This window comes from Paramacrobiotus metropolitanus, unplaced genomic scaffold (genome assembly GCF_019649055.1).
Source record: "Paramacrobiotus metropolitanus isolate TYO unplaced genomic scaffold, Prichtersi_v1.0 Parri_scaffold0000083, whole genome shotgun sequence".
In the NCBI taxonomy this organism is placed as follows: domain Eukaryota; kingdom Metazoa; phylum Tardigrada; class Eutardigrada; order Parachela; family Macrobiotidae; genus Paramacrobiotus; species Paramacrobiotus metropolitanus.
In genome coordinates this window covers 417130-468675 of record NW_026570303.1, presented here as the reverse complement: position 1 = coordinate 468675, position 51546 = coordinate 417130, and the positions used below count along the sequence as shown (strand labels likewise).

Genomic DNA, 51546 nt, shown 5'->3' with positions numbered 1-51546 from the left:
TGATGCTATAGTAAAGCAGTTGGGCTAATAAAGAGTTTACTGTATAGTCGAGTATCTACAGTAGATCCCAAAATTCCGTGGAAAAAGAGCACAAAATCAGGCTGCATTAGAATCGCAGTATTTGATCATGTACGGCTGGGCAGCCTGTACCCAACTACATGTACAAGGGCATTTCTCAAAACACGTTGATGCAGTCTTGTTTTATTCGTGTTGCGCCTGTAGTTTTATTTTATTATATTACCCATTTTGTGTTTTATTTAGTAATTACTCGAAACATGCAATTTTTTATACTCGTACATATACATAATGAAATGGAAATCGTAAAAAAGCACCGTTTATTTGCTGCCTCATTTAAAACAAAGTACGGTAGAACCAAAGAAATGAGGGCTATAGAGAAAATATCACTACAGCAATCTGGCCTACGCCTTCGGCAGATTAATTACGCCCAAATACATAAATTTTCATCAGTTCCCGAATCGGCTTCCGGCACATTCGGCATGATTTGCGGGATGCACAGTTACCAGTGGCCACACGACTTTAACATTCTTCACACATGGCAAAGTGTCGGCACGAAGGCAGACATTTAATTGTCCACAAATTGTTCTGACAGACAACACATGCTCTGCCATTTTCTCTTCCGAATCCCTCCCCTCCATCCCCACTTGGCGTAAGTCCCAGGAAGACATCCCGTGGAATTTGCTGGCTTTGGTACCCTCGTTTCATTTAAAATGTGACTGTCCAAAATTGTATACTCGTAATTAGGAAAATTGTGTGGTCGATTCTTGCTCTGGTGTGCTGTACAACGAACGGTATTGTGTATCTACGTAAGTATATTACTTGCTTATTGGTTAAAAACGTACAAGTTTATTTGCCTATTTATTAAAAGCGGTAGATGGAAAAATTATAGCGGTGTACAAACTACTCAAGAATATTGCATGCGCGGTAAAAATCCAGGTAAAATAATAATGTATTGTAGCCGTAGGTAACGCAAACCTTCGATAGGCGACATCGTCGGTCAACTCCCCAAACTGTTGAGAGTGATAAGCTGGCTCTTGCATCTGATAGCATGCATAATGTTAAGCGCAAACTCGAGTAGTCAGTGGCCGAATGGGCATCCGACACACGGGGCATGCGTTGCCGATTCCTGATCCTCCGGGGTACAGAGGGTAAGAGTCATCTTGGCACCGAACCAACACCCAGCACGGAAGACACACACGAGTGCGTCGATTGTCTGGCAGGCAACACACGCTCGGATTTCACTCTTCCCCTCCATTTCCGTTGTGTCCGGGGAGGCTGGTGAAATACATCCAGCTGCCGGCGCGGACGTGGAAGCGCTTCCGGCCACGCCAGTCCTGCGTTCCGCTGCCATCTCCCGTAATCCGTGCTCCGTTCGCTCCCCCAACTCTAACCATGACGTCCACATCAGCTGCACAAACCACGCCACAACGGCCATGCAGAGCAGTGCCAACTGGACTTTGATTTGTTGGCACTGCCAACTTGGCAGTAGTGTGATTAGTGCACGACTGCTGCATTGACATCAGCCGTACTGTACACCGGCTACAGTACATGTACGTACCGCATGCATAACGCAGGTCAGTCATATACGAGTAATTGCCGTTAGCACCGTATGGTGCGAGTTTGTGGTAATAATTAATAGTTTTAATTTTTACGAAGAATAAATCTGCAATAATATTTCACAGTACATATGGTACTACCTGTAAGACCAGCATGATCAATATCACACAATAGAATGCGCACATGTTCATAATTAGCCACCTGAAACTGATAGTGAACCATTTTATCGTTAATGTTTTATAGCAGAATTATCTAGTACTTACATTTTGGTGCTTTTTCTCCCCTAATTTGTCAAGTTTATGTACATTACAATTTATATACCGTCCGACAATTTAACACGTACGAGTATTGAAAATGACGGAATGAATGGCTGGGCGAATTATAGTGTACAGCTAGAAAAAAGTACAGCTACAATACACGTCCATCCCACAACACGCGCCGTATATGCATGCATGATGCAAATATGGTCAGTTCTATGCCTGGCGTTGCTGTACGACCGGCATTAATTTTTTGTGACTGTTTCGCAACATGCAACTTTATTTACATAACTAAATAGAGATCCCAACTTCGTAGTAAAGCATTGCAATATCCCTGCAGTATACTCATCAAAAACACTGTGCGGTCGGTCCGGGTCGCAATCGAAGAACGAATGCTAGAGTACATAGACAATAATATATTATCAACACAAAACTGATCCACTGGAAATTACTGGAGTTGAGCTAGTTAGAGTTAATCCACAATTTCGGCAAATTAATTACACCATTATACGTAAACTTTAATCAGTTCCCGAATCGGCATCCGGCACATTGGGCAGGCTTTACCGGATGCGAAGTTACCAGTGGCCAGACGACTGGAACACTCTTCACACATGGCAAAGTGCCGGCACGGAAGGCAGACAATCGTCCGCAGGTTATCCTGACAAACCACACACGCTCTTGCATTCCGCTCTTCCGCATCCAGCCCCTCCATGTCCCCTTGGGATTTATTCAGAGATGGCATCAGGGTGATTTTAATGGGATTTTTACCATTGGTTTTCATCCAGACGGCCTCGAATTTCCTCATGCCGATATACCACGCGAACCGTAGCCGCTCCATGAGATCCAGTCGGTTGGTCCATACCACCTGGGCAATCCACACCACGATGGCTATGCAAAGTACGCGGAATAGCAGGCTGACGGCCAGCGCGATGGCGGAGAATACGGGACTGACAAGCCACGCAATCACATCGAAGACGATGCCCAGGATGAAACCGATGGCATCATACAGCACGGATCCGGCCACGACTGCTGTCTTTATGGCGATGGTACACAGGACTAAGGAAACAGCGATCCAGAAAATATCACTCAAGGGAAGAGTCATTTTTGCTGCGGTGGAATCGCGCAATATGCAGCGATCGAAGGAACACGCACCGTTTGATTATCGTTTATCCGCAAATACAAACAAAAAGGGCTCGTCTCAAGCGAATTATACAGAGTGAAGCATAGGCACTGTTGTAAAGGACTGAGTGGAAGGCTTAGTTGGGAATTCAGAGTTTGTAGTAATTAAGATGAGAAATAAAAATAAATCCTGAGATCAACAAGAACCAGAGAGTCTCTAAATTACCACGTTATACGAGTAATAAAAACCCTGGTACAGTAGTTGTAGATTTGTAGTTGTAATCTGATTACTGATAGCAGCGAGTACCATAATATCGTGATTTGTGGCAAACGCATCTGATCGACGCGAAACACAAACTTTCAAATACTGTGCTGTTACTATTCTTTTCTAGAAAGCTAAGAATGAAGTTCATCCGGATTGTGCACTTACTGTACTTTTGGCTGGGCTTTTAGCTGTATAGGTTACGAAATTATTTTAACTGGTGATTTAAGTGGTTCAATTGGAGAATAGTGCTGTTCGATAACGGTAGCAGAGCGAAGCGGATATCGGAAGTTGGAGCAGCAGCAACCACAATTACCAAACAACCGCTTGTAGCAAAAATTAAACCACAAGTCCATTAGGGACAAAACGAAAATACCTGTCAACACACTGCCTGTATTAACAAAGGCTAAAAAAGTTCGAGTCCAGTTTTGATTTACGGCGGTCTGAATGAACCGTTTCAGCAGTCTGTCGCAGGGTAACGGTGACCTTTAGCCGTGATGGACAGCGAAACACTTTTCAGCTTATGCATTTATGTTGATATTTTATTGTACTTCTAGAAAACAACTACGAGTATGCTCAGTAATAACTGTGCTGTGCTAAGCAACGGCATTGTATTTTACTCACTGAACTGTCCACACCGTGCACATTTATTTACATACATGAGTACCTTCACTACCTTGGTAACGAAAAGTGCAAGCGCGGACACATAACTTCGCAGTAAAATTTAAACATTGACTAAATACATACGTCACTCAGATAGATAAAACAAATGGATCAAATGGATGGTTTGCAAAACAGATTCGCCAAGACAAACCTTGTGCTGTAAAAATCTTGATTAAACGCAGATTCTTGATACTCGTAATATGGTATAGGCCGGTTAGATCAGATCTCTGAAATTACTAAGTGCAACCAGCTACAACTCATTAATTCGTAGCACTCGCGGTGTTATGCGTAAACTCTCATCAGTTGCTGAACTGGCATCCGGCACGTAGGACAGCAGTTGCCGGGTGCAACGTTACCGGCTGACATACGAAGGGAGCACGCTTCGCACAAGACAAAATGTCGGCACGGCAGGCAGACATAAGTGCGAAGATTGTCATGGCAGACAACGCACGACTGGACTTGGCGTTCCTCCATCACGCGCTCAATATCCAGGATGACCGGTGCCGTCCCAACCGCCGAGGGGGTAGCGGTGTTTCCAGTCGGAGCAGGTGTGGTCACAACAGCAACGCCGTCGGTTTTCCAGGCCGCTTCCAACTCCCGGAACCGGTGTTGCAGTTTCTCCATCAGCTCAGGCCAATTCATCCACACCTGCTCTACGATCTCAACCACAAGAGCAATGTAGAATAAGCAGATCAACAGGCTGACAACCCATCCAATGGCGGAAAAGGCTGAGCTGACCATCCCGATGGCAACTCCAGACAGGCTGTCGAGTATGGAGTTAACGGTGTTGAACAGCCAGCCTCCGGCAATGGCGATCAACTTGACAACCACACCGCCCAGGATTAAGGTTGCTACTCGTAAGGTCCATTTAATGTCGTTCAGTGTAACATCCACGTCATTACTCATTTTTACTGCGGTCCAGCAATGTTGCCAAATGGCAGAGAAGGAAAAAATATGTAAAGGTCACTTATACAGTATATCTCGCAAAGTGCAATTGACAAAATGCAGTTATAATTCAAAAGTTTGAAGCAGTACACCGGAGTGACGAATACTCTGGGAACCCGTTAGTGAAACTAAAAATTAATGCACGAGAAACAGAAGGAAATCACAAGTTCACAACGGGACCGTCAAGTCTGACTACTTTTAAACCAACACTGCCATCAGGCCCAGCAGCGCCATGCAGTGGCCACCGCGTAGAGTAGTGCTAGTTGTCAGTGCCAACGCGTCACTTACTTGTTGGCAGTGCCAGCATGATTCTCGTAGAACAAAAATTGATTGAAGTGCGAGTAAGTACAGTACTGTATTGCATACAAATGCTTTCTAGCACAAACGACCAGTATAACAGAACACTACTGTGCGCATGAGAAAACTGAGCATATACAGCAGGAAAGTGGAAAATTTGATTGGAAAGTATATGACCGCATGACCTTTAGCTTTAAAGTTTTATCTTGTACTACAAACTGCGTACTTATTAATGCAGTGCGCCGTATGTAACATGTAAACTCATTATTATTGTTCATTTAATTAATTTTACCGCTGTTTGCGAAAAACATGCATGGTTGATGCTCAGGTACTACAGTAGTGACAGTTTATATTTTTCTTCAACAATAAATTTGCAAACTGCAGTAATATATACTGTACATACTAAGTACTGACTACTGAGCAACCGTAACCGTAACTTCGTAGAGTATAAGAACAGTAAAGAGCTGACCGGGTTCTATTTATCGCATCTAACGCATTATTAATTTAATTTTACATCGATAACGTTTGCAAAGAAATGCACAAATCCATCGTTCTTCAGAAACCGTCGCTGCCATTTTAATGTTATCGGGTACAAATTTTGGTACGTGTAGTCTTCTTTTTGCTCAAATTTGTAAAAGTTTATAAACAAGTGCTTCAAATGGCGCAAATGTTTGATAACAGAAGCAAAACGATCGGGGAAGTACGCTATGGCCTATGAACTTCAATGGATGAAACAGAAAACAGTTGCAGATAGAAAACGTCAAATAAGTTATGTTGCAAGGATCTAGGAGCCTAACCCGAAAAGACATACTGTACATAGCTGTCAACAGACTTAACACATCGCAGTAATAAAAAAATGAAAGCAAGAAAACCATACGATACCCTGCTTTGATTGGCGGTAGTTTTCCCCGCTTTACAAGTTGTTAAACTACAATTGTAATGCCAGGCAGTTCAAACTTCAACGCAGGTTAGTATCTACGTACGTAGGTCAATGATTAACATACAATTACAGTAGAGAAGCAAATTTGTGCGTGCTGCAGAGCCATTCGTACAAAGGTGCATATATCAGCCGCTACCAGTGCTGGCGCTAATAAGCCCGGCTGTATATAGGCACGCTTGTTACGGTGCCACGGCAGAGCCGTGGTACCGTACAAGTGTGCATATATCAGCCGCTACCAGTGCTGGCGCTAATAAGCCCGGCTGTATATAGGCACGCTTGTTACGGTGCCACGGCAGAGCCGTGGTACCGTACAAGTGTGCATATATCAGCCGCTACCAGTGCTGGCGCTAATAAGCCCGGCTGTACAGAGGGTGATTTTGCAATATGCTTCCACTTTCTTTATGAATTTATTGTCATCCTCTCCGTGCATGTTTTATTTTTAAAGCCGTTAAGTTTGAAAGCCCTTTCTCTTAGCGATCATAAAAAATTAATTTTAAGGAATAGAATACAATATAGAATACGGTAGGATTTTGCAAACCGACAAGGGTCTGTGCGCTACGCTGTAACAATTCGCAAATCGTTTTCCAATGCTTTCCATTAAAAATTTGCTAAAAAATCGTCATCAGTTCATACTCTATGGGTGCGGGGCTTAGTGAACTGTTACATCATGTGGCTTTCAGAAAACATCTGGCTTCGTGAGATTCTAGGCACTGGTACGTTGTTTTAGCTTCGTGAACTGGAAGATAGCCATTTTGACTGCTTCCCTTGCGTTCCTCCCCGGGTTGCAAATCCAGATTGCTTTTTTTGAGAAGTTTTTTAATCGACTTTTTACTATAGACATCTACGGTGGTTTTATCACCGGGAGGGACCAAATGCACTGCATTATTGCCCCGGTAAATAATTTCGGAAAACAAACACCATCCGTTTTCGTTTTTCACCAAATTTTGATTTTTTTTTATTACGATATTTAAAAGCGGCAGCACGGAATTTCGTATCTCCAGTCCGAATAAAGAAGCTACATTTGCGCCTCACCGATTACAATGGTCTGTATCAAATTTCAGAAAATAAGGAAACTGGCAAAAAGATTTATTCGTCAAAAATTTGTTTAAGTTTGGAAAACTGGGCGTTCCGCTTTAAAATCACTTTTGAGTGACACTCACTTCGTTTATAGAATTCAACTAATGATGAAGTATAAAGCACATATTGAAGTATTTTTAAGCGACAAGAAGTGAAGGAAAGAACAAGGGAGAGAATTACTACAAATTTGTGTCCGTGCTGGAAGCATATTGCGAAATCACCCTCTGTATATAGGCACGCTTGTTACGGTGCCACGGCAGAGCCGTGGTACCGTACAAGTGTGCATATATCAGCCGCTACCAGTGCTGGCGCTAATAAGCCCGGCTGTATATAGGCACGCTTGTTACGGTGCCACGGCAGAGCCGTGGTACCGTACAAGTGTGCATATATCAGCCGCTACCAGTGCTGGCGCTATTAAGCCTGGCTGTATATAGGCACGCTTGTTGCGGTGCCACGGCAGAGCCGTGGTACCGTACAAGTGCATATATCAGCCGCTACCAGTGCTGGCGCTAATAAGCCCGGCTGTACAGAGGGTGATTTTGCAATATGCTTCCACTTTCTTTATGAATTTATTGTCATCCTCTCCGTGCATGTTTTATTTTTTAAAGCCGTTAAGTTTGAAAGCCCTTTCTCTTAGCGATCATAAAAATTAATTTTAAGGAATAGAATACAATATAGAATACGGTAGGATTTTGCAAACCGACAAGGGTCTGTGCGCTACGCTGTAACAATTCGCAAATCGTTTTCCAATGCTTTCCATTAAAAATTTGCTAAAAAATCGTCATCAGTTCATACTCTATGGGTGCGGGGCTTAGTGAACTGTTACATCATGTGGCTTTCAGAAAACATCTGGCTTCGTGAGATTCTAGGCACTGGTACGTTGTTTTAGCTTCGTGAACTGGAAGATAGCCATTTTGACTGCTTCCCTTGCGTTCCTCCCCGGGTTGCAAATCCAGATTGCTTTTTTTGAGAAGTTTTAATCGACTTTTTTACTATAGACATCTACGGTGGTTTTATCACCGGGAGGGACCAAATGCACTGCATTATTGCCCCGGTAAATAATTTCGGAAAACAAACACCATCCGTTTTCGTTTTTCACCAAATTTTGATTTTTTTTTATTACGATATTTAAAAGCGGCAGCACGGAATTTCGTATCTCCAGTCCGAATAAAGAAGCTACATTTGCGCCTCACCGATTACAATGGTCTGTATCAAATTTCAGAAAATAAGGAAACTGGCAAAAAGATTTATTCGTCAAAAATTTGTTTAAGTTTGGAAAACTGGGCGTTCCGCTTTAAAATCACTTTTGAGTGACACTCACTTCGTTTATAGAATTCAACTAATGATGAAGTATAAAGCACATATTGAAGTATTTTTAAGCGACAAGAAGTGAAGGAAAGAACAAGGGAGAGAATTACTACAATTTGTGTCCGTGCTGAAGCATATCATGAAATCACCCTCTGTATATAGGTTGTTACGGTGCCACGGCAGAGCCGTGGTACCGTACAAGGCATACATCAGCCGCCACCAGTGCTGGCGCTAATAAGCCCGGCTGTATAGGCACGCTTGTTACGGTGCCACGGCAGAGCCGTGGTACCGTACAAGTGTGCATATATCAGCCGCTACCAGTGCTGGCGCTAATAAGCCCGGCTGTATATAGGCACGCTTGTTACGGTGCCACGGCAGAGCCGTGGTACCGTACAAGTGTGCATATATCAGCCGCTACCAGTGCTGGCGCTAATAAGCCCGGCTGTATATAGGCACGCTTGTTACGGTGCCACGGCAGAGCCGTGGTACCGTCCCGCGGAGTGGTAGTATGGTAGCGGCTGATATTAGGAGAAATGCAGCACGTTACGTGCTGCATAGCCTCTATGGTAACTTCTCGTAGAGCCGTCAGAAGTGCAGCACGGCACGTGCTGAGAGTGCTTGCACGTCCTGACAGTGCTTGCACGTCTGACGACTCAGCCGCGCTATGCAGGCGACTACGAGTAGTATGAATATTTTTTTATTCTGTACTTATTTTAAAATTTATATTACATGGATCGTTTTTTGGTGATTTTATTCAGTCAATTTTTTTATTCATCAGTTATTATTATGATTTATTCGACATTTATTTTGTTTATTCTGCAAAATTTTTTAAGGTGAGTTTATTGTTTGTTTCCATCCTTCACACAACTTCACTTATTCTACACCAATTAATTTGATTTATATTTTGCTATATTGTTATGTTGCTATTTTCTGTTTTAGGTCCATAATATATGTACAATACAGATACATGTTGGTCATCCAAGTCAAGTTGCAGTCCGCCAGTGAACGCCGGGAAGATTGCGTCCTTTTAATTCTAACTGCCTGATACGCATTGCAATAAAACAAGAAACCACCATTTTATCGAAAATTTTTCGTAACGAATTTCCAAGAATTCCTCGACAATTCCAACCGTTTCATACAATAACACCACTAATTTAATCCATAGCAAATAAAAATAAACTGTCACAACAACTAGTTTAAAAAGAATTAATTGACAATAACTAAGTAATCAATTTAAATTAACTGTCCCAATATCGGCGCTCACTGTATCCATCACAAAATTCATGATTCGGCTAAGAATTGTAATTGAATTTAATTGACCTGGAATTGGCAGACATAACCGACATCCTCATCCTCAGTCTTCGCGGCGTGCAGGTCGGCCTCGCGGGCGGCGAGATGTTTCTTCAGTTCGGCCATCTCGTTAGCCGGAAAAGGCTGCCGACAGAAGACGCACAAAGCGGCTCGGTGAAATCCGCCTTCACCAGTTTGGGCTGCTCCTTGTCAACCACGATCTGCCCTTCCGCCTCTAAAGTGCTGATAGTGCTGCCCGTTCCGGCTCCATGAACAGCGCGCTGCGGCCTAGAAAAAAAATACAGAAAATATAACTATGCGGAAAAAAATTACGAGTGAAATAAATAATAATTTTCAATTTTAATTGAGGCAACTGGCAAAAACGATTTCTAATAATTTTTAATTTTTAATCTGGCAAAAACTACAAACAGAAAATTATTCCGGAGCAAAATCATACAAATCAACGAAAAATTAGAAAAATCAAAGGCAAAGCAAAGAAAATCAAAATTAATTAAATAAATCAACGAAAATTACTACAAAAATTAAATCTAAATATTTAAATTTAAGAAATCAGAAGAAAAATGACAGAATTAATTAGGCCAGCGATTCCCTAAAAATTAATATTCAGTTCGACAAGAAGCGGACTAACCTGGCCCCTGAAAATCCACGGTAATAACTAATAACGTGCATATGCAGTCGGATGAGCATCATGAGCGTCGGAATCGTATTTAACCCCCCACCAGCGGATAGTGCGTTTTCGGTCCAATCTGCTCATCCGCAAAGCACTGCGCCCGCTGGATCACATGCCGCAACAACGGCACATGCTCCCGCATCAAATCCGGGACGGTGTCGATGGGCTCCAGGGCAGCACCAGATAATGGTGGACTTAAGGATGGAGTCGGACAAGATGGCGATGGATTCATCGAGGACCCAAGGTACAGTTGGCGCGCGGGGTCCTGGGAGGATTCCAGGAGGCCCAACCCCCAGCGCTGGTGGGGACACCTCCCATAGGGTCTCCAGAGGTGGCCCGGTCACCCGCTGACCCGAACCGGCGTCGCAGGCGGAGAGGGAGGCGGGGGAAGGCTGATGGAGGTGATCACGGGGGTTTGCGTCTCCATCGCCGGGCGGGTGGCGCTGCGACACGACACCAAAAGGTTGCAGCGTCAGGCTTAACCGATAAATTCGTGTAACCATGAAAGTTTCTGTCGTACTACAAGAACGGATGAGTACTACAGAAAATTCCCGTACTGTTATAAAAACCGGGGAAACGGCTGGTGATGGTAGTACAGATTTACAAATGAAAAGATCAAAAATCAAAAGAAAAATCAAAGACTGATCACGATTAATTTTGTCAAAAACTGGAAACTAATTCGCGTTGCAGCTGACTGCCCTACCGAGGCGGCGCCCGCATAATGCATATTTACAGATTATCGCTTTTATTAGGAATTTCGACTTAATTTTTTTATGCAGTCATAATTCTAAGATTTTACCTATTAAAAAATAAGTTTTTTGAATGAGCAAATGTGAACGAATTTACATATTATTTAAGAGAGAATTACACGATCACAGATTCACAGTAACAAAAATGCAGGTGCAATCGCTAACGCTATCGGCCAAGGAAACTTTAAAGCAAACAGCCGTCCATGTGCGGTAGAACCGGGAAACCTCGCCTCCTTGACAGCTGGTGGGCACCGAGCTGGCCTACGTCGCGCAGGAGAGCGGGCGGCGATGTCGTAGAAGTCGGGGTGGCGCGTGTTAACGTATACGTCAACACGCGCCACCCCGACATCGCCGCCCGCTCTCCTGCGCGGCCCCGGCCCGGCACTCCGCCGCCGAGGCCCGGCGCACCCGCTCCCGGGGCGTGCAGATAGTGTCGTGTCGGCGGGGAGCACGTGTCGGAGCCGCCCCCGCGCGACATTAGAAACAGCAAGACCGGCGTCATCCCCAACGGACGGCAGCCCGGTGGCGCGCTGAGCGTTCTAATGGCCGCCGGGGCGGGGAATGGGATATCCGTGCAGGGCCGCAGCCCTTCAGCGGGTACCACACCAGCACGCCGGTCATTCCCGACGTGTAGCTGCAGGCGTCGGCGCGGGTGGAGCGCTGGGTGCAGCTGGATCACCAGCGGGAAGTGATCACTGTGAAGATAATAAAATTTGAAAATAAACATAAATAAATAGAAAATACGAGTATTGCCCTCAACTTTGGCGATGTCAGTGTTAGTGTAGAAACAATATTAATATTATACCCATGATCTTGGCGTCCCGAGAAAGCTCCTCTTAACCAGCTGAAAGTCGTCTTCAGCGCTGCGCTTTTCGCAGGAAAATAGTGATGGGCATTGTTTTGTGCTACTTAATAAAGTGTGCGATAAATGCATGACCTTTTGCAAAAGGATTTCGCAGAAATTGCGCAACTTCAGCAAAGTCAGCAAAGTGTACATGTCGGATACATAAAGGGCACCAAGTACTGTACGAATGCAGTGGTATACCGTAGTGTAACAAAAATAGGGCTGCAAGATTGTAAGATATATTATGAAATTAGGTACATAATTGGCATATACAACCGGGTGGATACCGCAAGATACATGCCCGGAAAGTAACGTTTGTGATCTCGTCCACATCTAGATATTTTATTAATTTTGCCGCATGTTCTTAATATTTTATTAATACTCGTATAATGGGAAGTACGTGTGCAGGCAGGGCAGAACTGAGAAATGACCTAAGTTCACTAAATTTTAAAATAGAAGTACTCGCTGCTGGAATATATGGTTGTTTGTGTTTACGGTCTGTGTTTATGTTTAAAACGCTGTTTTATGGCAAAAAATTGTTAAGGTATCGGTGAAGGTGCAAGATTTTATTGCAGACCGGGACTGATCATGGCAGATGGCAATTCAAAAAGAGATACTCTGGCGTGCGTGACTGGCAAAAATACGACCCAAATAAACCACGACCTCCATGTTGAGCACTCTTACTGTCGACCTGAATTTTGACCATTTCCTAGGCTATTTAGTTTTGTGACGCCTTTATTTAACGCTTACAATTCTGAAAGGTGACTTAAACTGAGCAGCTGTTAAGCACCCCTTAATGTATCGCGGTATTGTCGCCATTGTAACGAAAAGGTTATTGTTTTTCAGCGAAATTATGAACGGGTTTCTTTGAGCCCGGGACGGCAGTTGCGATCGTGCGTTTAATGTAAACTTAAAAATTCGTGCTTTTAATCATCAACGGAACCGTCTGAACGATATTAAACGCAGTCTCCAAGCAAAAGGTGGGCATTACCTTTGGGCTGCGAAACCGGTGGCTAAGTTTGCAAAAATGCAGTACCATCCCGGCATCTCGGCTAGGGTGGAGGGAATGGGATACAGAATAATTTTCCATGAGAATATTTTTGCCCGAAGCCATTTTTGCCGGTCACTCATGTGCATTACGCTGTTTCATGGGATGTACTAGTATTTGTACGTCGAAATGTCTTGCGCTATCTACGTAACCGACAGAAATCAAGGTATACGGCACCACTGTACAGATCTGTATAAGGCCGCTACGGAAGTCAGCAATGACTTCATACACACCAGCTGAGGTGACCTCATAGTGGTCAGCAGCGTGATTTTATAGTGTTACTTCCGTTACTCCGTAACGCACTTCCGTAACGGGTTTCTGTAACGACAGAAATCAATAAATGCATTAGTCTTGATATTGAGGACCTCCGCTACGCTCCGGTCGAACATGCAGTATTATTTACAGAATCACATTAAGAATACGAAAGCACGGAATTAATTAAGCAGACTCTTGGGCGGAAAAAAACTGTGCGGCAGGAGAATACAAAAAATCGACGCAATACTGTCCAATGATGCGTTTATCTCCTGAAATTACTGAGGCTGTGCAACACCATAAAATCATATACTGCAGACAATTTGTACGATAATGGTATTAGACCGTTAGATGTAAACTTTCATCAGTTCCCGAATCGGCACTCGGCACATAGGGCATGATTTGCCGTGTGCGAAGTTTCCGGTGGACAGACGATGGGCGCAGTCTTCACACAGTGCGAAATGCCGACACGGAATGCAGACCATGTTGCGCACATTATCCTGACAAATGACACACGCTTTGGCGTGGCGTTCGTCCGGATCCCGCCTTTCCGTTCTGGATGAATTCAGTGATGGCACGGCGGATGCTGTAATGGCGCTATTATAATGCGTCTGTTTTGAGTCTGTTTTGATTTTCCTGAAGCTGGCATATACCCCGTTCCGCACGAAGCCGGTCAGACCCCACCGGTTGGTCCACACCAGGCGTGCGATGTACGCCACGAAAGCCATGCAGAATAAGGAGATGAGGAGGCGGACAAGCCACACTTGGACCACCTCGAAATAGACACCCATCTCAAAACTATGGATGGCATCAAACAGCGCATTTTCGGCAGCGACAACGTTTGACTTTATGGCGATAAGGGGAACGCAAACAACGTCCAGGACAATGTTCGCCACAAACCGGATGGCATCAAACAGCGCCCATTGGACAGCGACAACTGACTTTATGGCAACGAAGGGAACTGAAATCACGCCGAAGACGGTGCCCACAAAGCCAGACACCACAAAACCGATAGCTTCCAACGCGTTACCGAACAGCGTGTATCCGGCAGCGACAACTGACGTTATGGCGATTAAGAAAACAGAAATCCCAATTAGATCAATAAGGCGTATTGCCATTTGTACTTCGGGGGAATCTCCAGTCCGTAGTCATCGAAGGGATACGTGTAAACTGTAGTAATGTTCACGACTTGAGTGTGCAAATTTACTGCATCGTATATCACGCAAACATACCATAGAGAATGTCATTGTTATTACTGCACTCTGTACTTTCAGGGCAGTCTAAATTCTAGGCGCCCGGGTGGAAGAAAGCCTGAAGAAGAAAGTTTATTCGTGGACTCAGTGATCGAAAAGTCGATTTGTGAAAAAATAAAAACCCGTTACAAATCCCAAAACCACCACGTTAAGGAACAATTGCAATAACAAAGAAAGCTCCAAGCCTCCAAATCAACATGAACAGTACAGTTATTAAACCCTGATAAATAATAACGTGATACCTGCACCAAAACCTTATTATGCATGGCTCCTTATCAGCTATCGTTTACGGAAAATTCAAAACGGCAAGTATGGCAGTGCCGTTACGCAGTTGAAACCGTGCACACGATTGGAAGCGCGGTGCATGTGATAACAGGATTATAACTTCAAATACATAACTGCATATTTAATACCGGTATTATTACTCACCGGCTGATGGGTACCCTGGCTGGTGGCTGGAAATTTGTAATGCAAAGTTTTTTGTGAAGGGCAGATCCTACGCCATAATTTTGTCGGCTGCGAATAATATATTGCATACTTCAGTATGTAAGATTCGGAACTTAGCACGAGCAGTACCAAGTACTTACTATAGTGTGAGGAGGACTGGTAACCTACCGTTTGACGTCATCACTCTCGCATACACGGGAGGGCGGCTGCCATGGTGACAGATGCGCGTTTCTTACGGTTTTTGTCAGTTTTCTCAGCATATTTCTTTTCTCTTCTATTTCTAGCCCCTCATCTTGGGGTTTCTAAATTCAATAGGATCTGTTAAAATATCAGAAAGCTTTAGAGGAGAAAGGAACTGAGAATATCTTTAAAAAGGGACAATAAAATCTGTGGGCCTATGGTAAGCAATAGCACACCAGTGCATTCTGTATGCGACAGTGATGACGTAGTCGACCGTTGCAGAGTCGCTTCCCAGTCCTCTACCTATAGTAAGTTCTTGGCAGTACTTATACTTTAAATCGGCTTAATTTCGCCGAACGCTTTAATGGATTTATCTTTTTTTCGGCTCCTTGAGGTTTTTTTGCCGACATTACTGTACATCCAGACAGGAGACAACGCTATAATAATTTATCAAGTACGATATATTTTCCGCTGTACAAGCACATATTAAACATAGTGTATTTTATTTAATGCATTTAAGGACCGTTGATTTTACGCATCCCACTTGCTTTTAGAGATCCACATTCAACCTGATTGTGTAGCTCTTTTTTATCTGAACAGGACAAAATTCTATTTACTGTACAATGAAGTGGATCAAATGGAGAATAGTAGTCAGAATACTGTTCGATAACGGAAGCTGAACGATCGGAAGTACAAGCATCCACAACCACAAAACAACTTAACACGGTAAAAATCAACCCATGATCAATAAGGAGCAAAAAAAACGAAAATACCTGTCAAACACACTGCAACAACCAAGTGAACCAACGAAAGCAAAGAAGCACGAGATCATACCCAAGTTTGATTAATCATACGGCGATACCAATCCGATTTACACGAAAATCTTAATGAGCTCTTGAATCTGCTTCCGGCAGACAGGGCAGAGTTTGTTGTGAAAAATATTGGTGGGCAGCATGTTGATGCAGTCTTCGCACAGTGCAAAATGCCGACACGGGATGCTGACGATGTTGCGCAGATTATCATGGCACACCACGCACAGCTTGCCGTCGCGTTCCTCCTCCAGCCGCTCCTTCAGTTTGCGGATGTTCGAGCGCAGTGCATCGACGCTCTCCTCGGGATGCGGCTGCTCGCTGGTATATAATGCGCGCAGCGACGGGAAACTCACCGCGGAACCGGAGGCTTTGATTTTCTGTCCCAGCGCTCCTGTGAATCACAACCCGGTTTTGAATCGCGAAAAAATGCTAACATAACAATGGAATTACCGCTCATGTGATTTTACCTAACAAGACTGATTAACTTGCAGATATAAAAAAAAGATATTTTTAAAAGTTTGCACTTAGTAAAGATCGCAAAGTGTCATCGCTGTATTGATTTTGTTTACTGCAACAATTGCACCTACTGTCGTACAAACCAGTAACCACTACACTACGATTACTAAAGTACTTCCACTTGTTCGTCGTCCCTATCATAATTGATTATTAACTGTTTTTTAGTTCCGCTTGTTTTTATTAGTAACCATCTGCGACGAAAAAATTTATTTCAAATTTTAAGAAGTATTCCTTTTTGAAAGTTTCGTACACTGCTGGCAGACATATGCAGCACTCAGGTTTCAGAATTACTACTGCTTGTCAAAGAGGACTACAAAAAGCTGAAGTGCATAAATATCTATATTTGACAGCTATGGGGTTCACTACGTAGTAAACGCAGTTCCCAACGTCGTGTGCGAGATAATTCATTAAATAGCCCAGCAATTTTTCCATAATACGTAAGTTCATATCGATTAAATTCGAAATTTGTACAAAAAACACCTGCGCACGCACCTGCAGCAGCTGACGTTTTGGCAGGGATCCTGGCGACCGCCCGGAAGGGTCGCATCACCCAGTCCTTCAGTCTGCGTCCACCCTCCGCCACCCTCATCCGTCCCGTCTCCACCTTCTTCACGCAGGCCTGCCTTCCCTGCTGCACCACGCCAACCAAATCCTGACGGTACTTCAAGACCAGAAAAATAAACACCACCCCCGCCGCCACTCGGCCGCATTCCAGGGGATGCTGCAACACAGCCCCCACCCCCGCCTCCAGGCCCCAGATGAACGCGTCCCGCGTGTGATGCAACAGGGGGGATTGCCACACCGAGAGAACGAAGTCCATGAGGGTATTGCATGCATATATCCACGCCTCGTAGAGGAAGACGGCAAAGTTTTGCACAAAGTCTACGATATAGGGAAGACAGTTGTACAGGAAGAGTCCCAACACCCAGAGGGAAGCGATGATGTATTCGGCGGAGACCAGGCAGAGATTGACGAGGAATTTGCCCACGGTGAGCAGGATGACGGAGAGGGCGACAACGGAGTGGAAGATGAGGTTGCCAACAAAGACGGTCGACTCCCAGAGGACCGTGAGGATCTCGGAGAAAGCCATTTTTGGTGCTCAGTTGCAGAGTTGCTCATACAGTAATCGTGCTCAGGATTTTCCAGTGAAATCGGTCTGGCAAAGCATACTGGTCTGATAGGTGAGCAGGTCTTTACTCTTTAGGATGCAGTACGCAAATAATTATAGTCTCCAAGGATGAACCAGTTGCAAGAATATAAAATTTTAAAAGTTATTAAACTCAGGATAAAAGTTAACTCTATGAAGTGAAATGACTGAAAACTAAATCCCGTTAAATTATAATTATAACTTTACAAGGTCCGTATGGAGTAATTGGTTTAACGCGTTGGGGCGGGGCTAAAGGGTCGGGCGTGGCTAAAGTGCGGCAATTAACAGCGAACTTGGCCATAGCGCTTACTGGGTAAACATGGCTTGAGCCAAACCAACCCAGTAGCAGACAATCTGAGGCGTTGTAGTCAAGTAGGAGCAAAGTTATGGCGAACATTTTACGAAACCTTTATATTAAACACCTAGTACGCCATCAGTTGAATATAAAAGAAATATATTTGCCGTACATTTTTATGCATTCGCGAAGTGAAAAATCTCAATATCTTGACAATGCGCAATGTACCAAAGTGGTTCTTGTTAGCACTAGTTAAGTCCGTAGTGCGTAGTTTGCGTCCGGTGGGATAGAGGGCGAGGGCTTAAACCAATCACTCCATTCCGTAACGCCAGCCACATAAAAACGCCAGAATTTAGGCCCAGAAATGTCTGAAATGAGAAATAAAACAATTTTCTCGACCGTGTGCCATTCGGTGCCAGCGGACTGTTCGTTCACCTAGGGATGGCGGCTAGAGATGTTTCGCTTAGAAGTGTATAAAAGTTTCTTATGGTTAGTGTCAAAACTCGAATATTTTCATTACCAGACTCGAACATTTAAAAACTGTGAAACTGAAAAATATATCTCCAACAAAAATGTATCTTCAAGATTTATAGAAAAGCAGTTTTGCAATTTGAGGTCATGTTAGCTAAACGGGAAGCAAAAATTAATATATTGTAATTTGAAATTCGCATTCCGTGTGAATACAGATTACAGAGTACATGCAGTTAAATTTTTGCCGAATCTCAAATTTACAATTCAGTAATGGAAAGTAATCAAACTTAGTAGAACCTAGTAGAACCTCCCTAGATAGAAATACGTAAATACTTTACGAGTAAGACAAACTGCTGTTGAGTGCTGTGTTATACGAAATCAAATTGATTAATTTGCTCATGAAGGGTTGATCATTAAACAATTGCAAGTCAAAATTTTAGAAGTCAGGCATAATTAGAAAAACAGTAACCACAATAAAAACAATAAATAAAAACAGGTATATAGCTTACGATTAATAGCTGCATAAATAGTGTATACACAGATCAATATCCAATACGTATTGGATATTGATCTGTGTATACACTATTATGCAGCTATTAATCGTAAGCTATATAGATATACCTGTTATATGTATGTATGTATGTATGTATTATACATATTATTGTATGTATTATTATACATATTGACATGCTATGCGGAAGTCGCACCGCGACAACCGCACTAGATGACCAAACCTACTCAGTCGGTAGAGTGGGAATATGCTCTGGACTCCGTAAGTACTACTGCCTACTTCCGCTAGGTACGAGCGGATTGCTGTGCCTAACGAAAGTTACCGAAACCCAAACACTCAGGAACTTCCCAAATGTTTAATCACCAAACTGAACGAACGAACAAACAGAACAGAACAGAACGAGATATGAACTTCCTTCTAACCTAGAGTCACACGACCTTTCAGCTAGAAACAAGCTCACAGATTTAATAGAAGTTAGAAACTTCAGACTGATTAGTTAAACCAGAATCGTGGATGCAATTAGCGATCCAAATGCGTTAGATAAGAACAGCACGTCGTACGTAACGGAACAGACAACACGTACGTCATAACACGTACGTAATACGCGCAAACTACGCATAGCGCGTTACCCCCACTGCTACAGAATTAACGTCCGCGTTAATCAAAGCAAACAAACAAACAACAAAATCAAAGAAAACTCGAAATCCAGGAAAGTACCGTAATCCTGGGGGATCCGTTTCATCATTCGCGCGTGGACTCCGGGGTGTGACGGGGGTTCCAATGGAGGTCCAAGTTGATGAAGTTGGTGTTCCGTCCAAGTCCTCCAAAGTTCCTCGTTCCACCACGCGCGTCCAGTTTCATCGTCCATCCATCCAAACGTTTCGTATCCAGGTGAGGTTTTCATCCATCCTCTCCCTCCGAAGAGCTCGAGAATCCAAAATCGAACAGGCCAAATACATCAGAAACAGCAAGAATTCTGATAAGCGGGCCACAGCCAATCAATCAAAAACACAGATCTGAACGGATAATTAATACCGTTCATTCATCGGCATCTACAAAGCATCAAAAAGTGGATATTTAATTTCCACTAATTACTGGCAATTACCCCCACTGCAAGTTTGCACTTGCAGTCGAACAACCAAACACAGTCAATCAGAACCAGATCACAAGAACCGAAACAACATGGTTCTTGCCCATGATCAAATAAACACATTTTCTATCATCCAAATTACTTTCGGATGATCGACTCTAATCCCAACTGTGAACTTTTTACCAAACAAAAAGTCAAACAGTAACTGTACTGCTGACAACTGCAGAATCAAAATGATTTTAAAATCATTTTTACAGAAATCAAACACTGCACCGCAGCACAGCGTTTTCGTACACGTAACTACCACACCGGCGGATACGGCACATAACACAGTACTCGATTGATAAGTACTTATTTTTCCCACACAACCAGTTTCTGTAACTTCCTGATATTTCAACAATCAGCATCCCCTTTTTGCTGATAAATTCTGCGGTTATGAGTAGAAGCAAGTTACACTGTCAGTACACCACCGACAATGACACAGCGGACTCATAATATAGCAGTCAGGACTTAAACCTGAGCACAACAATGCTCACACTGTGCTTCGATTTTCCACAGTTCAGCATTCATCCCGGGCCAGTAATAGTTTCGCAAAACATACTTAGGGACTGACCAATAATCATGCAAATTACCAGCATAATAACTATCATGGCAGTCTCGTAACAAGTCCTGGCGGCTAGCTTCCGGTACGACTACTCGGTGTCTACCGTACCTACCGCCCTTGCTACGGTACACAATTCCATGATAAACATGAAATCCTTCCATGTTCTCTCTTTCATCCCGACTCATCTCCGCCTCGGGATTCTCGATCAGATACTTCAAGCGCTTCACATAAGCACTGCCACTTTGCTTCCGACGCCAACCCACACGAGCCTGAGCACCCCCACTGCAAAGCGAGTGCCCCGTCGGACGGCGTGCCGAGCTATACTGTAACTGGGCGGCTCCGCCCCCACTGAAAGTTTTTTCCTTTCCGACAACTTGTGCATGTTTAACCTGCACAGTGAAAGAATTAACTTCCGGTCTTCGCATCAAGAACGATCCCAAACAGTTAGTTTCGGGATTCTTTCCCATCGACTTCTTCATCATGTAAGCTTTAATCACCTGATCTGGGGGTTCGGCCATGATAGGCTTCGGGGGTGCAGTATTTGCGCACTTTTTACTCACATGCGCACCGTGGCATTTGAAACATATCGCCTGCCCGTCTGGAAAGTACCACTTCGCGTAATTAATGGTTATCTGTTTACCATTATCACCTGCACTCCCTTCTGACTTCTTCGTCTCACCACTAGCAGTTTTAACTGTACTGCTATCTGCATCAGCTGGCTTCCTGCCACTGAATTGTTTCGACTCAGAGTAACTAGAACCAGGGTTACTATTACGCAGTTTATACTGCAACTTCAATTCAGACAGAAACTCTTCAACATCTGTCACCCTTTTCTCCTCCATGTACTTGAACCAAAAGAAACGGTTCTTTTTCAATCCCTGCTTCAGATAATACACACGTTCAGATTCATTCAAATCCAACTTCTTGAACGACGTAGTGAACCAATCCACATACGAGTTCGGTGTATCGTCACTACCAAAATGACGATCAGCAATTTTATCACGAACAGCCATCAAATCCTTCTCATCCGAGAAATGTTCCCGGATCATTTTCTTCCATTCACACCATTTCAACTTCTTATTAGAATCGTACTTATCCAAGTACCAGGTAAGCGCCGTACCAGTAAGGCAGCGCGACAGGCACTTACTGATGACGTCACTGTCCGACCAACTGTTGTGGTTTTTACAGTTATCCACACTCTGGATAAACTGCTCAACCTTATTCGTATCTGTCTTCCCGTCAAACTTCTCAGGATACATTGTGTCAGTCCTGAATGCGCCTTTCATTGCATCAGTAAACTTATCCATATCAAATGGTGCGGAAACAGTACTACCGCCCTTGGCTTCCTGTTCCTTTAAACGACGATCAAGTTCAGCAACCTTAGCTTCCATCTTGGCCAAAGCAATTGTGCTAACTTCTGAAATCGTTGGTGAGGGACTACGCGACTCACCCAAACATTCCTGCATATTGTGAGCACGCTCACGCATTTCCAGAAAATCTTCAAGCTTCTGGGTATCCTTAACCAAGAAAACAGGCTTATGAACTGCGCTATACAGCTTTCGTACAGGTTCAGCCATATCCTGTGCTACTGCGCTGCGCCGATCAACTTCAACATGCGGAAAAAAGATATCGTCATCTTTTACTGAATGGCGTCTATCAATCCGATCAACTTTCCACTTATCAACAGCAACATTAAATGCTGTTTGCTCAGCCAAAAAACTCGCATACTTTTTATTCAAGGCAGCTGTGCCTTGTTGAAAACTTTTTTGCGCCTGCTGCTTCTCCAGCTGGAATTTCTGTCTCTCCAGTTGAAGCTTCTCGCTTTCTTTGTTTACATGCTCGAACGCGTCCTGCATCAACTTTGCGTCTCGCGTCCGCATAACAGTAAGCAACTTTACGTCATCCGTCAACTTCTTTCGATGATCAACACTATCATCGTATTTTTCGACCAAATCGTTATACTTTAAAGCTAGTGCATAATATTGCACCCTTTCTGCATCCAACTCTTTACGTAACTGATCAACCACGGCAGCGGTTGATGACTCATTGCTTTCGCTGCCAAGCTTCTGACTGTAATGCAAATCAGCGCCCTTATGATGCTGATCAATAGCAGCCATTTCCGTATCGCTATCTTCATTATCTCCAGTAACAACAGCTGAATAATCTGGAGCATTATTAATTTGCTCCAAAACCTTATTCATTTCTGTCAGGTCCAAGTGTTGAATTACCACGGTATCCTTTGCAGTACCACTCAAGCCACTGGCAGACAGTGCATTGCCCTCACTGACTGCAGCTTGCAGACCGCCGCTTTGGTGCATATCCGAACCTGGATGAGCTTTACTGCTATCTGCTGCAGACTGAACAGGCTTTTTGTTGGCAAGATACTGCATCCATTTTTCATGCAATTCAGTGCCATACTGCTGATCGTAATCATGAAGGGTCAGATGGACCGTTCTACGGGCGGGAATCTTCCTTCCTGCCTGAATCCACTGATCATAACCTCCTGGTTTTTTACCACCATTAAGGTCATATTCAACCCATTCTTGACTTAATTCTCCAGTACGTGGGAGAACAATTTCCCACTTCTTACAAAATTCACCAACATTTTCGTCTTCCGGTAGAAACCACTGCACTGTAGGCGGGGATAAATAATCCGCCTTCTTTAACATGGCTTCAAACTCATCAACATTTATCATCCCTTTTCGACGGGACGGTTTACTTTTGCCAGTTGACGGCTCTTCTACACCGTCCTCCTGTCCAGCGGTTAATGCTGATGGTTCAATCACTGTACCATCCATTGCACCTGCTTGACAAACAACAGACAAGTAATCCAGGTCACCGAACCCGGATGTAAGTCTGCTACACGAATAACAGGGCTTACGCCACCACTTCGCAGTACAGTCAGTACTATTTACCAGTACGAGTACAGTATACGGACTCCCGTCCAGCACCTGGCTCGCACTTAGGAACCGTGCCTCGCGCAACCCTCTAAGGTCACTGCGGTACACACTGCGGTCTAGCACCTGGTTCTCACTTAGGAACCTTGCCTCACGGGATTCTCTGAGAATCCACGTGGTCAACCAACACAACCACACAAAACGCCAAAAACCAATACCACTTACCAGACGATCCAGATTCCCAGGGGTTGTTAAAATCCGTTGGGCGCCATGACATGCTATGCGGAAGTCGCACCGCGACAACCGCACTAGATGACCAAACCTACTCAGTCGGTAGAGTGGGAATATGCTCTGGACTCCGTAAGTGGTACTACTGCCTACTTCCGCTAGGTACGAGCGGATTGCTGTGCCTAACGAAAGTTACCGAAACCCAAACACTCAGGAACTTCCCAAATTTTAATCACCAAACTGAACGAACGAACAAACAGAACAGAACAGAACGAGATATGAACTTCCTTCTAACCTAGAGTCACACGACCTTTCAGCTAGAAACAAGCTCACAGATTTAATAGAAGTTAGAAACTTCAGACTGATTAGTTAAACCAGAATCGTGGATGCAATTAGCGATCCAAATGCGTTAGATAAGAACAGCACGTCGTACGTAACGGAACAGACAACACGTACGTCATAACACGTACGTAATACGCGCAAACTACGCATAGCGCGTTAATATTATTGTATTATACATATTATTATACATACATATTATTGTATGTAGTTATATTATGTATGTATACATACATGTAAAGTATGTGATTATCGAGCGTTTATATTGTACTTAGCTTGGATATAATACGTGATTTCACTTTGCACCCATATCCGTTTATTTTAGCACTTCATGCGTTTTAAATTAAAACATTTTAAGTAATCATGATTTTCGATTTCTGTGCCATTATTTTCGCTTTATAATTAATATCGGTCAACACCCCGACCTGGATATCATCATAAAAAATAGTATCGATATGCATTGGTTATTTTATATGAAAACTACCTTCGAATTCTACTCGTTATTGTCAGGCAGAGGGTTGCAGTTACTCGTAATAACTACAATACAGTGGAAAAATTGTCATGAGACATTGTACAGTGTGCCAAGGGAATGTGGACGCAGCTGCAGTAGTTTATTATTGCTAAGATTTATGGAAAATTATTTTACAGCCGAATTGAGGGATTGCTATATCTTATCCACATTACAGCAGCACGTTCACACATCGTGTATAAACCGCACAAAAAAGAACACTTTTTTGTTCCTGAAGTCTGCAGTTTTATTGCCGGATATGGGCGGCATAATTCTCCGCGGCTATGTGGAAACAAACTGTTGTGGTTTTTTATTTTCGCGGATCGAAAAAGGATTTCCCCGGTTTTTTGACGGAATTAACGTCTTTTTCGTGGTAGCACTTGACCGGCTGTATATGCGGCCACGCAACTTCTCGTTCATATTACCTTTCCCTGAGCTATGCATATAATCGTTACTGTATACTGACACTCATATAAAAGGACAAAAAACAATGCTTTTTTACCATACAGAGATTGTCGGTATTGGTAGAAGAGTTTTAATAACAGGCAGTGTTTTTTGTGATATTGTCAAGTAAGCGCGAATAAAATGATTGAACACTGGACCAAACTTCTCGCCTTATGCTTCTTGCTGCATTTTTATGTCGAAACCACGGTACGTAGGAAAACTATATTTTGTAGCAAAAAATGGTATAATGGAAGTAACTGCAGGCGCTTATTTGTACGGAGGAAAGGTACAAGTATATAAAATATATTCTCTTTTTACGACTGGTGTTGCGCATCCTATATGCTGCAAATTGTACGTTTCTTTTCAGGAGGCAGCTTTCCAAATAAAAGTCATCCGTAAAGCGATTAAAATCGCTGAAAAATTCGGAGATATCACAGTCGGGGAATCTGTTACCGGCAAACAAGCTGTAAAAGTTTTGAAAGAAATCGATAAAACATTGTCGTATCTCGGTATCAGTCATTATGTGAAAATGGAGGAATTCGCTAACGCCGCAGTCCGTGCCGGGCTCGACCGAAAAGTCGGTATTGCTGTCTACCACGTCATGGATTTTTTGTTGTAAAAAAACTTGCTACATTATGTGCAAATGCTGTCAGATAATTTTTTAAACCTGCGTAGAGCGTTGATTAATGATCACTGATAATTTGCTTTTCTTGCAAATGTGTACAGTACACACCGATTATGCATGCAGCAAAAAAACTGCTTTGCATTTTTAATCTCTAATTGAAATGTTGGGCAGCTTACGAACTTTTCCAGTATGACGACACTTTGACGATAATGAAAATTTTTTAGATTGATAAGCTGCAAGTTAAGCATTGATATTCGTAATAGCTTCCAAGTGGCAATCAAATGGCATAACAATCGACCGCGGATGAAAAAATTTCGTTACAACAAGGTAATTACACCGGTTAGAAGTAATGGGAAACCGGCTTGCGGTTATGAACAGATTACAACACCCACACCTACCGGCACTGAACCCACATTAAATATTGTAAGAATATAATCGTGGTTAAGAATTCACAAGTTGAACATTATGTGTAAATCCTTCTGAGCCACAGTGAGAGCTAAACACATTTTAGGAAATTTATTGTATTTCCTTCGCCATTCATTTCTGTGCATTTTTAATTGCAGCTGCAATAGTGCACATGTATTGAAAGAGTTAATCGGTGGGAAAAAAGGAGTATTGAACTGTTATTGCACTAATCGATCAAGAGCTACCAGTAGTACATGTACCTAGAACAGACTGCTGGATAGAGTGCAGACCTTCTTTGACATTCCTTTTTGTAAAGAATTTTTCGGGGACAAAATGTTTATAGTTAAGTACAAGTAGGCATACAGTCCATATGCAAATACTCGTATGTAGATGTAATATTATAATAAAAGTTTATATAAATGTATGCTCTATATGTGAAAGTTAGTAAGTGCGAGTATAAATTATACAATAAAGTAAATAAACGCAGAATGTACTACCGTACATAAAATTTCTGATGCATTGTACCGTCGTTTCCGAACAAACCTCAAACAATAATACAATATGTATTACAATTTTATTGTAATAATACAACAACAATACTCAAAAGCAGGGAACCAAATAGTGTTAGGAAACTTCCGGTGGATAGACCGGCGGAATTGCAGTTTGCTGTGCGGCAGAAACAGAACGTTCCGCTGAACTTGTATGTCGGTCTAAGATTGCTCTGGAAGAGGGACTGATACGGTGTGGGAATGTAGCGGTCACCGGTTTGGCAACTACCACCGGCGCCGTATGCCGCCCCATCCGGTTTGAGATACTTAATCATCTGCTCGTTAGCACAGCCGCGCTGAATACCTGCGACGTCGAGACGATTTTACGTAAGTAACGATAAAGGATTCTACATCCTAAACATTTTGTAGTGCTTTAATAAAATGCAATTATGCAAGCACTTATTAAGGCACTAGTTACAATTCGGAGTCTATATAGTACTGCGATTTTGACGGACAGTGATACATATAAAATGCATTTTATGTACGACAATATTGGCAAACGTATTCAACTACGTATTAATGTTGATTTTAAATCAACACTCAAAATAGGCTTAAAATAAGTTCTTGATACTGAACAATGTACGTTCTGGCCATAAAAAATTATCATTACAATTAATATTAACAAATTAGCAGGCATACCAAAACCTAAAAAAAGCAAAAATCAGTAATACGTTATGTTTAAGTGATTTATAAACAAATTACCTATATATATATCACATATAAAACAGCAAATATAAGTAATCTTTGGTAAATGATCACAAACGAATCTATGAATGGTAGCTCGGTAAATGTTCATAATTTTTAGCAATAGATAATGGATCTATATACGGTTTATCTGCTATTGTAATTCCTGCTGCATCATGGGTGTGTAATAATTCAAAATAATAGGTCTATCGATCATCGTAGTCTTCGCAACGAGTGACTCACCATCAAGAGTGTTTGGTTGCGGAAACGCCGTCGTGCTGCCGTAAATCGCTCCTGACAGCTTAACACAGAACTGCCCATCTCCGCAGTCCACCTGCAGGGAGTTGGAGGCATTCGTACAGTCTTGCAGATTGAGTTGCGGCGATATAAGGAAAGTGTCAAAGTTTTTACACTGCATACAACTCAGTCCCAGAGAATCTGCAAAATTATTATTTTTCTTTTATACACAATCCGATGCATGACCGATTTAATTAATATTGAGGCATCTTTAGTATAAACGTACCATCTATAATCCCGAATAACACGATCATGGAAAATGATAGCACCAACATTGCCATGATATGCAACTTCAACGCACCATATTTCTACTAATATAACCATGCGCAGCAAATGATGAGATAAATACTGATCACTGCTATCCGAACAAAACAATCAGTTTTGTACCAAACGCACACTGAATAAATTATGGCACAAGAAAAAAACATGTGTGTGAAATGGTAGGTAGGCTATGTGAAGAATTTAACGATCCAAATCAAACAGCAAGTAAACATTAGCCCGCCGGCTATGTATGAGATCATATAAGTGTGACGATACGGCGATCCACAAGTGTTAAGTACCAACCACAGTGAACCACTATAAGATCTGTTAAGCCTACACAACCAGTTTCTTTGCAGACAATTAAACGGCACGTTGTCACATAAACTGTTATAAAAAATAAATACTTACACTTGTTTACCTGGCGTTACACAGACGATAGTCACGATGTGATACTTCCTCTAGCGTTAGGGTTGTACAAATTATAAGTAAGTTAATTAAGTGAACAATTAGCAGATTGTTCAGTTAGCTGTATTTTCTTCAGTTTGTCAATTCAGCTGAGCTCACGTTATGCCGTAACAGAGTACTTTTTTGCGAGAATTTAAGAAAATATTTCTGTATAAACCGTTTCCATTGCATAGTGCATAAAATAACCCAGCACAAACGCGATGGCTACCATTAAGACATTGTACGACGTTTTGCCAGCAATATTGTTGCATAGTCCGGTATGGCAGAAGCAGTAGGTGCCGCTAAACGTTAAATTCGTATTGGCGTACGCCGGATTCGAAGGAAGACGCACATCGGACTTCTGCTGGCAGTTACCGGCATGGCCTATCGTACCATACACATTAGGCGTGAAAGAGCTCAACAAATCTGGACTGGCGCATCCGTATTGCAGTACTGCAAAATAAATACAATCGTTAGTAAATACAAAATAAATACAAAGTAAATAAAAAGTAAATACAATCGTAAATACAATCTTTGCATGTTTCTTTCTTTACTTTGTCCCCAAGTATGATTTGACCAATAAAGTGCGAATCTTAGATTCTGTCGCCACTATACACGGGTAAACTTACTAACCGTTAGTAAGTATACCCGTGTATAGTGGCGACAGAATCTAAGACAAGCGAGATTTTATTTGCATTTAAAAATTTACCACGTGACTATGCAAAAACGGAGCAATGCAGTTCGAGAAACATCGAGAAATAATAACACAATCGAGAAATCGCCGTAACCCTTCGGTGTATACATCGGTTTCAAGAATTCACGGAAGATTTCAAACGCTTTTTTACTAGCATTTCTCGTTACTTTCAACTTACTATACCAATTACAATTAGTGACACCGGGTGCCATTTTTTGAACCCTTTTAGGACGTAATTTTATGTATTTTTCAAAAACCCCTTCACCTGTCTAAAAAACATTTAAAAAATGAGGGACTTTCATCCGCGGGGTAAGGTAAACTAATTGAAAAAATACGGTACGTCTGCGATTTATCGTATTTACCGTCAATCGGTTTATTTCCGGCCGGAAATCCTCCAATACTACCAATGATTTTCATGCAGAAATGGGTATCCGCGTTGCATACGGCGGTGGCGTTGGATCCAGAGCAATTCGTGCTAGGTCCTTGCAGGGTCCCGTTGAGAAAATCATTGAAGCTGGGGCACTGCTTGCATTGCAAGGCTTCGACTACGACCGCAGTCACTTAATTGCTTGTTGGTACTTGGTACCGATTAACGTGTACTACACTATTGTTTCGTTCTGGTACTCACGTAGAGGTATTCCACAACAACACAGTAGGAAAACGACACAAAACACATGCGGAATCCCGTCCATGACTACTTAACCATCCAAATAACGTGGAGGGCAGAAACCGGAAAATATATTTCAGATAAAGGCAAGAAAACGTAAATGCAAAGTATATGCTTTTTACTGTGAGATTAGGGGGTTTTTTAGCGCGTGCTCCCGTGTTGCTAATATCGCACCATATAGGTACCTGTAGCCTGGGAAGTATTATTTGTCATTCGCGAACCACACATACACTTTAGCTAGACAGCAATGATGAAAAAATAGGCTTGCGGCAATTCTCCGTTTTTTATGGTTTTTAGTAGCAGCTTGTTACCATATGTACCGGTACTCTAGCAATTCAGCTGATTGCTGCAGTTTACAACACTTTTACTGCGGTCAATAGCGTAGGATTGCATTGTCTCGCTACTGGATTGCGAATATGAGGTGGCGGGGATAGGTACAAGTACAATAATACGAGCATCCAGCATCGTAATATCCATTATCCAGCATCGGCATAGGTCCGGTAAGCTATATCCGGGTTATGTAGCGGTTAAATGAGAAAAAAAATGAAAGAGAAGAGATAAGGTTGGCAAAGATGGCACCTACACAATGCCGATCAGACAGAGGTACTGAATGCAGTCTGTACGATCATGTCGATTCCATAGGTAATAGGTTCCAAGTTGATCATCAGTCTCATAAAACAGTTGCGGATGTGCTTCTGTATACTCTTTATGGACTCAAATAGCAGGAGCGCCTAATCGATAATCCTGTTAAATGCGGACAAACTGTTCACGTTAAGTCGTTTAAGTAACTTCTACTTTTGCGTTTTCTCTGTGAAAATCTCCCATGCCCGGCGCTTTCTTAACAGTACGGTAAACCGGTAGAGTATGTAAAAATAAAAATGGATTTTTACTTCTTAGATCCCGTCTAGTATTCCACATGCTTATAATATTATATAGGTAGGCCATCGGCAAATGTACATCCCCAAAAGACCTGCACAAATCAATGCCGCGTGTCATTAAAACACGACAATGTCGTGTGGTACTGTACTGGTGTACGATTACACTGTGTTTAAGTTCAAAACAAAGTAGAAGTAAGTAACCATTTTGCGTGCGTCTTTCCGAGTAACTAACAAGTTGTACTCTTATAACGAAAATCGCGCCGATTACTTTCATGTCATCGATTTCCACGTAACAGTTCGATGGAGTCCCAGCGGCTGAAAGGCTACATTAATAAAGAAACTCCGTAACTACCGATGGCGGTCCAACAGGTAATCTGCGCAGCTCTTCCCGCAGTTACTCAGACCCCAGCCTGAAATTAAAAAAACGAGTTGCGCAAAAATGGCTAAATGTGCTTATTTAACAATATTCTTTAAAAAGTACTTAACAAGTGTCATCAATAAATTTTGCAGCCTTATCGATCTGGTTTTAACTCAGATAAAGATAAACAAGTCAACAAGGCTGCATCAAAATGGTTTGCTTAATTCAAATGGTTACTCGTTGTGCCTGCCCGTTACCTTATAGTTTATAGTTTAAGCCAATGAGCATTAATTTCCTGCACAAATTTGCCGGTGACCTTTAAACTACCCTGACGCAGTGTTGAATGGAATCAACGGCTCGGTAAACTGCACGGCATACAAATACACGCACAGGCAGTGTTGGAACTAAATCAAAGCACCACAGACGCTCGCTAACAGGAGCAGGCCTTAAATCGAGTTTAATGATTTAACGCCTTCTCGCAACGGGCATGGTTTCCTCTAAACGGAAGACAACGCATAGGCATCTATCATTATCAATCCAGATTAAAAAGTTCAAAGCGTAATTGAATAACGGAGCACAGTACGAACAGGTAAGGTAGGCGTTGGCGTATAAGTATATCGTAAAGAGGCAAAGGCCAATTAGGAAGAAAGAAAACAATTCGTTGCGATCAGTAGTGGGAAAGTCTCGGTCGACGCCTCGACGATACCCCGATAACAATAGCAGAAACAAGACAGTTGGTTTAGCACAAACAAGACAGTTGCCGCAGTCGATATCTGTGCTTGTCTCTCATGATACATACAGCACGACATGGTACAGTGCCGGGCCGCGTGTCTTATTTCGCCACTTTCATTTTAAGTTTTTAACGCATAAAGCACGAAAAGACAACAAAATTTAACCTCTTCAGCATTTTGCTAACTTTCACCGACATTCGTTTGTGAGCATATCATGTCATGAGCAAAGCTAATAGTGCTCTGAAAACTGTCACCATGGCGTAATTTGCACAAGGTAACCGAGCACACACATTACGACCACCGCAACACCGCTGAACCACATCTTTCCAGCCGAGTTGTTGCACAGTCCGGTGTGACAGTAGCAGTACGTGCCAATAAATCTGAGTTGCAGATCTGAGGCTTGCGCTGGGTTCAGCGGAAGGCGTACGCCGGAAGTCTTTTGGCAGGCACCTGCTTCTTTGTACGGCTGGCCACTGGGTCCAAAATAGTTCAGCAATTCACGATTGGCGCATCCGTACTGAATCACTACAATGGCGGCACTCGTCAGAAAATGTTATTGTCTTCTTAATACAAATCACTTCGACGAAAATATTATAACATGTCGCTACCGAGTTGCAACTTCTTTTATTAACAGTTTTTTTAATACCAACTTGAAGCATACGTTTAGCTATAGAGTCTAAACATGTCGAAATATTTTTTCTGTTACAAATACTTATGAAAGTATGAGTGCTGTAAACACTGTGGCTATTTTTGTAAAAAAAAATGTTTTTATTTTGTTTTAGCTTACCGGGTTCAACAAATTTCCCCCCGACAAATCCACCCACCTTCCCGTAAAATTTCATACAGACATGTGTCTCCGCCATGCACAACGTTTTGTTGGAGCAGGCGTCAGTTGCGACTCCATTTAATGTTCCGTTGAGGAATTCCTTGAAGTTGGAACACTGTTTACATTCTAACAGCGCGGCTTCAACTACGATGACAATACGTATGAACGGAAATCTGTATAAATATTAAATACTACACGAAAAAACACAAACGAGCTAGAGGGTTTGAAGGAACTTACGGAACGGAAATCCGTAACAACTAAACAGGACGGTAAAGCAGAATAAGTGCACAGCGCGGTTCATGATTAAACACGAGAATTCGAAATTTGTTTTAAAGTTTTAGGCAATTCGAACTTTCAGCCGCAGAAACCGTTGTCGACAGCGTTTTCGATCAGAAATATTTAAGCACAAGGCTGCATTACCAGACCACCCTGGACTGCCAATTTACCAGGGGCCTCTTCGACTACTTATATAGATATACGAGTAACATCTAACCATAAGTACAAGTACATAGATACATAGATTTGCAGTGTGCTAAAAGTGGATATGCAAACGTAACATTCAAGTAATAGCCAGAACTGTACCCGGAAATCTGACTAAACGATCAGGAACAGACGTAAGTACGTTACTGTACTGATCAGCCATAAAGATAACACACTCAGAGATCATAGTACAGTACAATAATAACCATACATCAAAATGGTTAAATAATATTAAACACACAGAAAATAAAATGTCCTCTCCGTGTCCGGAAATTCATTCCGGCTCATTAATGAAACTGATGAATATTGCGTATTGAATCATTTTCGATTCAAAGTCGACCACTTTCGAAATTATACTGAACATTATTATAATATTTAGCAAGTTCGGAAAATGATGCTATACAAAAACATTTTTCAGCAAACACGGAATTTTATTGAGTATTATTTATTACTCAGTAAAATTCGGAAAGTGATCGACTTAGATTATTTAATGCGTAACTACGCATTCAATTATCTGAATCGATAGCTTTTCATTATTGATGGACTTCTGCAGCCTTCTCGCTCATTACGTAGTACATACACTGCCAAAATTAATGCCAATCACAGTAAGATGTACTTGTACTGTATATCGTACATATGATGTGGATATCGTGGAATTAGTAAAACTGCGACCAGAGTAAACTGTTCCGATCTAAAACACTTGAAACAATTCGCGCACCCGAAATTTATGCTTTGCATCGGTTACCAGGAGTTTCAGATTAGACACTGCGCGACAAAGCGGTCAGGAAGCAGTGTCACTGTGTCACTACTTCAGCACTGGACAGTGACAATGAACCCGCATCAGAAAAACTACAAAATGCGAATAATTTTGAATAGATACGTCTGAACGCGAAATTCTTTTCGACTGCTACAAGCACAAAGAAAAAAAACCATTCCATTCAAGAAGCTCGTCAGTTAAAAAGGAAATACCTCTCTGTTACTGTACAGCTTATTTGTGTAGGCGAGTGTTATAACAGAGGCCAGCAAAAAGATGCACAGACAGGCTGCAGTTTTGTATTTCATCATTTTGTTTCCTACAGATGTAGGATTTCATATCATGATCACAAGTTCCAAATAACTGCAACATGCGGCGGTTAATTTCCTTGCAAAACGGCTGCTGCGAACATATGCTCCACATTAAGCGTTTCAAGAGCTCTGTGACCTTTAGTTTGTTTTACCTGTGCGGTAGGAATTAGGTACCCCCTTGTACCACGCATGTCCGGTGCGAAATATTTTCTGCAATTCAGAACTTAAAATACGAGTATTACAGCTGTATATCGTAACAATAAACCTGTAACCATTTGAGAATCTAATTTAAAAATAGTGCGCGACGGCAGCCTTTTTTTCCGATTGGCGCGGTGAGGCTAATGAACATCTCTTCCACGAGTCGAGTATGAAATTACAGAGTACGTGTGAATCATCGCGGTTCCTGCTTTTCTGAGTTGTCTCATGGCTCATGCTCTGCCAGTTTACCGTTTCTACCGGCAGGTGCATTGTGAGTCAGCATTCAGCACCAGCGCGGGCCATGTCGCAGATAAGCCAAGCTGCATATTGATTGCAGATTTGCAGTAAAGGCATAGCTAGCCTGATAACAATTTTCATTTACATGCCGATTGCCGATGTCATTCTGATATCATTGCGACTTTTTTGTTTGAACTTTGACGGTTCTTGGATCACTTTCAACAACTTCAGCTTCCCAATATTTACTCGCATATTTTGATGTTTTAACATCTATCTGCATGAAAGTGAAGGCGTGCAGCACAGTACGCTCCATCATCCGAAAAATCATGGCCACCAGTTGTACGGAAAAGATGTGTGGGTTTGCCAGGAAAGCGAAGAACCATCTGAAGATCAACAAATACCTTCTCACTACGAAAGCTTTGGTGTTTTTCTACTGGGGAGGTAAGTGGCTACAATTTTCAACATTCTCAGAATTAGAATTAGAAAAAGCGTGAAAGCAGTCTTACACTAGACTTGCAGAATCAGTTTTGATAATTTAAAATTGGGTTAAGGCATCCAGTAGTACGCTATAACGATGTCGTCGATAGGGAATTTCGCGCTGAGCAATTACATGACACTGCACATGGACTCCATTGGACTGACGCTGGCACAAATCACGACGATCAATTCCGTCTTGGCGTGGACGAGTCTGTTTGGCGGACCACTGATTGGTGCACTGGCTGATCGTACTGGACGCTACAAGCAGACACTAGCGACGTGTCTGACCATTGCCATCGTTCTCCACATTCTGTTACTGCTGGCCGTTCCGCGTTATTCCGAGATAACGCTCTACGAGAAGCCCAATTTTGTGATGCAGAATTCGTCGATTTTATGGGCAGAGGTCTGTGGTGGTGGGAGAAACGTCTCCTTGTGGAATGCCACAATGTGTGTGATTGTCGGCAACGAGACCAGTCCACTCATCGAACAGTTTCACAGTTGTTGGCGACAGTGCACCGAGCAAGCGGTTCATGTGAGTACTTGCAGTCTGCAAATCAACCGTAACATGTATAATGGAAATCAGGGAAAACTGGTTGCACGATGTAGAAGTGCTATTAACCGTCAACACGACGCGTCGTCAGCATGTTTGCTTTACAGTAATTTTATTTGTACGTTTGTCTGAGCCATACATGAATCACATTTGCCGTGCATTAACACGTGCCGTGCATTAACACTGATTTATTGAAGCTTTTATTATAGTACAAGTAGTTTGTTCTTAACATTGTCGTTTACAGCCGGCGACCGGCGTTTTGCGAGGGGGATTTCGACTTGCAATGAGCGACACATGCGCACTTTATCAGTAGAAGTATATGTGAACCCCTGTATTAAGTATTGAAATTAATTAGCAGACGATTAAAGTTATCGCAGAATTATCGCAGTTGCGGTAACCATAAACGATTTACCAGATAACTGTGCCTTTAATTATCGACTGATACTAATGCAATTTTAATAAGACAGTAACTGTATAACACCAGATTACCGAAAGCGGCATTGTGAGCGGCTTTTATGCCAATAATATTGTTTCAAAAACAATGGGCATTGAGAGTGTATTGTTTGCGTAACAATCGTAAAACGAAATCAGGGAAACAATGGAACCAATTAATGAAAACAACAACTTAGGAAGCCGTAGACTATACTAGAAGTAGTAGAATAAATTCTATGTATGCTTTTCCAGCAGAAATAATCCGCAACCTTACAAAGTTGCATGCGATATGCCATGTATGTAAACTATTTTGTGTTTTGGATATTAAGCTTTGGTACCACTGCATACACGAATTAATGAAAAGAAATAAAAACAGTATGCTTTTTTATTAATTTTCAGGATATCCCATCGCGGTCCGATGAACTGTTCTGCTCCCTTTTAAACCAAAGCTCCTCATGTTCCGACACCTGTCTTTCCTCCGAGAATTTCACTGTCTGTCGGCCGTACACCATGCAGACCGGCGACCGGACGCTGACCTTTGCTCTGTACTTCGCCATCCGTCTGCTGACCGGTTTCGTGATGAACGTGTGTTTCTGCATGGTGGACACCACGATGATCCAGATGACCGTCGACCACAAGGGTGATCTAGGCTTCACCCGCATGTACATCCAGGTGGCCATGATGTCGCTGCCACCCGTGTCCGGTCTGCTGATCGATCATCTCAGCCAGCAGAACGGATATAACGACTTCTCCGTGGCGTTCTATATTTTCGGCGGAATGCAAGTGATGGCGCTGGTAATCTTACTGTTCAGTCGCATAAAGGTCAAAGCGCCTCAGCGGCAAGTATGGAAGGGTCTCGGCACGCTGGTGTTGCAGCGTGATCCCAAAATTATTGGATTTCTGTTGGTGATTTTCTTTATTGGCATGTGCATCGGCTACATGGAAGGGTACAGCAAAACAGCTGAGCAAACTATTCACAAACTAACGCTGCTGATTTTTAGGTTTTTGTTTCTGTTCTTGGACAAGGAACTCCACGCTCCAAAGTGGCTGCTCGGTCTGACTAACACCGTAGCCGGTGTGTCGGCGATTCCCTTTGTGGCGTTTGCGTCAGTGTTTGTGCGGTATTTCGGACACCGGAATATTTTGTCCTTAGCGACGGTTACATACGGTTTTCGCTTCCTGGGATACTCGTTGACCACAGATCCATACTGGGTGCTGCCGATCGAAGCACTGGAGTGCTTTTCCAATGCGCTGATGTGGACAGTCGTCCAGATGTACATGGCAGTGTTGGCGCACGATTACTTAGCGACCTTTCAAGGATTAGCCAGTGGCATTCATTCTGGATTAGGTACAGAGTATACTGAAGAAAACCTTTATCATTACTTACAATTAATTACCATCCTAAATAATCTGTTGTAATGTTGTATAAATGTATATTAGTCAAACAAAATTAAGTGTAACAGCAATACGTAATTTAAGAAATTGTGGCATGACCGACGGGATTCTCTTGTCATTTTTGTAGGAATTGGTCTGGGGAATATGCTAAGCGGTTTGCTGATTGGACACTACGGCACGCGTTTCTCCTTCCAAGTCTTCTCTGGGGCATGTTTCGGTGTGGGACTGCTGTACTTCCTAGCCACGTGTTTCTCCCGTCGCCGAGCTGGTCGTTCTGAACTCCCTCCGGACAGCCCGTCGGAGAAAAGTCTGGTTCAGGCCCGTGATCTCTCTGATTAAGTGATCCTTCCTGTGTTTGCTATAGGTAGTCGGTATATGTACTGGTTTCAGCAAAAAGCGGTGCTTATGATTGCTTCTTTGATGTAGATTTAGAGGCACATTTTTGTATGGCTTTGATGTTTCTTATGTTCGGGATAGGATTAGTACCGTTGGTACATTCGACGAGACAGTGAGGTATCTGTAACGGGCACGTTTTCTGATCAGGATAGCACAGAGTCTTTTTTGTTGTGAATCTTCTTTGGTTGCTCACACAGCAATGATTTTTATGGTTTTAACTTGAATTAGCATGTATCGGGCGACGACGGGCAATAAGTTTAATTCTCGGTCTTTGTGAATTATCAATAAAACGGAGACAATTGCTATTATAGAAATCTGCAAGTACTGCGTTCGAGCAGTGTACAGAGCGTTGGTAGCGATGAGTACTGTCTAGATCTTCCATGGCTGTCTGAAGATATTGCATAAAAGTATAATAAATGCATAAAGCTGGAATGAACTGTCATAACCTATCATTCCTATGACAGCACCGCACTATTAGGCACAATAATCAATATACTTGTAGTCTTGTACAGATATTATGTGTAGCACATTACTTACCGTCTTTCGAGTTTCGCGGCATCTTTTGTGAGACCTACGCTATCGTCCCTACCACAACTGCAAAAGAGTTTATCAACAACCGCCTCTTTCGCTGCGCATAAAGGTGGATAACAATGTATACTCTTTAGCAGTATTCAGCCAAGCGCCCGCCATTGTTATGCTATAACACTAATAACAGCGACAATCACAATACACCAAATTACAGTTTTCCCGTATTGATGATAAGATTATGTTGAAAAACTGAGATAGCCACTACTGTTTGAACTACATATACTGTAGTTTGTGTTCGTGGTTCCATTTGGCCACATTTTGTTATTACCTGACAAAATAATCCAAGGACATGAAATGCGGACCCACGTCTAACGAAACACCAAAAATTCAGCAAATAAATTATCTTTTGACACATTGTCTTATGATGTTATCACTGCTTCGCGGCTGCATCCTGAGCAACGGTGTTATAATTTAAGTATCGGATTATACATACGGTATTAGTATTGCCGTTAATTATTCTATGGTATTCTGTTCTCAGATATTCTACCCTACCTTTTCTTCTAAGCCAATTTGCGATTTTCCCCTGTAAATTTGGTGCGGAAACCAAAGAGAGGTTTTATTAAAATTGTGGTAACGAAGTTCTCCCGTGATTCCACGAAGTTGCAAAATTTTGACATACCGTTTTGCAAAATGGACGTCGCGGACAGCAAACCGCAACGACGGTTCCATATCAACCGGAAACTTGTGCCGATCAAATTACTGATTACGTTATTTTGGGGAGGTAAGTATTACATAACTAAACATTTTTATTGAAATGAATTGCTATCTGGCAAGATACAAAAAGCAATAATGTACGTATGACTTGTATAAATGACGGAGTCCTTACAGCCTGCACATTAATCTCGCTTTTTTATACATTTACAAAAATTAGTGTTGCAGGGAATTGCATGCTGAATCCTTTCTTCAATCTGTACTTGAGAAGTCTCGGCATTACTGACACACAAATCGGTTATATCATTTCCGTGAGTCTTTGGGTCAGCATCACATCTGGACCACTAATCACCGGTTTAGCCGATAAAACTGGACGATACAAACTCGTCTTCGCCCTCAGCATAGCCTTATGTGTTCTTCTCACTGGGATCTTCGTTGCTGCAGTCCCTCTGCAACCTCCGATTGATACAACTGACAACAGTTCAGTCAACATCAGCAACACCTCCAACAATCTGTTCTCGAATGTTAGTCGCGTGTCCAGCGCCGATACTGCTGACACCCAGCCGATGACCTTTTATATCGTTTTCGTTCTGTATCTGGTATCCGGCTGGATAGGGGCCGGTTGCTTCTTGATGTTGGACACCATCATAACCACCACGACCGAACAACATCATGGTGATTTCGGGATTAATCGTGCATTCATCCAAGGCAGTATTGCGGTATTTCCGGTGGTGTCGGGATTAATCATCGATTCCTTGCAGCACTGCTGGAATTATGGGTATCAACATTATTACCCGGGTTTCATATTTTATAGCGTACTGTTGTTGCTGGCAATTGGGGCGTTATTGATGGCCGATATTGCGGTAAAGCCACCGGCAAAACAGTTATGGCGAAATGTCTGGACGATTGTGGTTGTTGAGAAGAACTACGAAATCTGGGCGTTTCTTGGTATGATCTTCTGCACAGGTGTTTGTATTGGATACTTGGAAGGGTAAACACTGTCTTATAATGCACCTACACACAAACTGACCATGAGTCCAAAGTTATTTTTAAAGTGTCATTCAGTGCAGACATTACACATGCTTTTTATGCGATAATAATTTAATTTTTTGCTTCTTGAAAGTTTTATTTATCATCCTGTTTTGCGTTAAAAATAGCTTGCATTTCTCATTATTGAAGAAAATAAAAAAAACCTAAAACATTGCAAAGTTAGAAAATTATATTTGAAATTAAACTTACAACTGTGCGATTGAAAATTAACTTTAAAATTAACTGCCAAAAAGAATGCACGTACCTAATGGATTAGGATCGTTATCCTGTATTTCAGATATTTGTATCTATACCTGGACAAACTCTTTACGGCCCTGCCCAAAAGTGTTCTCGGCGCCGATGCAGCCGTGTCCGGCACTGTCGGCATGCTAGTCGTAAGTCAGTCAGCTTTCTTTGTCAACCGGCTTGGACATATGCACACGTTGGCACTCGCCGTCTTTGTCTACGCCATACGCTTTACTGCCTATTCGTTCATTACCGATATCTGGATGATCTATCCGTTAAGCGCGCTGTCATCACTGTCCTCTGCCCTAATGTGGAGTGTAGCGTGTGATTATGCGGGGAAACTGGTTCCTGACTACCTGGCGACCTTCCAGTCTCTCATGAGCATTATTCAAACCGGATTCGGTAAGTTGACAAAATGTTACTGCAGACTGTCTTCCGCTTACGGGTTTTGATTGCCGGTGAAGAAATACCCCCCCTTTACTTTTAGGAATTGGTGGAGGCTACATAATTGGTGGATTCGTCATCGCACAGTTCGACAGTACCAGAGTGGCATACCGCTTCGCAGCGGGTGTCTGCTTTGCAGTTGTGGTCATTTATGTAGTTACAGCGTTCTTCCAAAGAAAAAACCACCGACAGAACTCTGTTGAGAATAAGCTGTTGTGTAGTGATTTTCCTGAAAAGAATGGGCTCAAACGACAATCCTGTACGATTCAAACTGACCTTGATGTGGTTGTTCCGCTTATTAGAGAGAATAACAATGGTGCTCAGTAAAGCAGTTTACCAGAAGAGTACTAGTGTAGCATTACCGAACAAACAAAGTTTATTACCAGAGAATACAAAAGCAGCGTGATGAAGTCAAGACTGTTTTGGAAAAAGAGAGAAAAATAATATCGAGGTTCAAATAGGTAAGTGCGTTGTTCCAGTTCAAGAAGGTGTTGCAACTATACTTGGTTGTATTGTTTAGTACTGTAATTCGCGTACTACGTTTCGCATTAATTTTCTGCAGTTGGCCCTGCGCTTAGAGCTTTTGCAGAAATTCTGCGCAGCCGTTTTCCGTTATTAAGACCGTGAGAAAAATAAAATTTTATTTCACGATATCCATCGCAGTCATTGTAGACTTCAGGGTGCTTGAGCATTTGTCATATAAGGTACTAGTATTGTATCTGCATCTTTGCGTGCTTTTAAGCACTTTATATTATTTTGAAAGCATATCGAGTCTCGTCATAGAATTACAATAAAATTATCCTCGGTGTCTCAGCTCGTCCCTCTATGTTGTGACTTGAACGTAAAGAAATTATCGGTTGTACGAGTAAGTATTTACGATATTCAACGACTGCTTCTAATAGGATGACGAGGTACTGGTTACGGGCGATCTAAGAACTGATTATGCTCGTTCTTCGGTTTGTTTATAAGTTCCGCCAAACAAATGTTCACAGTATTCGTTTAATGCACAATGTCTGACCTTAAACGCCAAATTGAAAAACTTGATGTACAAGTACGGGCACATGTGCAACCTTAAGCATAATGGTTGTTGCCACGCACACCGCATGCACAGCACGCCGAAATACGAGTATAAAGCGCAGCCGTTGTTTGTTGTCGGTAATTTGCGTAAAGATTAATTTTTTTCTAAAGAACTTCAGCCAGGGCAATGACTGCAGTATCCGCTCTGCGCAATAATTATTGAAAGCGCAGTATCAGGAGAACAGAAATACTGCATTTTATCAAGCAGTATCCGGCTTCCTGATTTTGGAGTCCACCCTGAACTAAGCTTCCCACCGTGTCAAATGATGATACTTTAGTGGTCCCCCCCTTAATGCGAACCCGGGGGGAGTGAAAAATGAGAAAAACAAAAATGTCTTCAACGCGTTATGAACCATTCCTCTTCTATCAATCCTTGCGTAACCCTGATATTATTACTTTACGAAAAGGAGTACCAGTAATACATGAGTTTTTCTCGTACTGGTCCATGGTCGAACAATATATCAGAAGAAGGTTATGTATAAACTAACTAAGATTAACATATCGCCCAGTTGGCAGCGTAAGACGCCGTTACTTGACTATAACCTGCTGTGAGCGGGGGTTCACTAGCGTTCACGTCCGCAACGCTACTCGCCACTGGATTACGTGTCTGTGTTGTGTCTCGCCTCTGATTGGCTTGTGTTTTGTTAGTGGGCGCGGCATAGCACGTGCTGCACAGTGTTGCACACTGTTGAACGGGCTCCACGCTTTACGATCGAGCTGCGCCGATCATTATTGATTTTCTGTTCTCCAGACTTTTCAATATTAAAAAGTCAGCAATTTACGGTGCGGCGTTTTGTGATTTCGCATAGTTCGCAATCCAGATCGTATTGCTCACTCCACAGGATTCATCCCGTTTGAGTCTCTGTCCCTGGATCCATTCTGGATCTAGCATTAGATGGTAGCAGAGCCGACAGCGGTTCTCTGATTTGATTTGTGTCAGGCAAAGTTGGCCTGTTATTTGACGTGAAACCCGACCAGTAAGGCACAGGTCTATCCGACAGCAAAGCGCAACACCACAAGCGGTGCAAGTTCCTCATCGGACGGGATTACCAGCCTTGGTTTCGGTGCAGTGTCTTCAGCGAAGACCTGTGCTGTTCCACTGCTGTGAAAGAGTTCAAGAGTTCAGTCGGCGGTGTTCCTCGGTGCGGAGTCTTCAGCGAAGACCTGCACTGGTGTCACCGTTACTCGGCAAGGATTCAGCGAATCCTAAGCCGTGGGCCACAGGAGGCGAAGCGCTGAAAGGGGCGCACGGAAAAGACAGATCAGACTCCTCCAAACTGGAGTAGAGCACTATTACTGTTGCTACGGCAGTCAGCCGGCACAGTAACCGACCAAAAGCGTGCGGCACAACCGTTACGGTAAAACCGGCGGCAGCGCGGGAACGGACAGTGGAAGAAGAATCTGGATCATCTGGATCGATTCCCGTGGAACGGACGAGGAAACAGGTAGAAAACCCGTTATTAATTACGGGATTGGCTAGTTAGCAAAATTGACAATTTCTATTGGTCCGTACTGAGCTGAGCGTAAAAGTAGGCGGAGTTTTGCACGCGGCGCGCATGTCTGGCCGTTGACCGTGACGTCAGGCTAATATAAAATTTAAATGGTTCAGCGCGATTGGTCAGTTATCTGAGCTGTGATTGGCCGAAATTTGAACTGAATATTTTGAGCTAGCGGACCAATCAGAAAGAAGTAAACAACCCGAATGGGGATTTTCCGCTGAACTCTAGCTGTAATGGGAAATTTGATTTGAGATAAGATAATTGAGACGAAAAGTGACCTTTTGAGTGGAGACAAAGGAAAAGTGACCTTTGATCGAATTGAGCTTAAAAGTGACCTTTAACTTGAAATTGAACGGGAAAGTGACCTTTTAACAGAAATTGAGTTGGAAAGTAACCTTTTGAGTTGAATCGAGTCGGAAAGTGACCTTTGAGATCAGAACGTGACCGTTGACTTTGAAAAGTGACCTTTACTGAAAAGTTGGAATTGACCAAATTGACCTATTTAAGTGACCTTTATGATCTGAAACTGACGAACGGTGACCTTTATCGAACTGAAATTGAACTGAATAGTGGTACAGCGATATCAGTAGCTGTAGGATTTCATTCGCTAACGTGCTTCGAACTGTAAAAGCTGTTTTGAAGTTTTGTCCGAAAGTGACCTTTTAGGGCAAATCTCTCGAACTTTTTATCGAAAAAGTGACCTTTACACGGGACTTAGTCGAAACTTTTCAGTCGAAGAGTGACCTTTAATAAGGACTTAGAAAAATTTCGGAGGTACAGAGTGACCTTTAGGAAAATTGAATAAACCATACAATAACGTGTGTGTGAGAACAATTGGCAGGAGCGTCCAAGTTATCCGATCAACATGGACAAAGACCAAGAGGAACCGACATCCAACAGCAGTCAGTGAAGCAAAAGCTCCCGCAGCTCACAGCAAAGCGCACCAAACCCGTACAAAAAGAATCCGTACCCGTACTCACGTCCAGTTGGACATGAGCGGAACACTCGAGCGCCCAAGGCATTCGAGAAGAAGGATTCACGAGGGTCTGATAGCACTTATCAGAAGGCGCTCGAGGCGGTCGCCAATCAGGAAAGTTCCAGCGACGACCAGAAGCACACTCCCGCGTCTACGGCGGGAAGTGAACCGATGAACCAGACAAAGGTCACTGGGGAGGAAAAAGCCACAGAAAGAGGAGCGGACCCAATTGGAGCATCACAGCTGGATGTTACCATTAGCGGAACGAATGAGCAGGATAAAAATGTGAACCTGACTCAAGTGGAGGAGAGAAACACAAAGGTCACCGAAGAGGAACTGGCTGAACTGGGATTGGACGACCTTTCACTGAACGATAAAACCGCAGGCGATGACCTTTGGGCAACTCCAATGGTCTCAGATGAGTCAAACGAATCATACTTCACGGATGACGAAGCGACGATGAATATGTCCTTTCAAACTGCGATGAGGGAAGCTGACCGCGCTGAAGGTATGACACGATTCAAGGACATACCAGAGCACCTCATTGAACGGACACAAACTGGAAAGGTCATCAATGTACGACCGCCATCACCGAACAGTCCAACGTCAACCCTGAAAAGACGTGTAAAGGAATTGGAAGAAGAACTCGAAGTGAAGGAAGGTCAGGTGATGAAAAAGAGACAGGAATACCAAAACCAGATGGGATCCCTCAATGCTCGTATTTATGAATTGGAGCAACAACAGGCTTATTTGGAGAACACGGCGGACGAATGGAAGATCAAATACGAGCGCCAAAAAGAACTCGCTGAGGAGTACCTGAAAATGGTAGATGACAGAGAAATGGAAGGTCATCTTGCAGTCAGTGACCTTAACGAGAGTATGTCCGAGGAAACAGCGGAAAGGTCACGGCACTTGGCAAAATTGAAGGACGAATGCGACTCCCTGAAACAAAAGGTCACTGAAGCAGAATCTAAACGAGATGAATATGCTACCAACTTCGCAGAGGTCACGAAGCGACTGACAACATTAGCAGCCGAAACATTTAAGCTCAGGAACGACCTTGAGCTACGAGACAAAGCTATCGGTACCCTACAGAAGGAGTCGAAAGGTCATCAGGAACGGGCTGACGAAGCTGAAAAGTCGCGCAATGAGGCAATCAAGGCGATGCGAGAGGCAAAAGACATTACAGCTACTGAAGGAGAACGCATGAAAGAAGAAATCACAAAGGTCAACCAGGAGAACGAAAAGGTCAAGGAAGACATTGAAAAGGTCACTAAGGAAGGACTCAAATGGCAGAAGGAAGCACGGCGACTGGACACAATGATTACAATATTGGAGCTAAAGGACAAAGAGTGGCAACAACAGGTCGCTCAAAAGAGTCAGGAAACTGCAAAGCTGAACACTGACCTCGTCGAGATGACCACCACAGCATTAGCAAAGGATGACGAGTTGATCGTGATCAAGGATCAGTTGAGATCAGCCGCGGGACAGTATCAGCAACTCGAAAATGAAACGACTGAGCTGGCCAGACACATTAAGAAGATGGAAGAGGACAATGAAAAGGTCACGCAGCGGGAGACTTTCAAACTGCATGAGCATTTACGAAAGGTCAACTTGGAAAATTCCGACTTGAAGAGGGAAAGAGAGGAACTTCAGCTGCGAACTAAACGACTGGAAGATGAAAACAAAGCCCTTCAGACGTCAAACAAGCACAAAGACGAGCAGCTTCTGCAATACGGCGGTAGAACAGCAACAGTGGAATCACCGCCGCCCAGTTACAGCAAGGCGCATGAAACGGGCACGGGCAGAAGCTTCCACTTCGACATGCCGCTACGAACTGGTACCGGCAGAGGAAGTGTCAAAAACGAAAAGGACGGGGAAAAGGCCAAAGATGACAAAGAGCCACCATCGGAAAGTTATTCGCTTACGAATCGAGGTGACCCTTCTCAGTTTCCCCAGCATATCGAAACTTATGTCTTCATCAAAAAAGGACAGCGGGATAGACCACCGAGCCGTCAAGAACGCCCGAGGAAGTCCCGCTACGCAAAGGCGAAGCAAAACCGGGAAGAAGAAGACAGTGATTCTAGTGCAGCAGAAGATCAAGATCCGACACAGAAATTGGTAAATGCACTCAATTCGATGGCACGGAAAACGACATTGGTGACCTTCGACGGAAGTCGTGACGCAGTGAACGGTTGGACACAACTGGTTAGAGATACCCAACGAACGTATCACCTCACCGACGACCAGATCTTAATTGAAATAGCCAGCGCGGTGAAAGGACCAGCGAAAACCTGGTTCGAAGGAGAGAGAGAGATCGCACTCCAGAAGGAAACAGAATATACAATTACGGAATGGCTGGCCAAATTCAAAGATGAATATGGAGATCGTGATGAAGAAGTCCTTGGATTACGAGAAGCCATGGCAAGAAAATTTGACCTTGGAAAAGAATCTCTTGATCAGTTTTATCAAGCGATCATGAAATACAAAGCGAAACGGATTATAACTGAAAAGCAGGCAGTCGGTTTCCTGATCGAAGGATGTAGAGTGGATGGTGACCTTTATAAAGCCCTGCGCACGCAACAGTGCAGGACTCCAACCGAAATCAAAGATTTCTTCCGTCACTGGTCAGCGGGAGAAGATAAATATAAAGCGCCTAAAGGTCAACGTAATCAGGAATACGTGACCATCCGCCAAGGTCAAGTCGAAAACGTACCACAACAGAGGATGGCAGCTGCACCAGTCCAGCAGCCGGTTGAATACCGCAGGGAGGCCCCGGCGCAAGAGGTCACCAAAGAAGTGACCTTTATCGACAGCCAGACGGGACAGCCACTCACGTACGCCATGGTAGCTGCAATACAGGCGGCGGCTCAAGTGAAACCGACACCTCAGAATGTGGCTCCACCAGCTCCACAGAACGTGGCCCCAATGAACGTTGGAATACCACAACAAGGAGCAGGGAACGGAAATTTTGGTGGAAATGGATACGGATATGGAAATGCAAACTGGAACGGAGGTCAGGGGAACTTCCAGAATCAGGGACGAGGTCAAGGTCAAGGAAACTTCAGAGAGAATCAACAGCAAAATCAAGGGTCACGAACCGAATTCAAGTTCCAGATGATTGATGGATGGGTGGCGAACAACGTACAGATGTGCCAGTACTGTATGAACGGCAACCATCAGACACAGGGGTGCAAGTTCGCCAATACACCACCAGAACAGAACCCGAATCTGTTTGCCTTTAACGAGTGGCAACGCCTCCGAGCTATAGGTGGCTGGCGCCCAGCGGTCGCAAACGGATATGACCTCATCACCCAATGGTATCAGCACAAAGCAAACTTCCAAAACCAACAAGGGAATGGAAACGGGAACTACGGAAATGGAAATGGCGGTGGCCAGAATGGCGGCTACGGCCGTGGTGGCTTCGGCCGCGGCGGCTTCAGAGGAAGGAACAGAGGCTATGGCCGCGGAAATTTCAGAGGAGGCCAGAACAATGGAGGCGGCCAAGGAAACTACCAACAGGGTGGTGGCCAGCAAAACGGAGGTGGCCCGGTGAACGAGCAAGCGCAAGGGAATGTGCAGGGCGCGCAACAAGGCGGGGCGCCGGTTCAGGAAAACGGGCAAGATCAGTAGGCACCGGTGAGCCTACTGATCGACCCGACCCTAAACCACCGGATAAAAGGGAAAGGTCACCACTGCAGAATGGTACTGCAGTGAATGTGACCACTGCGACGGCTATATGGATGCCGTCAACGAAAAAGCAAAGTGGACCGGCTATATGGATGCCGCAACCACAAGAAACGGCTAGATGGATGCCGCCACAGCAAAGAGAAACGGCTATATGGATGCCGTCATCACAAAAAGGAAATGGAACGGTTATAGGGATACCGTTACAAAGTAAAAGGTCACCGCAGAATGGTACTGCGAGTGGAAGCGCGCAACGGGACCAAAGGTCACCGCAGGATGGTACTGCGAGTGGAAATTGTCGTGACGGTAGCGCGACACTGCAAAAAGTGCAGCAAAACGAAAGGTCACCGTACTGCAGCGAAGAAGTGCTAGCGCAACGACGCGCACAACGGAACGCAAAGATTAAACAGGCGCTGCTGAATCAGAAGAAACCGCAGAACGATACTGCGCAAGAAGAAAACGAGCAGCATGCGAAATTCCGAAAATTTTTAGCAGAAAACGATAAGGCGATTGAGCCAAGTTGCGATTGTTACGGGGAGCCAAAGCCAAAGTTTTGGAATTGTTCAGAAGACGAAGAAGAGAAGCTGGCAAGGCAAGAATGGATTAAGCAGAATATCACCGTTAGTAGTAAAGATGAAAGGTTACCTTCTGTTGGAAAAGTCCAAGTTAAAGGTCAAGGAGCGAGTGCGAATGCGAAAGGTCACGGCGACAGCGTCGTGTTAAAAGGTCAAGAAACAGACTTGACACTGCGAACAGCGCAGCAAAAGAATGATGAAATGGCACAGAACTCCGACGACTCACTGGTGGACGCAGTAACACTACAACAGAAGGAGAAGTGGCAAAAAGTGGCCTACAGACCGAATGGCAATCACAATATGTGGATACCCGTAACTCCAAAAGCGAAGCAGAAAGCGGGAATGTCACAGGAGGATTACTGGGACACGCAACAGTTGCGAAAGCAATGTGAAAGAAAGCGAGTAGAAGAGTTGGTTACCGGGAAACCAACCCAAGGGTCACCGAACCCAGTCCCAGCATTCAACGCAGAGGAATATAAGAAGACATGCGCTGACTGGAATGATTCACGTAATGCCCCGCCACAGGACAAACCGCTGAATTATGGAGAAAAAGTCCCCATACAAAAGCTGACAAACGGCGGATTTGTCATGAAGCGCAACGAAAGGTCACAGGACTTAGCGCAAAAAGAACAAAAAGGACAGTCAAATGAGATGGCGCAAACGCAACAGAGTTGCGCAGTTGAAAGGTCACGGGACTTATCGGAAGCACTGCAAAAGAATGCCAATGACAAGTCATCAACCCGAACAGACGGAATGTCTTCACAAATCGACCCGACGAAAACAAACAATGAAGTATCTGCAAAAGTGATGCAATGGATGACCGAAAAAGGATACAACATGGTTACATACGAAAGGTCATCAGACGAGATGAAAGACAGTGAAGAAGACGAATTGAAGCGAGCGGACCAAATAACAAGTGAAGTCATTGAGAAGTTGAGGGATAAACGGAATGAAAATCGCAAAGAGGAACTGATCCATCAAACGATAAATGAAGCGACAAAAGGTCACACAGCTGGCACAAAAGCAAATGAGCAAGTGCAGAATGCTGAAAAGGTCACCAGTGGTAAAATGACTACAGAGAAGCAAATAAGTAAAGAAAAGCCGCGAAAATATTACGATGTTCGAACCGACGTGCCACACAGGATCGACAAGTTGAGCGAGATACTGAAAGGTCACAGCACTCCAGCTAAAGGGCAAGTGCTTCCCGATATGGATCCGGGACCAGTATCGCTCATTCCTGTGAAATGTAAGATTCACACTTTGAAGATTCAAAATGGAAAACTGCCCAAGAGAATTGAAGCATACACACACGAAGTGAAAGTGGGAGACATAAAGGTCAACGCAATGTTGGACACCGGCGCTGAGACGTCGTTGATCAGCAAACCGTTTTGTGAGAAGAATGGACTTCACATGCTCCCATTACCACCAGACAGATTGGTGAAAATAAATGGAATTAGCGGGACGTCAGGATTCTTGGTGACGCATTACTGTGTAGCACCAGTGACCTTAAGAAAAAAGACTAGCGAACATTCATTCTACGTCCGACCGAAGTGCGACGACGTACAGGTGTTATTGGGATTCGACTTCTTAGAGAAGAAGTTCGTACTGATGGATAACGAAGGGGAAGAAGAAAAAGAAGATGACCCCAAACCAGTCGCCAAAGTTCAAGTCGGAAAGGTCACCGAACTTGTAAAACAGGAAAATGTTCAAACTGCTAATAAAACGCTAATCCCAGTACCAGAGGCACCGGGAAACGAAAAGAAAAAGATGACGCGAAAAGAATTGTCACCATTTGAGCAGTTGCAAATGATTCAGCAGGAGATCGAAAACACGTTAAACCGGACAATGCCGACACAAAAGGGAAGAGAAAAGGTCATCCCAGTACCAGAGGCACCGGGAATGACGAGAGTGCAGCAGAACGAGATTAGCCAACGGATAATCCCGGTACCAGAGGCACCGGAGAAGAAAAGCGAAAGCGTAAATGTCAAAAAAGTCAACGAAAGGAAAAAGGAACCGCTCGCGCCAGACACGGATGAGGCGATCATATTTCTCCCGGACGGGAGAAGTATGATCGCAGATGACTGTGAACAAGGAGCCACAGAAAATGGAAATGTCGAAAAGTTATCCCAGTACCAGAGGCACTAGGAAAGGAAGACGAAAGGTCACCAGCGACTGAGAACTTGGAACCAGAACGTACTTCGAACCTTTTCGAACCACGACCTGCTACCGAAAGGTCACCAACGCTTGAAGAGATAATTGCCACACAGAAAGAAGCGGCAGTTGCAGCGAAACAATCGCTTGTGCCAGACATGGAGTGGGCAAAGCCTATCCCAGTACCAGAGGCACTGGGAATAAAAACGGCTAAAGTGTGGAAGGATAAAAAGAGCGAAAGGTTACGAGTATTAAAACGAATAGCCGAAGAGGAACAGATGTTTACAAGTGAAATTCGTAACAAGGCGCTCGAACAGCTGAAAGGTTACCGAACACAAAAAGAACCAGAGGTCATCGAAATATCCTCTGAGGACAAAAGCGTGACCCCAATCGAATGCAAACAAGACGCAACAGCACAGGAAGAGGTTAGACCGCAAGCGAGCCAAAGGTCGCTAACCTCAGACGAACGAGCCAGGAGTTGTCACAACGGCTAATTCGAGGACCCGTGCAGAATACAACCACAATGGGAATGTGCCGAATGTTGTGAAAATGCCTCTCAAGATGACCCTTCAGAATGGCCAAGATGTAATGCTGCATTAGCAGACCTTAAAGGTCATGTTCAAAAGGAAGCGAAAAGCATCATGCGGACAAATGAAATGTGGAAGCCACACATTGAACGGTATCACTGTAACAGATACCGGACTTGGTTGTCATGCGTGAAGAGCTTCATTATCGGGAGAGGAAGATGGCTAAACCATTGGTTACAACGTGTCGAGAAAGGAATCCAGGATCCCCTTGATCCGGTAGCAACAGGAAGGAGATTTGAAAGAGAGATAGAAGAGATGAACGAGGAAGGAGAGATGTGGGAAGAAGCGAGAGTTGACCTTTTCTGGGACTTTCGCGTAAACCACATGTA

The 51546-nt window shown here is 43.4% G+C and overlaps 7 protein-coding genes across 9 annotated transcripts; 2 read left to right on the top strand and 5 right to left on the bottom strand.

Moving 5' to 3' along the window:
* Positions 1 to 13446: 13446 nt before the first annotated feature.
* LOC129595817 (uncharacterized) lies at positions 13447 to 14882 on the bottom strand. Of its 2 annotated transcripts, none has more exons than XM_055492932.1 (2): positions 13971 to 14882; positions 13447 to 13903 (listed from the first exon to the last, which is right to left on the bottom strand). In XM_055492932.1, the coding sequence occupies exons 1-2, from the start codon at positions 14433 to 14435 to the stop codon at positions 13883 to 13885; spliced, it is 486 nt and encodes a 161-aa protein (XP_055348907.1). In that variant the 5' UTR covers positions 14436 to 14882; the 3' UTR covers positions 13447 to 13882. The 2 variants fall into 2 exon arrangements, with proteins under 2 accessions (XP_055348907.1, XP_055348906.1); XM_055492931.1 differs by having other exon boundaries at positions 13447 to 14487; positions 14550 to 14882.
* An 888-nt stretch (positions 14883 to 15770) lies between these two features.
* On the bottom strand, positions 15771 to 23947 carry LOC129595831 (uncharacterized). Of its 2 annotated transcripts, none has more exons than XM_055492958.1 (3): positions 23867 to 23947; positions 17018 to 18335; positions 15771 to 16400 (listed from the first exon to the last, which is right to left on the bottom strand). In XM_055492958.1, exons 2-3 carry the CDS (start codon positions 17613 to 17615, stop codon positions 16069 to 16071), a joined length of 930 nt encoding a protein of 309 aa, XP_055348933.1. In that variant the 5' UTR covers positions 17616 to 18335; positions 23867 to 23947; the 3' UTR covers positions 15771 to 16068. The 2 variants fall into 2 exon arrangements, with proteins under 2 accessions (XP_055348933.1, XP_055348932.1); XM_055492957.1 differs by lacking the exon at positions 23867 to 23947 and adding an exon at positions 19177 to 20268.
* A 2386-nt stretch (positions 23948 to 26333) lies between these two features.
* LOC129595892 (uncharacterized) lies at positions 26334 to 28047 on the bottom strand. The gene is made up of 3 exons (XM_055493026.1): positions 27845 to 28047; positions 27565 to 27759; positions 26334 to 26941 (listed from the first exon to the last, which is right to left on the bottom strand). Exons 1-3 carry the CDS (start codon positions 27897 to 27899, stop codon positions 26664 to 26666), a joined length of 528 nt encoding a protein of 175 aa, XP_055349001.1. The 5' UTR covers positions 27900 to 28047; the 3' UTR covers positions 26334 to 26663.
* A 354-nt stretch (positions 28048 to 28401) lies between these two features.
* Positions 28402 to 29905, bottom strand: LOC129595896 (uncharacterized). The gene is made up of 3 exons (XM_055493034.1): positions 29646 to 29905; positions 29380 to 29562; positions 28402 to 28776 (listed from the first exon to the last, which is right to left on the bottom strand). The coding sequence occupies exons 1-3, from the start codon at positions 29707 to 29709 to the stop codon at positions 28478 to 28480; spliced, it is 546 nt and encodes a 181-aa protein (XP_055349009.1). The 5' UTR covers positions 29710 to 29905; the 3' UTR covers positions 28402 to 28477.
* Positions 29906 to 31738: 1833 nt separating this feature from the next.
* LOC129595889 (uncharacterized) lies at positions 31739 to 33007 on the bottom strand. The gene is made up of 3 exons (XM_055493023.1): positions 32715 to 33007; positions 32439 to 32621; positions 31739 to 32176 (listed from the first exon to the last, which is right to left on the bottom strand). The coding sequence occupies exons 1-3, from the start codon at positions 32776 to 32778 to the stop codon at positions 31902 to 31904; spliced, it is 522 nt and encodes a 173-aa protein (XP_055348998.1). The 5' UTR covers positions 32779 to 33007; the 3' UTR covers positions 31739 to 31901.
* A 1514-nt stretch (positions 33008 to 34521) lies between these two features.
* LOC129595838 (uncharacterized) lies at positions 34522 to 38005 on the top strand. Its single transcript, XM_055492968.1, has 5 exons — positions 34522 to 34898; positions 35045 to 35466; positions 36316 to 36863; positions 36918 to 37264; positions 37439 to 38005. Exons 1-5 carry the CDS (start codon positions 34736 to 34738, stop codon positions 37648 to 37650), a joined length of 1692 nt encoding a protein of 563 aa, XP_055348943.1. The 5' UTR covers positions 34522 to 34735; the 3' UTR covers positions 37651 to 38005.
* A 544-nt stretch (positions 38006 to 38549) lies between these two features.
* Positions 38550 to 40993, top strand: LOC129595875 (uncharacterized). Its single transcript, XM_055493006.1, has 5 exons — positions 38550 to 38729; positions 38801 to 39016; positions 39175 to 39937; positions 40274 to 40623; positions 40709 to 40993. Exons 2-5 carry the CDS (start codon positions 38926 to 38928, stop codon positions 40990 to 40992), a joined length of 1488 nt encoding a protein of 495 aa, XP_055348981.1. The 5' UTR covers positions 38550 to 38729; positions 38801 to 38925; the 3' UTR covers position 40993.
* Positions 40994 to 51546: the final 10553 nt, after the last annotated feature.

What these genes read in the sequence shown, in the direction of transcription:
- LOC129595817 (XM_055492931.1), bottom strand. Translation starts at nt 14,435, where the DNA reads ATGGCAATACGCCTTATTGATCTAATTGGGATTTCTGTTTTCTTAATC.
- LOC129595831 (XM_055492958.1), bottom strand. Translation starts at nt 17,615, where the DNA reads ATGGCTTTCTCCGAGATCCTCACGGTCCTCTGGGAGTCGACCGTCTTT. An exon ending in CAAAACGTCAGCTGCTGCAG is followed by an intron (nt 16,401 to 17,017) that starts GTGCGTGCGCAG and finishes TGTGATTCACAG; the next exon opens with GAGCGCTGGGACAGAAAATC.
- LOC129595892 (XM_055493026.1), bottom strand. Translation starts at nt 27,899, where the DNA reads ATGGCAATGTTGGTGCTATCATTTTCCATGATCGTGTTATTCGGGATT. An exon ending in GTTATTCGGGATTATAGATG is followed by an intron (nt 27,760 to 27,844) that starts GTACGTTTATAC and finishes ATAATTTTGCAG; the next exon opens with ATTCTCTGGGACTGAGTTGT. An exon ending in GCAACCAAACACTCTTGATG is followed by an intron (nt 26,942 to 27,564) that starts GTGAGTCACTCG and finishes TCGACGTCGCAG; the next exon opens with GTATTCAGCGCGGCTGTGCT.
- LOC129595896 (XM_055493034.1), bottom strand. Translation starts at nt 29,709, where the DNA reads ATGGACGGGATTCCGCATGTGTTTTGTGTCGTTTTCCTACTGTGTTGT. An exon ending in TTGTTGTGGAATACCTCTAC is followed by an intron (nt 29,563 to 29,645) that starts GTGAGTACCAGA and finishes CTGCGGTCGTAG; the next exon opens with TCGAAGCCTTGCAATGCAAG. An exon ending in CGGAAATAAACCGATTGACG is followed by an intron (nt 28,777 to 29,379) that starts GTAAATACGATA and finishes TTTATTTTGCAG; the next exon opens with TACTGCAATACGGATGCGCC.
- LOC129595889 (XM_055493023.1), bottom strand. Translation starts at nt 32,778, where the DNA reads ATGAACCGCGCTGTGCACTTATTCTGCTTTACCGTCCTGTTTAGTTGT. An exon ending in TTGTTACGGATTTCCGTTCC is followed by an intron (nt 32,622 to 32,714) that starts GTAAGTTCCTTC and finishes TTGTCATCGTAG; the next exon opens with TTGAAGCCGCGCTGTTAGAA. An exon ending in GGGGAAATTTGTTGAACCCG is followed by an intron (nt 32,177 to 32,438) that starts GTAAGCTAAAAC and finishes CCGCCATTGTAG; the next exon opens with TGATTCAGTACGGATGCGCC.
- LOC129595838 (XM_055492968.1), top strand. Translation starts at nt 34,736, where the DNA reads ATGAAAGTGAAGGCGTGCAGCACAGTACGCTCCATCATCCGAAAAATC. An exon ending in TGCATCGGCTACATGGAAGG is followed by an intron (nt 36,864 to 36,917) that starts GTACAGCAAAAC and finishes GCTGATTTTTAG; the next exon opens with GTTTTTGTTTCTGTTCTTGG. An exon ending in TGGCATTCATTCTGGATTAG is followed by an intron (nt 37,265 to 37,438) that starts GTACAGAGTATA and finishes TCATTTTTGTAG; the next exon opens with GAATTGGTCTGGGGAATATG.
- LOC129595875 (XM_055493006.1), top strand. Translation starts at nt 38,926, where the DNA reads ATGGACGTCGCGGACAGCAAACCGCAACGACGGTTCCATATCAACCGG. An exon ending in GATTACGTTATTTTGGGGAG is followed by an intron (nt 39,017 to 39,174) that starts GTAAGTATTACA and finishes TTAGTGTTGCAG; the next exon opens with GGAATTGCATGCTGAATCCT. An exon ending in TGTATTGGATACTTGGAAGG is followed by an intron (nt 39,938 to 40,273) that starts GTAAACACTGTC and finishes CCTGTATTTCAG; the next exon opens with ATATTTGTATCTATACCTGG.